The 60948-nt window shown below is 46.2% G+C and overlaps 3 protein-coding genes across 11 annotated transcripts; 2 read left to right on the top strand and 1 right to left on the bottom strand.

The window, feature by feature from the left end:
• The first annotated feature begins 2612 nt into the window (after positions 1-2612).
• Positions 2613-9892, top strand: GRHPR (glyoxylate and hydroxypyruvate reductase). 2 transcript variants are annotated; one of them, XM_080637200.1, is made up of 9 exons: positions 2613-2725; positions 2815-2945; positions 3065-3137; positions 3632-3748; positions 4261-4349; positions 5026-5130; positions 6092-6227; positions 6670-6800; positions 9645-9892. In XM_080637200.1, the coding sequence occupies exons 1-9, from the start codon at positions 2661-2663 to the stop codon at positions 9764-9766; spliced, it is 969 nt and encodes a 322-aa protein (XP_080493326.1). In that variant the 5' UTR covers positions 2613-2660; the 3' UTR covers positions 9767-9892. The 2 variants fall into 2 exon arrangements, with proteins under 2 accessions (XP_080493326.1, XP_080493327.1); XM_080637201.1 differs by lacking the exon at positions 6670-6800 and having other exon boundaries at positions 9645-9878.
• An 8964-nt stretch (positions 9893-18856) lies between these two features.
• On the bottom strand, positions 18857-40051 carry ZBTB5 (zinc finger and BTB domain containing 5). Of its 5 annotated transcripts, none has more exons than XM_080638196.1 (4): positions 36578-36789; positions 28541-28788; positions 27134-27423; positions 18857-22229 (listed from the first exon to the last, which is right to left on the bottom strand). In XM_080638196.1, exon 4 carries the CDS (start codon positions 22223-22225, stop codon positions 20201-20203), a length of 2025 nt encoding a protein of 674 aa, XP_080494322.1. In that variant the 5' UTR covers positions 22226-22229; positions 27134-27423; positions 28541-28788; positions 36578-36789; the 3' UTR covers positions 18857-20200. The 5 variants fall into 5 exon arrangements, with proteins under 5 accessions (XP_080494322.1, XP_080494323.1, XP_080494324.1 ...); XM_080638197.1 differs by lacking the exon at positions 36578-36789 and adding an exon at positions 32906-33107; XM_080638198.1 differs by lacking the exons at positions 28541-28788; positions 36578-36789 and adding an exon at positions 26366-26491 and having other exon boundaries at positions 27188-27240.
• POLR1E (RNA polymerase I subunit E) lies at positions 40048-60367 on the top strand. Of its 4 annotated transcripts, XR_013958806.1 has the most exons (13): positions 40048-40269; positions 40374-40477; positions 43607-43683; positions 46347-46432; positions 47155-47210; positions 47601-47745; positions 49488-49595; positions 50069-50165; positions 50918-51051; positions 52251-52332; positions 53340-53471; positions 56073-56359; positions 60288-60367. XR_013958806.1 is itself a non-coding variant. In XM_080638201.1 (12 exons), exons 1-12 carry the CDS (start codon positions 40209-40211, stop codon positions 56230-56232), a joined length of 1242 nt encoding a protein of 413 aa, XP_080494327.1. In that variant the 5' UTR covers positions 40048-40208; the 3' UTR covers positions 56233-56776. The 4 variants fall into 4 exon arrangements, 3 of the variants coding, with proteins under 3 accessions (XP_080494327.1, XP_080494329.1, XP_080494328.1); XM_080638201.1 differs by lacking the exon at positions 60288-60367 and having other exon boundaries at positions 56073-56776; XM_080638202.1 differs by lacking the exon at positions 60288-60367 and having other exon boundaries at positions 40248-40269; positions 40379-40477; positions 56073-56776.
• Positions 60368-60948: the final 581 nt, after the last annotated feature.

Consider the following 60948-nt stretch of genomic DNA (forward strand, 5'->3'; position numbering starts at 1 on the left):
TTATATCAATAAGATATTCTACACCTCTTGTCCAGGACCAGGTTGAGTGACCACAGCAAAACAGAATCTAGGACCAGAAACACACTCTCCCAGCAAAAGTGGTACCAGCCATCACTGACCCAACTGTAAGGGCACTAGCACCAAAAAAAAAAAAAAAAAAGAAAAATACATTCCATGCCTAAATGCTGATTGATGCAGTTCCTGCCCTGCCTTGCTTACCTAGATTACCAGACCCCTAGCTGATTGGCGATGCTATAATAACAGCATTATATATTATAGCCTTACTTCTGTACAAAGGTATGGAATCATCACTGTGGTGACAGACAGAGGTGAGTGTCATAGTTTGCAATATTTGGTAGTAGCCCCTCTGCCAGTTCTGGAGAAGACACCAGGGCTCATAAATAAAACCTTGATGTTGCAGGGAATTTGAAAAAAGTCAAAAGGAATCCAAATAAATGTATGCAAATATAGACACACATATACATGTATGTGTGTGTATAACTAACTGTATACCTCGTCCACACCAGCTGCCCCCTGGGAGCAAGGGCTGCTTAGCCCTCCATATTGACATGTGTACCTGTATGCGCACACATACATGAAGGACTGACAGAGGGATGCACCCAGTTTGTTCTCTCTGTCCTTCCATTTGCCTGCTGTGCTTTTCTGAGCCACCAGTGCACAGATACCTGTAAGAATACAGAAAGATTTTATTAAAACTTCATCTTAGGTTTAAACAATCTTTTAAAACCCCTGCAGAACTTGTATGAGTTTCAGTCCCCTGCCAGCCCACAGGCAGAAAGCAGGCAGGCAGATCTGCAGCAGGAGTACTCTGAATGCAGACATCTGCAAGCTGTAGCACAGCAGCTAGGCCTTCACTCCATTTCTCAGAATTTGCAGTATCCACACATCCAGTGGAGCTGTCCATCTCCAAAAGGCTTATGTAAGGTCCCATCTCCTGCTTCATGATACAATCCACCCTTCCCTCTACAATCCTTAAAAGTTACCCATCAGTGTCCCAGCCACGCTGCTGGGTGCCCACCACCAGACTAGGCAATCCAGGTATCAACAGACCCTTTCTTCTCCAGAGCACCAATCCAGCAGCTTGAAAGGTAGGAGTCTTTCCCTCCTGCAGCCACTGTTAGGGCTTGGATACATTTGTCCTGTGCAAGGCAGGAATGGGAGGCTGCATGCAGAGTGGCTTCATTGAGGGAGGGCCCCCAGCAGCCCCTGCAGAACTTGGCATGGGGCAGAGATGTTGCTGGCTCCTCCTGGCTCTGGTGTCCTGCCACTCACACAAGCACCAACAGCAGCACAATGGGAGGGTTCCTCTGAAGTAGAGGTGGTGGCTCAGAACAGTGAAGCTCCCACCCAAGCCTCCAGACCAGTGAGTTTGCAGGGCAAAGATAGGCTGCTCTTCCTCATGGGCATGGCAAAGCTCTCTGCAGGGAGCAACTCACACCTGAAACCTCATGGTCATTTACTGGCTGTCCTCATGACAAGCTGCTAGTCTACCAGCAGCATGAATACACACCTCAGTATGGAGGAAGAAAAAGCAACTTTAGTCAGGCAGAGGAGCTGCAGAGAGGCTGTAAGCCCTGCAAGACACCACCAGCAGACCAGCAGCCACCAGCCCACCACTGGCAAGGCACCACCACCAGCCCCAGCATGGTGATTCAACATGACTGCTTGAGGTTTAACAGGCACAGTGCCAGGTCGTGCACTTAGGCCACAACAACCCCATTCAATGCTCCAGGCTTGGGTAAGAGTGGCTGGAAAGCTGTTCGGTGGAAAAGGACCTGAGGGTGCTGATTGACAGAGCTGAACATGAGCCAGCTTGTGCCCAGGCAGCCAAGGCCAACAGCATCATGGCCTGTATCAGCACCCAGTGTGGCCAGCCAGACCAGGGCAGGAGACTGTACTGTGCACTGGTGACGCCGTAGCTCAGATACTGCATTCAATTCTGGGCCCCTCGCTACAAGAAAGACATTGAGGTGCTGGAGTGGGTCCAGAGAAGGGCAACGCAGCTGGTGAAGGGCCTGGGACGCAGGTGTGATGGGGAATGGCTGAGGGACCAAGGGCATCTAGTCTGAAGAAGGCTCAGGGGGGACCTTATTGCTCTCTACAACTGCTGGAGCCAGGAGGTGGTCTCTTCTCCCAAGTAACAAGGGACAGGACAAGAGGAAACAGCATCAATCTACTCCAGAGAAGGCTTAGACTGGAGATTAGGAACAATTTATTCACCAAAAGGGCAGTCAGGCATTGGAACAGGCTGCCCAGGGAAGTGGTGGAATCACCACCCTTGGAAGCATTCAAAGTGTAATTGAGGCCCATAGTGACATGGTTTAGTGGTGGTGCTGGGGAAAAGGTTAGATCTGAAGGTCTAAAAAGGTCTTTTCCAACTTGGTTGATTCCGTGATTCTATGGTGGGTCAGCAGCCAGGCCTCGCGCCTTCTCTTCCTGTGTCCGCCGCACAGTCACCCTGCAGAGACCCCTTCAGCGTGCCCCAAAGGCCCCCGCAGTGGGCAGGCGCTTGCCTAGCCGGGGCGGGGCGGGGCGAGGCGGGGCAGGGTGTCGCTGCCGGGGCGGGGCGGGGCGAAGCGGCCGCACGGGGTCGCTGCGGCGGTAGTGGTGACGGGTCGGGTCGGTTCAGCGTCGCGGCCATGGCGGTGTTCGTGACGCGGCGGATCCCGTCCGAGGGACTGCGCGTACTGTCGCAGGCTGGCGGGTGAGCGCGGGTCTGGATCCAGGTGCGGTTGAGTCGGTTCCGCCCTCGGTCCCGGTCCGGGTGCGTGTTGACGGGCCGCTCTCTCGCAGATGCCGCGTCCAGCAGTGGGACTCGGAGGAGCCGGTGCCGCGGGCCGAGCTGCTGGCGGGAGTGGCGGGGAAGCACGGGCTGCTCTGCCTGCTCTCCGACCGCATCGACCGCGAGGTGCTGGAGGCCGCCGGTGGGTGCGGGCTGCGGGACCGGACTGACCCCCTCCCGTTCCTTTCCCCGTTCCCTTCCCAGCGTTCGCCCGCCCCCCCGGGGCGAAGCTGGGCAGCAGAGTGCTGTGGTGTCTTGTAGGTCCCGGCCTGAAAGTCATCAGCACCATGTCCGTGGGGTTTGACCACCTCGCCCTGGAGGAAATCAAGAAGCGGTAACCTTTGCCTGCGCTGTACCTCACCCTGCCCTGTGAGGCATGGGGTCCAGCCGGGGGAGGCGGTGGGGAAGCAGGGTGAAGCTCAGAGCTCATCCCGCTGTTCATACAGCAGATCACACTGTGGATTGCTTGACACAGGCATGGTGGGTGACTTTGACAGAGCATGGGGCTGGATAGGTGGATAGGGTTTGTGATCTGCACCTCCCTCTTGTTAGGGTATGGCTAGGGTCACCTGCAACCCAGCTGGAGTTGGAGGATCATCTGGATGTCAGGATATGGTTGGGATAACCTCACCCCAACTGCTGTTGAGATGACTCTTTGGAGGACCAGCTGAGAAGCCAAAAGGGATGTCCTCTTGCATGTGATACTGCAGATACATAGAAGAGGGAACTTCCACAACTTACCCAGAACATCAGCGACTTGCCCAGAAATTTTGAGGTAGAACCCCAAGGCTGGCAGCATTGCCCCAGCAACTTTTGCTTACCTTGCAGGGGGATCCGTGTGGGGTATACCCCTGATGTCCTGACCGATGCCACTGCAGAGCTGTCTGTAGCTTTACTTCTGTCTGCATGCCGCCGGCTGCCAGAGGCAGTGGAGCAGGTAAAGAAGTGAGTATCACCATCAGCCAGCTGGTGCAAGGGCTGGCATCAACCACCTTGCAGGCCAAGGTGAGAGTCCCCTGCAGTTTCGTGGCTTTTCGTAGATGCTGCTCAGGGGCTGTAAGAGAGGCAGAACTCCCCTCTGTATGCTAGGTAGAGGACCTGTGGGAAAGGGCACCCAAAGCCACTGCAGACCCCTCTAGGAGGGCACACACGGAAGGTCTATCCAGAGCTCCCTGAATGGCAGTTGCTCCAGGGCTGGGGATAGCAGTGCCTAAATTAAATCAGTCCCAAGGCAGCTGCTTCTGCAGCATACCCAAGGAGACCTGCAGGAGGCTACCAAGGTCCCTTGAAGCAGGAACCTCAGAGAAGCTGGCTGTAAGATCATCTGGCTGTGTCAGAGGGACTGGCCACCCCCAGCATTGTACTCTAGCGTACTTGCCCAAATGCTGGACTGGGCTGTGAGCAGGCTCTCGCCTGCTGCCATCTGACATCTGTTTCTACCTCACTTTCTCTGCTAGTGGTGGCTGGACAACATGGAAGCCCTTGTGGATGTGTGGTTATGGTCTGTCTGATAGTACGGTGGGCATCATAGGTCTGGGGAGAATAGGTAAGTGCAGGTCATGCACAAGATTTGTGTGTCTCCAGTGATGGCAAGGTGGTTCTGGAGGTGTTCAGCCAAGGTGGTGTCCCTGTTGCTCACCTCTTTAAAGTCCATGACAGCAACAAGGAGAGCTGTGTAGAGCTTCTCTGAACAGTGATCTTGACTCATCAGGCCTAAACCTTGAAAGTTTAAAGCATTCAGACGCATCCAGTACATGTAAATGGTAGAGCAAACTGGATGTCGTCCTCTCAATATTCGGGTAAACAAGAGCCCTGACAAAGTCCAAGGTGACATGTTTGTCATCCATTTAGTTGTGGACTTTGTCAGATGGCTATTTCTTTCCTCACTTTCCAGTTTTTGCTCCCTAGGGTGTCTTCAGGTTTAGCATACCATTGCTCCAGTTCCGCAGTTTTGCTATGGGAGTTCCGCCCTGCTCACTTCAAGAGCAGCAGAAAACCTCCACCCCATGCTTGCCATGCTCCAGGCTGGGGAGCAGCCTGGCAGGAGAAATCCCATCACAATGACCCTTTAGCAAGCAGTGTGCTCTCTGCATTAAGTGCAAGCTCGCTGAAGGGTGGATTGGCTGGAGAGTGCTGACAGACCCTCGCAGCCCAGCATGCATCTCTGTGCAGCATGCCTCGTGCAGGCACAGTGGCCAAACAGTCTTATCTTTTCCTTCTAGGACAGGCAGTTGCCCGCCGCCTAAAGCCATTTGGGGTCAGGAAGTTTTTGTACACTGGCAGTGGCCCAAAACCAGAGAGTGGTGCAGAGTTTGAAGCTGAGTTCGGTAAGCAAGGCTCCAGGAGCAGGAGCAGCATCCATTTCATGGCAGCACAGAGAACTATTTGGGCTCACTGGGGAGTTGTTGCTCCTTGGGAGTCATCCAGCGGAGAAGGGAGGTTTCAGGTGGCTTCCTTGGTGTAGCTAGCATGAACTACAGGGGGGGACAGCAAAGGAAGGAATGGGAATCCCAGACACTTCTCATGCAGTGTTAGTGGATGGCAGGAAGAGAGACCTGCCTTCTTTGAGTCAGGTGATTCCAGCCAGTAGGCTGCACATACCTGGGCTCCAACTGACAGCCAACCATTGTTGTGGGCTGTGCTGGTTTCTGCTGCTTTTGCCTTTCAACATTCTCCTGTGTCCATCCATTTATGATTTCCAGTTAGTTTCATTTGTGCAAGGAAGTGGAATGTAACAGGGAACGGAAAGTGGCAGCTGTGCCTTTGAGGAGGGGATGGATCTGTGGCAGGACTTCTCCTGCCCATTGCACTTTCCTTTCACCTCCAGGAGTGAAAGTGACCCTGCCTGTGGCGAGGGGATGGAACTAAATGATATTTTAAGGTCCCTTCTAACCCAAACCATTCTTTTATGATTCTACAATGATTCTATGAAGTCATCTCTAGGTAACACAGAGAGAGATTTAATGCTGGCATAAGCTGGTGCTGCCATATTTTGCTGCCTAAACGTGAAGTATGTACCACGGCCTCCTTTAGGCCAGATGGCTGAAGCATTGCTAGATTCCCCTTTGGCTTGGTTTTAATTCAAAAGTGAAACAAAACATTGCAGTAGTATCTGTAGGGATGTGTATGATTTTTGTTGGGTGTTTGATGGTCCTTGTGTCTCCCCGTTTGTGGAGAAGGGTCTCTCCAGAGCAGTACTCACAGGTGAACTTTTCATATAAAGAAGGTTACTGATGTCTGTTGGTGAGATTCCCCAGGCGAAACTATGACTTGTTTTTCTCCACTCAGTCCCACTCACAAGGCTGGCCGAAGAATCGGACTTCGTTGTGGTGACATGTGCTTTGACTCCGGCCACCCAAGGAATGTGCAACAAGGACTTCTTCAACAGAATGAAGAAGACCTCTGTGTTCATCAACACAAGCAGGTAATCACAACCCAGTCTCCTGCACAGGGCTGGGGGGTGGGGGTTGACTGTCACCCTCTGACAATTACAGCTGCATGGGGGATCTGGTAGGATGAGATGTGCTTTCACTGTATGTCCAGACAGTCTGTACAACCTTCATGACCCAAGGTGTCTTGGGACCAACGCAAAGGCAGGATAAGTTATTCCATCACACAGCTGCCCCAGAGTTGTCCTGTGCTTGGGCACTCAACTCCTCTCCCACTGCTGGGCAGCCTGGACCAGAAGAAATAGCAGCTCATTGTGCTGTGAGGTTCAGGCAGATCCAGAGAGAGTCTGAAATCTTCTCAGGCAGAGGGGATCCAGGTGCCTCTACTCAGGCTGTCCCACATGGGCTGTGTCCTGGCCATGTGCTCCTTGGAGCCCATAGGACCCCTCAGCAGCATGGGGTCTCTGTGTTTGCCAGGGGGTCTGTGGTGAACCAGGAGGATCTGTACAACGCACTGGCCCATGGCCAGATTGCAGCAGCAGGCCTGGACGTCACAACACCGGAGCCACTGCCCACTGATCACCCCCTACTCTCCCTCAGGAACTGTGGTAAGTGAGTGGCTGGGCCCCCGCTCTGATCTGACAGCCTGCGCTTTGGGTGCCTCCTGTGCCCGTGGCTGGGGACCTGCTAGCTGGAGTGACAGGGATTCCCTGCCTCTGTTAGCCTGCCAGTGTGACCAAGCACTGAAACGTGGAAGGACAGGAAGGTCAAGCGTATTTAAGCAAACTGTAAGTAGTCACTGCACAATGCAGAGAGCTGGTAGGGTGGAAGACCTCATCAACATGACGTAAAACAAATGTGGGAGGTATCTTGATTCTCCAGAAAGCAGTTGAGGTCGGCTCATTTTTTAACACCTTCCTGATGGATCTCCATTTGATCATTAAAGGTATGGGGAGAAATTCATGGAAGAGTTTGATATCAGTGGGTGCCTGAATGAGAAACTGAATCCCTGCTCATAACCTGCTAAGCTGTGGTATAGATGTTCTGCTAGAATATAGGTAGATACAGAATATATACTGAATAGATACAGAAGATATATATAATAATTACATATATAAGAATGTATAATATTATATATCATTATATACCTAGAATATATGATGTATATAATATATAGATAATACATATTTGTATTCTAGCATATATTCTGTTAGAAACGTTTCCCATGTGGCTAAAAATCTGGGTGCTGAGTCTGCTTAGAAGAATATTGGCCTTTGGGGTGCTGCAGCCACTGTAGAACTCTCCAGCTAGCCCATCCACTGTGAGCCTGGGCTGCCAGGCACAGGTTCAGCATACATGCTCAAAAGCACAGTTCATTTAAGTGCTGAAGTGCTGGCCTTGTGCTGACATCCACATTCCCCATCAGATGTCAGCAAATTAGACAGCCCCGAGCTGAAGAGGCCAGCAAGTGTTCATGCTATGGGATGAGCAGAGGTTTCTTTGCAGATCTAGCTGTATCCCCTGGACAGACTAGGGCAACTTTGACTGGTCAAGTGGAGCCCAGTTTGCTCAGGCAGCCTGTTTTCTGTATGGTGTCAAGTGTCGGGCCAGTAGGAAAATGTTGATCTCAGGACTAGTGCATGTATTCTCCAGAGGAGATTGGGTGGGATGAAGCGGGCTGGTTAGGAAGGTGCTTGCTCAGCTGCTCTTGTGCTTCAGTATTGTCAGGCTGCTGGACTGGAAGTGAGAGTGCCTGCCATTAGGGGCAGTAGCTGATCACTGTTAGTTTCACTAATGCTTTCCTGAAAGCTTGCTGAGAGCTGCTATGTGGGGCATAATGATGTTTTAGTGCAAGACATTAGCGGCCCTCAGAGTTTACCTGGGATCCTCATTGTAGGAGACTGAAGGGACTGTGCAGGGTGGTGTCTTCCATGGCCTCGCTGCACACCAGTGCAGCTTCATCCTCAGAGGCACCACGGGCTCACAAGCAGCCTGGGATGAGTTAGGGACAGCTCCTGGTGTAGTCACTGCCTCCCCTTACATGGCCTTCAGTGAGTAACTTGGCCCAATCCTTGTAAAATGGGGCGAAGAGCTTTGCTGCTCCGGATAGGGAATGTGTAGGTCAGGCTAGGTACTCAGTGGGACTGACTCGGACACAAGCCAGTAAAGCTCACTTTTATCCCTTGAGGCAAAAAATACATAAACCAGAAATGCAACACTGAGAAGACACAGCTTTCTAGTTAGAAAGTGAATGTATGCAGTTGTTTGCAGCCTCATTGCTGGTGCAATGGCAGGGTGCCTGTTCCTATCTGAATGCTCAGCTTTGCTGGGATGACCGGCCTTCCTGAGAGCTGATGGCACAAGCTGGGCCAGAGTAGCCTTCTCACACGTGGCTGAGTGTTTTGGCTGCTCAAGCTGTACCTGAAGCATGAAGTGTGGTGCATGAGCCTTCATTTGTGTGGGCAAAATACCAGAGTGGCTGTGCAGGCGGCAGCAGTATGTCCTCTCTCCAGGAAGGAGGTTTTTTGATTAGGAAATGTCTGTTTCAAAATGAAACCATAGAGACATCCATAAAAATTTGGAACTGCTAGTGGCTGAGTTTCTGTTTCGGAAGTACAAGATCATAGCTGTGGCATTATCTTTTTTTTTTTTTTAAGACATTTTTTACGTGTTTGCTTTGATTCCAATAGTAGACAGGAAGAAGAGTTGACATTGCTTTCACAGCAAACAAGGAGCCCAGACTGTTCTCAGCTTGGGGAGAAAGGATCTATGTGGCCCCACAGTCCTTGAGAGAGCCTTTTATCCCCAGACAGCAGCATGTCAGGTGTTCAGGTTTCTGCATTGCCTGTAGTTGCTGTCTGTTGTGAAACAAGCAGAGATGCAGAGGTTTTTACCCATACAAGTACTCTTCACTATTGTTATAATAATTTACTACTAAAGCAACTTTGGCTCATTCCTTTGCATTGCATAAGAGGAGACTTTCCACACAGGTGGATGGAAATCCCTGCCCTGACTATGCTACAGCTCTGTTGCAAGGGCCACTTGCCTCCACGTATGCCTTTCCAGTACACTCATGGGTCTGTAAACCAGGATGTTTCCAATAGCCTTCAGGTTCTTTCTGCAATATGTGTTGGTTCATGCCTGTCAGTGAGCTGATCCTCCTAAAGCCACATGGCAACCACACAACAGTGTGTAAATTTCACTGCGTTGTTGTCTGCCACAGGGATAGTAGGAGGACCCCCTCTTGGCTGACTGTCTTTGGCCTGGATGACTTAAAAAAGCCCAGTTAGCCATTTGTTTCTTGTTCCATGTCTGCTGCCAGCTTCTGGTGGAGGAGCAGCTGGTGCCTGGTGGACCCAGGTTGCCCACATCCCAGGAAGACCCCTGGAAGAGGCTGTAAGAGGTCAGCAAAGGTAAGGAACAAGCAAGTAACCTTCTCTGTCCCCCTGCAGTGATTCTGCCGCACATTGGGAGTGCCACATATGCCACAAGGAGCACCATGGCAGTACTGGCAGCCAACAACCTCCTGGCTGGGCTGCGAGGGGAGGCCATGCCCCATGAGCTGCTGCTGTGATGGCCAGAGTCCCCATCCTGGAGGGCAGCAGGACTTGGAGTAACCATCCCCTGGAGAAGTCTTGGAGACCAGTCTTGTGCCTCCTTGCCTCTGCAGCAGTGTGCCAGCAGTGCCTGTGGTGAGGGAACTGCACCATAGCTATTAAAGAGAAGCAATGAGTGTGTCATGCTTATTTTATTTAAGAACAGGGTGCACATGGCATAGCACACAGCGCTGCAGGGGGCTGCAAGTCCCCTGGTCGTGTTGCTGCTGAGCTCAGCAGGCTGTGGATGGTGTTAAGTCCCAGTTCAGAAAACACTTGCAGTGTTGGGATTTGAATGTTAGCCAGCATGTGTGGTATGTAAGACAGCTGCTGCAGTAGCACCTGTCTTTGGAAGCCTGGCTCCTGGGGTCACAGTGAGAGGCCATGCAGTTCCATACTGGAGCTCCGAGCCTCATAGCGAGGGAGGGAAGAGAGGAGGGCCTGGGCCCACCTCTCAATTGCTCAATTGGCCCAGGCCCACTGCTGCCAAGGGAGCTGCTGCCAAGCATGTGTTCGAGGGGCTTGCTGAACCAGTGCTAAGGTGTGATGTTTCCAGTCTTCAGACGTCAAAAGCAGAAAGGCTTGTGTGGCTGCCTTGGCATTTTCAGGTCTGCTTTTGTCTTTGTAACTAATTCTGGGCACAGCTCTGAAGTGAATTGAATTGCAAACTGGAATTCACACTGGGAGGTTCTGCATCCTCCTGTGAGTTCTGGCTTCAACTCACCTTCTCAGTTTGGTTTGTTTTCTTTTCCCCAGATATGCAATGGCACATGTTAGTGCAGGGGAAAGCCTGAGCAGGTGCCAAGCCTCTAGCTGCCAGGAGAGGCCTGGGTGAGCACATTTCAGGGGCCTTAAGGGGTCCATCTCTCCTTTAGTACTGTCCCACTTCTATAAACGGGTTGGAACCCACCTCTCTGTGCCAGTCCTCCACAGCGAGTTTCTGGTCCAGCTGATGACACAATTGGCTCCCAGGTGTGCTTCTTGGATTGCTCTGTGCTGCTTACCTGTTTGAGGCCTGCATGTCCCAGTGACATTGTTTTCTTAAGGAAAAAAGAAAGGTGGCTGCAACGTTGCATTGCAGTAGCAAGAGGACTTTAACATGTGTAAAGCTTGTTAGAAATCCTGCCTTGAATCATAGAATCATAGAATACTTAGGGCTGGAAAGGACCTTGAGATCATCTAGTTACAACCCCCCTGCCATGGGCAGGGACACCTCGCACTAAACCATGTCACCCAAGGCCTCATCCAACCTGGCCTTGAACACCGCCAAGGATGGAGCATTCACAACCTCCCTGGGCAACCCATTCCAGTGCCTCACCACCCTCTCAGTAAAGAACTTCTTCCTTATATCCAATCTAAACTTCCCCTGTGTAAGTTTGAACCCGTTACTCCTTGTCCTGTCACTACAGTCCCAAATGAATAGTCCCTCCCCAGCATGCTTGTAGGCCCCCTTCAGGTACTGGAAGGCTGCTATGAGGTCTCCACGCAGCCTTCTCTTCTCCAGACTGAACAGCCCCAACTTTCTCAGCCTGTCTTCATACGGGAGGTGCTCCAGTCCCCTGATCATCCTCGTGGCCCTCCTCTGGACTTGTTCCAACAGTTCCATGTCCTTTTTATGTTGAGGACACCAGAACTGCACACAATACTCCAAGTGAGGTCTCACGAGAGCACAGTAGGGGGCAGGATCACCTCCTTCGACCTGCTGGTCATGCTCCTTTTGATGCAGCCCAGGATACGGTTGGCTTTCTGGGCTGCGAGCGCACACTGAAGCCGGCTCAGGTTCATTTTCTCATCGACCAACACCCCCAAGTCCTTCTCTGCAGGGCTGCTCTGAATCTCTTCTGTGCCCAACCTGTAGCTGTGCCTGGGATTGCTCTGACCCAGATGTAGGACCTTGCACTTGGCATGGTTAAACTTCATCAGGTTGGCATCAGCCCACCTCACAAGTGTGTCGAGGTCCCTCTGCATGGCATCCCTTCCCTCCAGCGTATCAACCGAACCACACAGCTTGGTGTCATCGGCAAACTTGCTGAGGGCGCCCTCAATCCCACTGTCCATGTCACCGACAAAGATGTTGAACAAGACCATGTAGAGTGTGATCTCCAGGCAATTTCCTGCTGCAAGGGTGGAAAGTGTCAAGAACACTTTCCAGTTTTGTGGGGGCATGCCCGTAAGCCATATGCAGCAGGATATTGCACAGGGAGTGCACAGCCCTGCAGCATCCAGCCATACTCTTGAGGACAAGAGCAACTCATCTCTTACTTTCTTCAGCAGAGGGCTTGGCTGTGTGCTTGCAGTTTTCTTTCCAAGAATAAGAAGTGAGTAAGCCCCTTTCCCAGTGTTACCCTGCAACCTCTGGGAGCTTGCCTGAAGGGACAGCTTTCCTCACAGTCCCCTGCAGCAGTCTTTCCCAGTCTGCTGCAAGCAAGACCAGGTCAGGCATCTCTCCTCAGATGGGATCTGAGCCCTTTGGGGGCCATGGGAAATGTTCTCTCATTAGGAGCCAGGGTCACAGCTTCATGGTATAGACCGGAATTTTCTCATCCTGTACAGCCAGCACTTGGGGAGCAGTTGTTAAAAGATTACTACACAGCAAAGGAAAACACCCAACTGGGATCTTCAGAGTAAAAGGCTAGGATTTGATGTATAGGAATGCTGCATTTTTAATTCAACAGCATTAAACAAGCACGTTGCTGTTACTTCACTGGAGATCTAGCAGAAACTTCTTCTATATCTAGTCTTGCAGCAACAGCACTGCCAGAGCTGGACACATCTGCAAGTTGTGAATTTGTATTCCCCGTTTATGAACAAATATATGATGAGGAAGCCAGTTCAATTTAATTTCTTTTTGTGTTCTACCTCTGCAGGGTTGTGGGGAAAGCCTTGGTGAGAGCAGTGTGCTAGGGCTGGTAGGGGATGAGACTGGGGTCCAGATGGCACATCACTGCCCAGTGGTGGCGAGGCTGCTTGGAGGTGCAGGGTGGTCTTGCCATGATCCCATCCCCTTGTGCCCTCCTGGGACCCACTACAATGAGGCAGATGGGACCACCCTGCCTGCTGCCTGCAGGATCTGTTCACAGACCTGCCAGTCATGGCTGCATGGTGCCACCTGCCCTGGACAGCCACGAGAGGTCCCCGCTGTATGGTGTGGAGATGGCTCTCACCAGTGTTAAACCAGCCTCCTCCCAACCCCGTGTGCTCCCAGCCACTGTGCTGTGGAAAGTGGTGAAAAGCAGGCCTGGACAGTTCCTTGTGAGCTGTGGCTCTCCACTGGCCATCCTTCTCTCCATGCCGTGTCATTCTTCTCTCCAGGTTTCAGCATTCAGAGCAGCATATGGAGCAAAGGACAGCCCCATTTCCAAGGCTGTGGGAGGTGTGGAGCAGAGGAGGAAGCAAGTGAACATGTCAGTTTGCTTGAGCCCAGGGGAGTCTGTCCCACGGACACAGAACACAAAGCATGCCGAGTGCATTCAGCTAGGGCAGGTGCTGAAGCTCCTGAGCAGTTACAGGCTCTGACAGCAAGGGTGCAACTGCACCAGCCACCTGGCCACTACCAGACAACAGCATACTGTGTTTCCAAAGACAAGACTGCAGGAGCTCCACTGGCCTCATAGGCACAGGAGCCCACCATGTGCTCCACAGCACAACACCTAAACACAACTCAGGAGCTTGTGGTTTTGGAGGAGCCATCTTTAGCTGGGATTAAGCACAGTTAAGAGACAGTGTCATGGTTTAACTCCAGTGAAGTATCACACAGGCACTCACTCCCTCACTTGTCCTCCGCCCTGGTGGGATGGGGAGGAGAATCAGAGGAAAGGTAAAACCCATGGGTTAAGATAAGAACAGTTTAATAGTTAAAATAAAATACAATACTACTAATAATAAAAACAGAGATAGCAAAAAGAGAACTCAAAAAAAAAAAAACCAGCCAGCCCACTCCTGGAAGGCAACCAGTGCCCAGTGCAGCTTCGCTTCTCTTCTCCCAGCACATCAGGCACAAGGCAAGCAGTGCACACGAGGCAGCCATGCCACCAGAAGTGCTCAAGCCTGGAGGTAGCAATGCAGCCACATGGACAGAGAACAGCCTCTGGAAGAGAGCCCAAGGCAGTAACCAGCCATAACATGCCTGAACTGCTTAATTCACTGCTTGTTACTGTACAGCACAGGAAAGTTTCTGGCAAGAGTAAAAAGTCTGCATCTCTGAGAGCAGCAGTGCACTGTTGTCTCCAATTCTCATCATATATAAAAACTGAGCAAGGTCCTGCATAATAATCCAGCACATTTCTTAAGAGATGAGAGGGGAAGGCAGTAGCTGGCAGCAGTGTAAGCCTGGTCCAGGGAGGAAGCTGGAACACAGAGAGAAAAGCCTGTGCTTGGGAATTAAAGTTTATCTAGTACACTCTACTTCTCTCTCTATCCCATGGCAAGTGTTCTTCATACTGAATGCTCTACTTGAATTTCTTGTGATGTTAAGTGAACCATACTCTGATAGCAATAATAGCTATTGGAAGATGTTTGTTAATTAGTTATAGATGCTGGCTAGTTAAAGGAAGACCTTTGTTTCATGCCTCAGAGACTATCTGGCGTGTTTATCAATATGTTGTGATTCACAAGCCTTGCTTGAGTACTGCCCATCAGAAGCAGAGTGTTTGGAAAGTTTCTAGTAAGACCTCCGCTGACCAAGGAAAGGTTGGTAGCCATGGTAGATAGGAAGGGAGTGGGCTCCTGAGCATCTCAACTGGCTGGAAATTTCCAAGTGACAATAGCAGAAGGACTTACTTTGATGTGAAAACTCTGGCTGTATTACATGGATGTAAGTCCATCAGGTTAGTTTGCTGGTCTGTATGATTTTTTGAGGTTTGACCCTAAAGATCCTGGTATTGGTAAAGTTACTGTAATGCTGAAGGATGTTGACTAAATATTTGAGAGGTTATTGTGACCCCCTAATAATGTGAGAAATAGTTAAGTGTAAATGAACTGGTACCTGAGCACTTGTATTAGATTCCTGCGCACATTAAGAAATAGACACAAGCTTGTAAATAACACTGCTGTAGTGACTGAAGCCCATTTCAGGAGTCACATCTTGGAATTTCTTCGAGAAGAGAAACTTCTGCAGCTATCATTTTGCTCTGCCACACAGAGAAATCATCAGTATGCCCTTAGTGAAAAGATTTTGCTTTCTAAAGATACTTAAAAAACTGTAAATGATAAAATGATAACCTTATCTCTCTGCTCCAGCTTCAATGAACCTGTAGTTTTTTTGGCAAGTCTTGAGTGTGGCTGGTCAGAGCTGAGCCTAATGACAGCAAAGCACAGGTAAGCTTTGCTGCATCTCTGTCCAAAGGCAAACACCTCTTAACAGGATTTCTTGCTCAGCAAGTTATGGACATAACCCGTAACAGTAATCCCTACTCAAAACTTTATGCCACCACCAACTAAATCGCTAGCCAGCGTGGTGAGCAAGCAGCAGCATCTCAGTAGGTGCACTGGGGTTCCAGACCAGTGTCAACATGTTCCCATGGGAATTTAGAGAGCAGCAATCACAATGGATTATGGATTTTACAGATGTCATGTAGATATTAACATTATTTCAGAAACAACCATAATAATAAGCTCTTAAGGTATATTCTACCAGGAACAAAATTGTTAATAAGTACAGGCTTTTATGAATACTTTTTGCTAAGAAAAAGTATTTCTTTACAGCCTTGCATAAAGTGCAATAATCACTTTGCAGGTGCCTTTTGCATGTCCTGTTTTGGTGATTATTTGGCTGATGCAAACAAGGAGACATGCACTTACCCTGCTTTGAGGGAAACATCTCACACCAGCAGAGTGATTTCTTCATTCAGAGCAAGCTCATGGCAGGAGGATGAGCCCAGAGCACAGCAAGGAAGAGGCATGGGAACAGAGACCCTCTAGACAGGCAGCCAGTGTCTGTGGAGCTGAGTACCTTGCTTGCTTTTTTCAGCTGCTTACAAGGGTCAGGCCACACTGCGTTAACACATACGCAGTGAAGGTGGTGAAAGTGCCACAGAAGTGGCACTTGAAGAACCTACTGCTGTTTAAACAATCACTGGCAGGGAGAGATCCGTCCCTTGGACTTTCTGAATTCTTGTTGTGGTTTGGTAGTGTTTTACATGGTTGAATTAGGAGTCAGAGATGCTTGTGGACTGACCTAGTGAGGCTGCAGTACCCTGCTGAAGTCACCAATATGTAACAGACATCTGCAGATGCAACTAGCAGAGGACAAAACATGAAGCCTCGCCTCATGCAAGTTTTCCAACAGGAAACTGCCACAGTCCTTCCAAGAGTACATTCTCTGGCAAGAACAGCAAGTTCGACAGCATAAGTGAACACTGCTCTTCAGCTAAGCATGCACTCCTACAAATGCAGGGTTACACAGATGTAGTACTGATTTATGATTTCTACCAACTGACACATTAATTCAGTCATTCCTTTTTACAGGGAGCTCCAGACTGAACTTATTTTCACCTATTATTAAGAAAAATTAAGAGTGGAATACAGCTTCTAAACTACAGACTGTTGGGTTTATGCCTTTTCAAAATCTATTCAATGACCTTGATGTCTATTCAACACATCATGTCATGAAATTTAGTCTTGTCAGCACGAATACATTTTATTACGCAAGTCACCAAGCCAGTCTTTGTTAGTTGCCATGTGCTGCAGACACAGGAGATCACTGATGGGCATTCAGATGTTATAATCAAAATTAATTGCACCATTACCAGCCACTTACCCTGCCAGCACAAGCACATGTGTGGGTGAGACAGCTGAAAAAAAGGTCAATAATTTCCATGCACAGCTAGGGATGCTCCCAGAATCCCAAGGCTTTACAGCCTTTGTCTGATGAGGGATATGCAGGCAATGCGCCCCTTCCCATCCAGGTTGTGGCAGGAATCCCTGTAAGTAGGTCAGCCAGCTGCAGGGCATCTCAAATGATCTGTAGGAAACATCTTTAGTATCACCTCCAGAGCAGACAGCTAGCCAGAAGACAGCCCACCGCACTGAGGCAGTGGGTCCATGAGACATCACCACTCTGAGCCTGATCAAAACCACTACAGTCAAGTACAGCCACACTCTGGCTATAAGCTAAAAGTGTTGATGGGACAACACTGTCCTTCGAGACTTTATACTGGCTCAAATACGAAACCACTTCTAGTTGATCAGATACTACACATCCTCTCAAAATTGGCAAAGCCTCAGCATGAAGCAGGATGCCGGCCATGGGCAGCAGTACATGCTTGATCTCATTTCACAAAAAATGCCTATGTGTGTGCCTGCATTTCAATACGATTATTTTGCACTGTCAAGTGATCTAGTAACACAAAGAGTCAGCTAACACACAAGCATTACTTGTTTAGTCAACACATTATATGCTTTTGGCAAAGACCTCAGGATAACATAACAAATCAAGTCAGACACAGCAGCACAAAAATGCAGGGTTTATTTTCAGATGTTTCATAATACTAACATACGGACATCTTCACATGAGATGTCACTGTAGCATTTGCAAAGTTTAATTTTGAACAAAAGTCAGGGTGATAAATTCTGACAAAGTTACTAGGCTTTGAGATGAGAGACTCTCATTTTACCGTAGAGGATAGTTAAGTGGAGATAACCATTCTGAGGTATTGCTTCACACTGGAAGTCTAAGAAAGCAATAAGCCAGCTACAGGCTCCCGGGTTTGCAGTGTGCTCCTCCAGATGCGCTAGATCTCAATGAACAATGAAATTTAAAATTACTACTTCCAAAAAATGCTCTAAGTTGAATCTTTTCTTAAAGAAGACAGAAGTCCTCCTGCACAAGTTCTGATACTTTGAAATATCATTAATTTTTTTATAAAAACAGATCAAAAGTATATTTATCTGCTCATATTAGTTCTTAATTACTCTACTCTCCTTACTCAGATAGATGCTTTATTGTGATGTGTAAGAATTCAAGGAATTCAGATGTGCTATAGGACCAGATAGAAAACATAAAAAACCCTTATTTTTTAAACCAAACAGTAGAAATGCAAGGGAGTTGGAACAATGTCAGGACATTACTAATAAGGCTACACAAGAAAATACTGAAGTACAAAATACTGCAGTTTATTAATGTTTCGGTGAGATTGCTTAGTATAGCTCAATGCTGTTAGTCCCCTGATATCAAAATTATTATTAATTAAAATACGGTGTATCCTAATGCTTTAAAAAAATGCAGCACATTTCCTTAATGCTGATAAAATCAAGAGCCAGAAATATGACCATTAAATAAATCCTATGACAAAATACTAATATTTTAAACGAATTAATCCAATCATTCACTGTGTTTCCATGTTCCTGTTTACTTTGGATGCTCAAGGTACAAATGACACTTTGACAGACATCTGGCAATTTTTTTCAACATGAAGCAGTGTAATTAGAGATGAAGACACATTTCCTTACTAGCGGACTACTGTTTCACATAAAGCCAGGTACAGAAAGATTTCCATATTTCCTTTGGTTTGTGACAGTTTAGTGACTGTTTGGTTTCTGTGCTTCAACAGTTTTGATATCATCCTGCTAAATGACCTACAGAACTGTGGATTAGGACTTTATTTTCAGTTTATCTAAATATAAATCCGAGATGTTTAAGAAAGCTAACTAGTAGGTAGCACAAATTCCATAAAACTGCTGAATATCACCACACAGGATACATTTGCTACACAGAATAAAAAAATAGGGGAAGGTTTGCCATTCTTTTTTTAATATTAATGGAAAGCTGTTGCTCTGTGACTTAGATACTAGGAAATGTAAATCCTGTCTCTCCTGAGCAGAAAGGACATGTTGTAGCTCTGACCCAGCTCCTATACAGCAGGGCAGTATTCATCAGCAGAAGTGCCCCAAAATTTTATTTAGAAACCTAATATGCTGAATGCCAGTAGTTAGTTCAGGTGTATCTTTAACAAAAACAAACAAATAAAAAACCACATTGCAGACAGTGTGAAAGAAAACAAACAAATAAAAAACCACATTGCAGATAGTGTGAAAGAAAAGGAAATTAAAGCAAGATTTACACAACTCACTTGAAGAATAATGATCACTGAATTTCTGCTATACAAAGTGTACAGTGCTATTTTTTAAAATTAAATTTACATTAGTTTTTTTTTTATAAATGTATGTGGGAAAGTACATTTTTAACACTGCTTTAACAGGAAGGACTAGATTTGACAACTACATTTTATAAAGACATAAATAAATATGGCAGATGAGGATTATCCCTGACTGGTCTGACCTGAGGAACAATCCACAATTGTGAAGGAAAGTAAGTAAGTGTACAGAGGAGGAAATTAAAGCCTAAAGATATGAGTGTCAGAAAAAAACAGTACGTTTCTGCACTAACAGGGATCAGATTGACTATCAGCATCTGGAAACAGCAAGAGACTATCTTACACAGTAAAAAAGCCATCACAAATTCTCTCTCTCCTTCAAAATAACAAAGCAGACAAAGACAAGCTCTTTTCAGACTTCTGTGTATATAGAATTTTAACATAGGAGATACAAATTGGTTAAAATACTGCTAAGAATAGCACAAACAAGAAACAGTACTTCACTTATCACTTACTACAAGTTTCTACAGAAAAAATCAAACATCCAAATCTTGCTGTATTCAAATCATATACACATCTGGCAGTCCAAAAGTTACTTGTCTTGGATTTAATTTAAGCACCTTTGTTACACAGTGCCCTTTATTACAAAACAGCCAAACATACATTCATGACCCTAAAACTATTCTTATAATTAGCATATTTTAAAGCATTATGTCAGACAGGTGCATCCAAAGTTTTCTCTTTTCAAGATATGTGGTCTGCATTAGTTACAGTAAACAGTGCTTGCATTACTGTCCACACATAATGCAACAACTTGGTTTACAGGTCATTTATTTAAATGCTTGAAGTTCTACAAAATACTTTAGGGGGGGAAAAATTTAAAAAAAGAAAAGAAAAAAAGAGGAAATTTGCACTTCAGTTTCTCATTCTTGAAACATGCTACTTCTTGAGATAACTATGCTCTCCCTCCTCTGCCCTGCAAAGGAACTGCTGAGCTTTATTGATTTTATCCCCATCAGCCCAAGGCCTGAATGTACATCACTGTAATCACACATGTACAGTGTGACTTCTGATGATCCTCAAGTTCTCCGCTTCCAGCTGTTTAAGCCTCACAACACCCCTGTGAGGTAGGTACAGTAATATCCCCAATTTATAGAACCAAGACTTTTGTGTGTGTGGCACAATCATATGTTGTGTTCACTGACTGACCAGAGCAGCTTCTAAGCCTGCAGCCTTCAACAAAACAGTGTTCATGTTCAGGTACTTCAGGGAGCTAGATGTCTGCACTGGCATGCTCCTTCAGGCCTGGAGTGGATAAGGTTAAAGCAAAGTGCTAGGCAGATTGCTGCTCTGCCACCTCAGGCAGGTTGTCTTGGAGTGTTTGTACAGGTGACTGGACTGGCTGAACCGCTTGCCACACTTGAGGCAGGCATAAGGCTTTTCTCCCGTGTGCACACGGATGTGTTTCTTGCAGTCTGTCAATGTCAAAAACGTCTTGCAGCAGATCTTGCATGCATACTTGCGTGCACCTTCTACAACCAAGACGTTGTGCTCCGATAAGGCCTTCTTGCATTTTGAAAGGACATCTGCAGATGCTCGTGTCAGCTGTGGTGGACCAGGTTGCGATGGATGCCCATTTTCAAAAGAAGTGGTCCCATTCATGATCAGCTGGGAACTGGATGAGTTATCTTGCATCTGGGAGCTCCTGACAGAGGTCACCACAGGCATTTTGGGGGCTATGCGTCGGTAGCCAGGAAAGCTGCTAGCTCCACCTCTTACTGAGCCCATCATTGCCCTTGACAGGGAGTGCAAGCCTAAGCCCGACCGCGGAAAATCCATGCCAAACTGCTCTGCTGCACGGTACCCAGAAGTCTGTACACAGGGGAGACCCATCACATCCTGCATTGGTCTAACAAAATGAGAATCTGCAGGCTCACTAAATGGATTCTCAACATGAGAGACAGTGGCAGATGAATGGCCAACAGCAGGCCCTGACTCTGGACTCATTAGGTAAGAGGCATCACTGTCCATTCTGCAGTCACTGGTGGTATTTGGAATATTGTCATCGCTGTTTTGATTGGCACTGAAACCACCACTTCTACTTTTATTTAGAAAACTTGAGATACTGAAGGTAGACTTGTGTTCCAGGTTATTTGATACCTCCATGATATGGATGTCTCCCACCCTATCAGTAGTGGATTGTGGGTCAGAAAAGCTACGATCACTGCTCTCAGGACTCAGTTCTATCTTCTCTGCACTCACTACACCTCCTTCCACTTCAACAGACTCACTCCCCTCCGCTTGTGAAGTGACATCACTCACCTCATCTTGAGGCTCCGGGGAACTCAAGGGCTCAGACTTCACCACCACCCTCATGTGCTCTTTTTCATTCAGGCTGACCTCTGGATTCTCACATGGGAAGTTGTTCTTCTCAGAAGCAGCCTCCTGGTCAAAGTTGGTTTCCACTTGTGTTGCCTGGGATGCCATAGACATCTGTGAAATGTTTCCTCCGCTGTTGTCAGACTGGCTGGGCACCTGAGCATCTTCCTGAGTACTGAAAGACTGATCAAACAAAATAGTATTATCCTCCTGGTTATCAGCCACAGCATCAGGCTTAGAGTTGTCCACAATCTTCAGTGAATCCGGTGAGAAGAAATCTTCCCGTGAATGAACTACTGACTGCCCGCTCTCTGTAGTCACATCAGAAACAGACTCATCCATGGTAGGCCTAATGCGCTGCCTGGCCCGATCTTCAGAAGACTGTTTACGTTTGTGGAGACGACGGATAGGGAAAGTAGTGCGCTGTTCAATGTTACTTCTCATAGAGGAGCCCATAGTATTTGGTTGTTCCTCTGTGCTCTGAGTAGAATTTAAGGCAGAGCTGACAATGCTCAGTCCAAGCTGCTGCAGCATGAAAGACCTCTGCATGCGTGCATTTTGCTCTTGAACTCTATCACTTGGTGGAGACATTGGCAGTGTCCTGGTAGTTAGGTAGTGCTTGCATGCTTTAACAACAGAATTCAAATGTAAGTGAGAAGCAGCCAGCAAGACATCCATAACATTGCTCTCCCCAAGCATTAGTGTGGAAGTATACATCATGTCTATCAGAGCAGCAAAAGCTTCTGCTGTCACCACTTCGCTGTCCAGCTGAATCATATTCATAGTCTGATCTCCTTCTGCTACAGTAAACAGAGCTCGGAAATGTGTGCTACATGCTGCCAAAACAGAGCGATGGGCTTTGAAATGCCTGTTTCCCACCACAATGACACAGTCACAAAGCTGGCCATGAAGCCTCTGGTAGTTGAGCTGCTGAAAGATTTGCTCAAAATGTCCTGGAAAATCCATGATCCTGTAAAACAGAACAGAAGAAACTATAATATTAAAAATGGTTGAAGTCCTATTCAGACCACAGCCAAACTGGGCTTAACAATGCAAGATGGCAGCTGAAACACAGATGAACAATAACTAATCTTAATTTACCACTGCCACATTGGTACTGCATCAAAGTTGGCAATCTTGCAGGGGCAGACTAGGAATAAGGATATACAGGTTCTGCCACGGAGCTGACCTAGAGTAACAGCCGCCTCAGCATCATACATGTCATGGGCAGCTCTGCTGCAAACTGCGTAACACAGGTCATTTCACCTCCCTTAGCTCCTGTCCAAACTAAAACGCACTCTTCAGTAAAACATTTAATCCTGGTTCTTAAAAAAATCTGTGAATAATCTACTGCAGCCTTGGATAACGTCCTGCTGAGAAGTCTGAACTTTAATTCTCATCTCATTTAATCCAGCTTCACCTTCTGCAAATGACTGTGCAGAACTGACATTCAGGTATCTGCTTTCAACATAGAAACACAGAAAAAAAGAGTTCACGGAAACGAAGGGAGACACTTCTGCATCAGGACAAGTGGTCAGCTCTTATCTCAAGCTGCCATCTTTAGCTATCAGAAGTGCAATACGGTTCTGTTATTTAGTATAGTTTATCAGCTGGAATGCACTGAAAGTCCTCTGTTTTTCCTACAAAACAAATGAAATGGCAGTAGGATAGAAGATTCTGACAACATTAACAGCCATCACCATGCTTGCTATTCCTTGCAAACCTTCTTGGTCCATAAGGAAGTTATACAAAGCTTTTGACAAAATGATGGACTAATCAACATGGACTAAACAACTAGACAAACTCAGGGGTGTTTTCTTCTTAAATTTCCATTAACAGAACATAAGTCAAATCTTAGTAGACTCACATTAAGACTAAATAAGTGACTTCTAGTGATATTTTTTCTCATGACGAGTCAACAAAATGTAAGATTTAGGAAACAGAAAGGTTGCACGTATAGGGCATACACACACACATTTTTGTGTTCATATTTATTTTTCAATAGCAATACCACAGTATCATGTGACACAAGATGACTGTAAATTAGCTAAATAAAAGGTCAGGCAGAAAGAATTACGCTTTTGAAATGGGATCAAATATGAGTGTACCTTTTTAGCAATTCTGTCCTCAAATGTACACGTTGTGAACAAAACATATTTGCATTTGCATATATGCACAGTCATAAGCTATGTGAGTAAACTGCATACAAAGCTTCCCATAGTCACATTTGACTCAAACTCTTTGCAGGTGTTTCACTTTACATATCGACTTTGCTCAGAAGGTCGCTAGGCCAGGGGCAGTGGCTGCTAGTACACATATTCATTCAGAGGAAAATGGGTACAGCAGTTATTGTTGATTGTTAATTACTATGCAATTTTGTTCACCTGGATGGACACAGATTAACTATTTACTTAGAAGGATCAGCAGAAAAAGCAAAATCTCAGAGCAACTCCTGAGATCACAGGCATGGAGCAACAGCAGCACATGGCCACAAAGGTTCCCTCAGCCTGCAGAAGCCCACAAACACCAGCAGCTCAAAGCTCTGTGCTCTCCTTTACTGAAGGCAAAAGGCAGTAAGGAAGGGAGGACAGATCAGGGACTACCAACTTCGAGACACATACTGCTGTAAGACTGTGCTGGTTAAGGGTCAGAAAGACAAACAATGCACTGAAGACTACTGATGGATTTACACACTTATGTATATGTAAGCAGGCAACTGTGGAATTAGAAGGATCTGTGGGTTTCCAGCAGCAACTTGGCTCCTACAAGGAAAGTACCTCTGCAATGCTCTCCAGCCTTGGATTATCACTAATCATCATTATCATTATCATAATTATCACTGTCAGGGGAAAGTTGAAAGGTTCTTGATCCTCTTTTATTAAGAACATACTTCTTTTGAACTCATTTGGAAGTTATTCTGCCAGCAGCATGAGATTAGGTTTCTCAGTCACACCATCCACTGGCAGAATTGAACAAGCACAAGCTGAATACGTGCTGGTCCCATCCAGCAAAGGGACAAAGCTAGCCCCTCCCCCCTTTTCTATTAGTCCCACAGCTATAAACCATGTTGGACTTAAATACTAGTATCCTCAGTCAAAACTTGCCAGCATCTCCAATAGCTGCAGAAGAAGTGGGCAGAGAACCATGCTAAATAACAAAGTTTTGTGTTGCCAGGAGAGGTGGCTACAGACAGCTGTCCTGCAGGAAAGACTTACAGATACTCTCCAGTTTTAAGCCTGTCTGGAGGCTACTATGGACACTAGTGTGTGGTGAACAGCTGCCATTTTCTGATTCCCAGGCTTACGAAACGCCTTAGGGCAACCTGGACAAACAAAGGGACTTGCTCAAGTTTGCGGCTTTTGCGGTACTTGACTAACATCAGGCTATATAAAATTAATGGAACTGGTAGTATAGTAGGTGAAGAGATCTGAATTCGTGCCAGAAGAGATGGCAAACTAACATAAAACACAAAGACTAAAACCATTAGGTCACAAAAGATGTCACAGAATGGCCCCAGACTGCCTCAACTGTCAGGCTGGAGCTACCGCAAAAGTAGCTACTGTTCCCCAGCTGAGAGGCAGCTGGCATTCACCTACCTCCTCCATCTGTAATGGGACACAACATATATTTCGCAGGTCTTTGCTGGAAAAGGGATTTCATGACACAGTCCACTGGACAAAGAACCTTTGCCCTCTCCAACGGATACAGATTCACAAAGAACTTCAGTTTTACCTAAACACTGAAAAGCTGGAATTTCTGCTGGCAAGTTATCTGCTGCCTTCAACTGTCATTGTTTCCTGAATATTTTAGAAAGAAGAAATAAATAAATGACACTTTATGTCTTCCAGCAATGGACAGGGTCCAGGCTTACTAGTGGCATCAAAAATCCACCAACTTGGCAGCACTAAGACTATGATGCCTGAAATAACACCATAATGAGATTTAATTAAGTACTGTGGCACAGTACTCCCTTATCACTATGAAGCTGTGTAATAAACCAGAAGAATTTGGGTTTGACACTTTATTTTTTAAATAATAGGAATGCAGATAATACCTGAGTTTATCTCTTTTTAACTACCAATGCATATTTGACAGTAAAAATAAGATAACATTTTCAAACTAAAAAACATTAAACAAGACAAACTTTGTAATTGTACAGGTTTTATTTCGACACATTTCCTCTGGGAGAAGCGTTAAGACAAGGGAAAGGGAGGAAATACTTGCTGGTGCCCTCCTGGAGGAAGGAGGAACCAAAGAGCAGACCCTGAAACTCACTGATCTCCAGCAGCCAGCCAAAAGGAAGACTGGGGAGCCTGTTGTGACAAGAAACACAAGTCCTGGCAAGAAGTGTCTGGAATGTGGCAGAGGCCAGGACGGCTTCCCGAGTACTGCTGCTAACACTGGTGTCTGCCTCTGCTGCCCAGCACACCTGGTTAAACTTATGCCTTCCTTTGTTCCAGCAAGCACCATGCACAGACAATCGTCTCTGTCAGGAAAGGTCCCCTCCAGTCAGCCATCTCTGCAAAGTTGAGAGGGGACTGCCAAATAATTGTTTATTTATCTTCTTTTGCTCACCTCCAAGATGGGCCAGGTGTTATACCAGAGATAACAGTCTGTTCTTGATTTCATGGGACTAAAAGATCTAGGGGGAATTTTGAGAGGAGATTGGTGAGGCTGGTGGGTGCAACAGTTGCCAGAGTAACAAAGAAACTCTTGCTCCTTTTAGACTACCATCACTAAGCATCAGTGTGCTCTTGGGGGGCTAGATGCTGGCTGACCTTTTTTTCCACCTTGCTTCCCAGTCAAGACTGACAGCTCCAAGGAACAGTTGTGTAGCTATACGCAGGGCTCATCTACACAGCGTACAATGCTACAGCCCGCTTGGCAGACGCCCTGGAAAACACCAGACACCCACCACACCAGGAGAGGCAAGGGATCTCCTTTCCTTCGGGGCTAGAACTGGAGGGCACTGTAGTTTTAACTATAGTGACTTTCCAAAATGCAGCAGTGCTGAACCATTAGCACCACCACCTACAAGGGCCAGTAAGATAGGAGCACTTTGCTGTGCCCCATCTGCATCTGAGAATGAAATCATTCCACTTGTACCTTCACTGCAGAAAGCACAGGCCCAGTAGAGGCTGCTCCAGCTTCAAAGGTCATTAGAAGCAAGCTGTTCATAAGCACTCAAGCAGTTCCCAGTCTGTGTACTGCTTTATGCCATTTTAGGAAACACTGTAGAAGACAAAATACTTGAGAGCTCATGCATTGCCCTTATCAAGCCAATCCCAGGGGGTGGCATTCCTCAGAAGGCTGTATAATAATGCATTCCAACCAATGCACAGAGAAGGCTGGAGGTGTGAAACACCAAGCAACGTGAGGACAGGATTTCACATCAGTAAAAACACAGAGGGACTCCAGAAAGGAAGACAGGCTACAGGGATGGTCCAAGGTATTTCTGCCCAGGCAGGAATATATATCTGAACCAGAGACAACAGTCAGAACTTGTGTGACCAGTAATTTGGGATTTCAGAGTTCACAAGAGAGTCCTTCCCTAGAGTCACCAAAACTGACTGCATCCTTCATGCATTTGAAATAATACAAACCCCAGTTTTGCTTCAATTAACATTAATTTGGCTTGGTATTCAACTTCTACTACCCCATAAAGGCTGAAGTCCTTGAATCAGAATCAACAAACAGACCCCACAAATGAAGTTGAGATCTTGTACAAGATCAACTGAAAATTATAAACCAGATTTGATTTGTATATATCATATACTATCCAGATACCACATTTGGTGAGATATCAGCTACTCCAGCTTACTAAATACATGCAAGGCATTTATGTCATTATCAAAATATGTATGAGTGGCATACTTCAGGATACACCCATTCTGTCTGCCTTCTGCTCCTGTTCCACTGATACCTCACCCTTCAGCAACAGTTGGCTGTAAAAACACCGCTGAAACAGTGATAGGCTGCACATCTCATCATTCTCCTGTCAAGCGACCCAACATCTCCAGCACACGATGGGTGGTATCCCATGACATGGTGTGCAAATGCCTACTCAGATGAAGTACAGAGATGTTCCCAACTGAGTAGCGAGTGGTTTCATCAGTCAGTCTTTGCAGCCTTCAGAAGGCTCACAGCCAGCTCCAGTTCATATCCTGGGGACACAGGGAAAGTCAGATGAAACATTCTGATGAATCAGACCCAGTCTGTCAGACTCAGGGGAAGCATCAGTGGTGCAAACAGCACACACTGAGTCCAGCGGCCTTTTGAAGAGCATCAGGAAAGGGAACAGCTTAGTTTCATAACTGAACAAATGACCACAATTGAAAAGAAGCTATACCAAATTGTTTGGTATAATATTGTTCTAGTAAAACTATAATTTGTTTAGTAAAACTATACAAATATACTATACTTCTTTAGCAAATACTGTAATTGTTCAGTAAAACTATACAAATAGTTTTACCAATAAGTAAAAATAGTCAGAGCCATAAAAATTTTAAGAGCAAGCCATGAAAAAACATCTAGCAAAATAGTTTAGTGGAAGGCATCCTGGTCTGCAGCAGGTGAGATTGGAACTACATGGTCTTTAAGGTCTCTTCTAACCCAAACCATTCTATGATTCTGTGAAATCCTGACCGCAATACAAACCTTCTGCCTGTCCCTCAACTAAGGTCTATGAGATGAAACCAGCAGGGTAAGAACCAAAGAAATACTCCTTTACATAATGCAGTTAAGCTACAGAACTCCTTGCCATGGGCAAGTACATGTGAATTCAATAGCAATTATGTAGATGCATTGAAGAATAACCAACTGAGAGCTATTAAATATTCAGATGCCACCTCTACCTAAGGAAGTCACTAAACCACAAGTCACTGGAGGCACAGGTTTATATACACTTACCTTTCTGGCTTTATATTTTACAGCTTGCTTTGTTATTTCTAAAGAGTTTTAGGAGAGAACTAAGGGGGGTTTTTAAATGTAAGAATAATTTGGTAAAAATTAATAAGGAAACATTTTCTACCTAGCATTTTGATTATGCACTTAAAAAGGTACTTAGCCCTTGAATAAAAAAAATATGCTCAGGATATATTTAAATACTTAACTTGCCTCTTCACTGCTAGAGGAAAATATACCAACAGTCCACGAGAGGTGAGGCTGCTGCTGTTGCTAAATGTCCACAGATTGCAGCAGAAAAGTTGGAGAAGATGTATTCCCAGCAGGCACAAATGCATGGAGCATATGTATACACTACGAGAGACACTCAGCACTCACACACAGGTAGCACCAAAGGCCTCATCCTGCTCTCCTCTCTGGCTGGAGGACACATGCAGGCAAGACTCCTCCAGCAGGTGGCCCTCCCAGTAGCTGTCCTGTGGGTCCCAGTCTCCCCATTCCTAGTCTGCATGCATACAAGTCCCTAGGCCACAGCCTGTCTCCAGTTGCCGGTAGACTGTCACAGGTACACAGAAACAATCTTGTAGATACAGGTGTCGTCACACCCAGAGCTGCCCTTACAGACCCTGTAACGGATGGGAACATAACTGAGAGTTGATTCCCTCTCATGATCATGAGAAGCATTAACGAAGCAGGTTTTTACAAAGTGTATTTGAGAAAGTATATATATTTTTATCCATTATGACTATTTGTTGGAAAGAGGCAGGAAAACATGCATGCAGCTGTTCTATGACCATCACATTTGGCCATGCCAGAGGGCCTGGCCAATGCTTTTGGTGTGGCCAACAGTGAGAAGGTGAGAAACTACACAGCCTCACGAGTAAAAAATTATAGATCTAGCATAAAGCCAGCTGTGTTTCTGAGAAAAAAAGCAGGTTTCTGAAGCCTCACCTATAGATGGACGCACTGTGTGGGAGTTTTCCCAGTTACCTGAGACTCCCAGCACCACCTGCAATGGGGCTTCCCAGCTTGAAGTGTGAGCACAGATGATGATTTGGTGGTAACTGGCAATGTATTTCTTCTTAATCTCTCTTCTCTCTATGCAGTAATGATTTGATGCATTGCTAATTTTCCTCCGTGCTATACATACATACGGATATCTCTGATTCACAGAATCACAGAGTATCAGGAATTGGAAAGGACCTCAAAAGATCATCTAGTCCAATCCCCCTGCCAGAGCAGGAACACCTAGATGAGGTTACACAGGAATGTGTCCCCAGGCGGGTTTTGAATGTCTCCAGAGAAGGAGACTCCACAACCTCCCTGGGCAGCCTGTTCCAGTGTTCTGTTACCCTCACTGAGAAGAAGTTCCTTCTCAAATTTAAGTGGAACCTTTTGTGTTCCAGTTTGAGCCCACTACCCCTTGTCTTACCATTGGTTGTCACCGAGAAGAGCCTGGCTCCATCCTCGTGACACCCACCCTGTATATATTTATAAACGTTAATGAGGTCACCCCTCAGTCTCCTCTTTTCCAAACTAAAGAGACCCAGCTCCCTCAGCCTTTCCTCATAAGGGAGATGCTCCACTCCCTTAATCATCTTTGTTGCCCTGCGTTGGACTCTCTCCAGCAGGTCCCTGTCCTTCTTGAACTGAGGGGCCCAGAACTGGGCACAATATTCCAGATGTGGTCTCACCAGGGCAGAGTAGAGGGGAAGGAGAACCTCTCTTGACCTACTGACCACCCCCTTCTAATACACCCCAGGATGCCATTGGCCTTCCTGGCCACAAGGGCACAGTGCTGGCTCATGGCCATCCTCCTATCCACCAGGACCCCCAGGTCCCTTTCCCCTCCACTGCTCTCTAATAGGTTATTCCCCAACCTGTACTGGAACCTGGGGTTGTTCCTACCCAGATGTAACACTCTACACTTCCCCTTGTTATATTTCATTACATTTTTCACAGCCCAACTCTCCAGCCTGTCCAGGTCTCGCTGGATGGCAGCACAGCCTTCTGGCGTGTCAACCACTCCTCCCAGCTTAGTGTCATCAGCAAACTTGCTGATAGTACACTCAATTCCCTCATCCGGGTCATTGATCAAGATATTGAATAATACTGGCCCCAGCACTCACCCTTGAGGCACTCCACTAGATACCGGCCTCCAACTAGACTCCGCCCCATTGACCACAACTCTCTGGCTTCTCTCCTTCAGCCAGTTCACAGTCCACCTCACTACCTGATCATCCAGTCCACACTTCCTCAGTTTAGCTGTGAGGATGCTGTGGGAGACTGTGTCAAACGCTTTACTGAAGTCAAGGTAGACCGCATCCACTGCTCTCCCATAAGCCAACCACCTTGTTATGTCTTCATAAAAGGCTATGAGGTTGGTCAAGCACGACTTCCCCTTGGTGAAGCCATGTTGACTGCCCCTAATGACCCTCTTATCATTGATATGCCTTGAGATGGCACCAAGGATAAGGTGTTCCATCACTTTCCCAGGGATGGAGGTGAGGCTGTCCGGTCTATAGTTACCTGGGTCCTCCTTCTTGCCCTTTTTGAAGACTGGAGTGACATTTGCTTTCCTCCAGTCCTCAGGCACCTCTCCCGTTTCCCAAGACTTGGTAAAGATGATGGAGAGTGGTCTAGCAATGACTTCAGCCAGCTCCCTCAGTACCCAGGGGTGCATCCCATCTGGACCCATGGATTTATGGATGTCCAGATTGCTTAATTGCTCCCTAACCCAGTCCTCATCAACTAAGGCAAACTCCTCCAATTTCCTGACTTCCTCTGGGTCCTCAGGGGTACAGGGCTCCTCAGGACAGCCTCCAACAGAGTAGACAGAGACAAAGAAGGCATTCAGCAACTCTGCCTTCTCTGTATCTTCTGTCACCAGGGCACCCACCCCATTCATCAGTGGGCCTACATTGCCTCTGGTGTTGGTTTTATCTGCCATGTATTTGAAAAAGCTCTTTCTGTTGTCCTTGACCCCTCTTGCCAGGTTTAATTCTAAGGAGGCCTTAGCTTTCCTAGTTGCCTCCCTACATCCTCTGACAACAGCCTTATATTCTTCCCAAGTGGCCAGCCCCTCCTTCCATGACCTGTAAACTCTCCTCTTCCATTTGAGCTTACCCAGCAGTTCCTTGTCTAACCACGCAGGTATCCTGGCTCCCTTCCTTCACTTCCTACATGTCGGGATGCTCCGATCTTGAGCTTGGTAGAAGCAGTCCTTGAATGCTAGCCAACTATCTTGGGCCCCTTTACCTTCGAGCAGCCTTGCCCATGGGATTTCCCCCAGCAATTGTTTGAAAAGACCAAAGTTTGCCCTCCTGAAGTCCAGGGTTGCAATTCTCCTTGCTGTTCTGTTCATGCTGCACGAGATCTCAAACTCCACCATTTCATGGTCGCTACAACTGAGGCAGCCCTCAACCTTTACTGCTTCAACTAGACCCTCCTTGTTAGTCAGGATGAGATCCAGCAGTGCTCCTCTCCTAGTCAGTTCCTCCACCATTTGCATCAGAAAGTTATCGTCAATGCACTGGAGGAACCTCCTGGACTGTGGATGGCAGGCTGAGTATTCTTTCCAGCAAACATCAGGGAAGTTAAAATCCCCCACGATGACCATGGCCTGTGACTGTGAGGCCGCTCTCAGCTGCCTGTAGAAGGCCTCATCAACTTCCTCACCCTGATCTGGTGGCCTGTAACAGACACCCACAACAGTATCGCCCCTGCCAGCCTGCCCCTTAATTCTCACCCACAGACTCTCAACCTGCTCCTCATCTGTGCCAGGACAGTACTCAGTACATTGTAGTCGCTCTCTCACGTAAAGAGCAACTCCGCCACCTCGCCTGGCTGGCCTGTCTTTCGTGAAAAGGACATAGCCATCTATGAGCACGTTCCAGTCATGTGAGCTGTCCCACCATGTCTCTGTAACTGCCACCAGATCATAATCTACTGACCGAACACAGGTTTCTAACTCCTTCTGCTTATTTCCCATGCTGCGCACATTGGTGTACAGGCATTTCAGGGCATGAGCTGAGCTCACCGATTTCACCCTACAGGGATGGGAGGCCTCCCGGTCTTCATCAGTTCTAGAGTGCTGCCCCACTGGTGCCAGCCCAGCTACAACCCCATCCCCCTTCAAATCTAGTTTAAAGCCCTCCAAACTAGCCCTGCCAATTCCTGTCCCAGCATCCTTCTACCCCTGCGAGATAAACTTTTCCCACATATCACTGTCTGGACTGGTGTCTTATAAAACCAGCCATTATCAAAGAATCCAAAACCCTGCCTGCAGCACCAATCTTGAAGCCAATAATTTATGGACTGAATTTTTCTAATTGATCCCACGTCATCATCTGAAAATGGAAGGAGTGCAGAGAAAATCACTTGAGCCCCTGAATCTTTCACCATCCGTCCCAAGGCCTTGAAATCTTTCTTCATTCCCCTCAGACTACAGGATGCAGCTTCCTCCCCACCTGTCTGGAAGATCAGCAGTGGGTAGTAGTCTGTTGGGTGCACCAGGTTGGGCAGTGCCCTGGTGATATCCCTGACTCAGGCTCCAGGTAGACTACAAACTTCCCTATGATGAGGGTCAGCTCTGCATATTGGGCCCTCTGTCCCTCTCAGAAGGGAATCACCTACTACAATTACCCTTCTTTCTTTCTTATCAGAGGCAGTCTTAAGGTGTGGAGGCAGCTCCCTCTTCCTATGTGACCTTGTAGGCAGGCTTTGTACCACATCCTCACCTACCTTTTCTTCAAGATCCAGGGCCTCAAACCTATTACGGAGGAGCACCTGGAGAAGCAAAGCAGATAGGGAAGGGAGTTGCCTGTGACGCCGAACTGGAACTTTCTTCCAACCCTCGTCATCTCTTTGGTCCCCTACCTGTGCCCGACAGCGACAGGGCAGGGGCTGTCTCAGGTCTTCCATCACTTTTTGGGTGGTATCCCCCTTTGGCCTTTCTGAGTGGCACATCAGGGAGCTGCTCCACCAGTCAATCTCCTTTTCACATTCCCTGATAGACCTCAGTGTCTCAACCTCCTCCTTAAGTTTCACCACCATGCTGAGCAGATCTTGTACCTGCTCACACCTCACACAGGTGGAATGCCTGCCTCCCTCCCCCAGCTGCAGCAGGCTCTGACACTCCCTGCAGCCGGAGACCTGAACAGAGACTGAACAGAGATTTGCTTTATTGTGCTTGTTTACTGTATACATAGATATATACCTGATTCATATTAGTGTGCTTATTTGCTTTCATGTGCTTGTTTTATAAACTGTGCATGTTATATGGCTACCATGTGATTGTTTTGAGTACCCTGCTTGTTTGTAAAACAGACCCACAAACCCCCTTGCTCCCAGGCCACTTCAACCGCTCATCCAGTTTGATCTCTGCTGGCTATTAGACACTTGCATACCTACACTGGCTTCAGTTAATGCCCCACGGACACAGGGACCCTCTGCCCTGTAGCTGCATTCATAGTAACCACAGACCCCTCACACAGGAGAGACGGGAAGGAACTCAGTGAGGAGCAGGACAGATGGCACTGATCACATGCAGGACATGGGCAGGCAAGCTTACTGAGCAGTCAACTACCTACACATGATTAGCTCTTTTCATCCCCTCTGTATTTCCTTACTTGCTCCTCCTCAAGTCTCCTAAACTACTCCTTTGCCCCACTTTCGGTTTCTCATGTAAACATCCCATAGTAAGTCCCGTGGGACTTTTGGTTTTCCCTGCAGCCCCTGTATCTCTGCAGTGGGCAGCAACCCCTTTAGTATGATTGGACACTGGGCAGATGCTCTGCTGGACTTCCCTAGCAGGGGCCTGGATAGGGTGCTACTTTCTTGGGGTTCTTGACTTAAGTTCCCACTGTGCCCCTATGCTCCTCTCGGCCTGCAGAGATGGGCTTGTGACAGGCTAGCTCCAGGGATGGCTTTGGGAGCAGCTCTACAGGGTAGTGTTTAGGCTCCCCCTCCTGCTATTGCCTTTCCAAGCTCCCTTAGGGCTGTGCAGAGGAGCTTTGATTATGTTACTGAACATTCATGGTGTCACACAGTATAATATTTCTCATATATGTGGTAAATGTGGATGAATATATAGCCTAAATTTCTTAAACTAAGCTTTCCATATTAAGAAAGCATCAGGACTAAAAATACCTAATTGGGAAGATGACATGCAGGTGTTCTGAAATTCTAGGAAAAAATACCTACAGTTTACAGTTACACAGCCTGTTTATTCATTTCTCATTAGCTATTAACCTCAGAGTCTGTCAACTCCAACCAAATTTAACAAAGATGAGATTAGATACTGAATTCCCACATTTTCTGTTGGTGCCTGGTTACAGAAGCAGCCAGATTTATAAGGACGACTTTTCATATTCTCTTAAACACCACAAAACACCCAAACCCAGCCAGCTGACCAGTTTGAACATACAGCTACCAATAAAGCAGTCATGCAGCCATCTGCCCAGCCAGGAAACATAAGGGACAGCTGGTAACACAACCACGTAGCAGGACAAGGGACACTAGATCTTTCCATAGGAAATCAGATTTTATTAGCACATATTTCTACTTCTTCTAACGGTAATAATTTCTTCATATGGTTTCTTTCTATTTTTCGTATGATTAGCATTGAGAATACTTTGTAGTCTTACAGCCCTTTTTTCCAGCAAATCCTTCTGCTCTAATACTTAAGCTGCAGCAAGCTGGGAGAAGGCAAGTATTTAAGTACACCTGAACTGAAACTGCTGCAGAATCCAAACCTTTTCTTTCCCTTCTTAAAAACAAAAGAAAAAGAAAAAAAAAAAAAAAGAAAAAAAAAAAGAAAAAAGAAAAAAAAACCACAAAAAAAAAAAAAAAAAAAAACCACACAAAAAAAAAAAAACACAAAAAAACCCACCAACCACCAAGGTTAACTCCTTATAAAATAGTGTGAAAAATAGCAACTCCAAATAATGATCTAGTTACAATTTTATTACTATGTCCAATACTGCAGGACACAGTTTAGATTACACTGTAATCCTGAGTCACTGTTAAGAAGCCAAATACACGCAGTCAAACATACAAAAAAATTAAATGCAACCTCAAGTTTCCCCTAAGGAAGCTTTTAAAAGTTTGCAAAGTGATTGATTTTGTGTTACTAAACCAACAAAAGCTGCCTCGACTATATGATTCATTAGAACAGTATCAGAAGAAATCTCACATACAAATACACTAATGAAAACTTCAGACTAGGTACTTCGTTTTTCTTTATCGGGTAAGTGAAGGACAATTAATTACTTGCATCTCAAACCTCATTCCCAACAATCTGTATTTAAACACAGTCAGTATTCTAGGTACCAAGCTTACAGGAATTCCTGGCATATAGCCAAAACTTGACAGCATGCCAACGTAAGTGCTTTCCCCTTAGCCTAAATGACATTTTACAAAACATTACAATGCACTTGTACTGTGCTTAAGCAATATGCTTAAAAAAATACCCCTCATATAAAGCTCCCCTGAAGCCTGAACTACACATATAAATCTAGATAGGAGTCAGTGATACATGTGTTATTTTAGAAAATGCTTTCTACTATCAGTTAGGTTTCTAACTACCAGCTGGGTTTTTAACAAGTCAGCAGGACAGTGGGAGCACAGAGGCAAAAAGAATTGGAAGTCTTCACTTTGACATCTTCTGCAACTTTTGTCACTTCGAAACATGGATGGTATGCATTTTGTGCTCTGAGAGAGTTTTCAATCTGAACATATGGTGAAATTTTAGTTAACAGTTGTTAAAATGGTTTCTGTGTCTGTGCCATATAACTACAGCAGACTCCAGTGTTACATCACTTTTGTGTATGTAACAATACAGTGAGTGCCAAACATGAAAGGCATTTTGTGTGTCTGACAAGCACCTGCAACTACTGACTTTCATGACTGACAGTTGAGCTTACAGCATCCCATTTGAGGTGCCTCCTTAGCCAAGTTTTATATATAGTTCTACTCACACAGTTTATGTCCCTATTTATTGTCAAGGAGGATGAGTTACAACTTGTCTAAGAATCAGAAAGGATAAACTGCACTGCAAAAGCTGCTGCTGGTTACACCAGCCCTCCAGAGAAGAGATTAAAGTATGGTTTAGTATTTTCTCATCATCTGAAAGGTACTGCAGATAGATAGTCTATCCCATGGCAACGTCAAGTCATTAACAAACAGTAACAGCACAGCTTGCCAGGAGCAAAAAGCAACAAAAAGCTTCCTAAAAATGGCTAAATTTTTCCTAGACACTGAAGAGACACTACCTGTGACACAGCCATCTTTCTGTTTTCTGACATTTCTACTCACTTCCTCCCAACCCTCTAATGCACCTCTTGGTCTCCAGATTCTGCAGTGTAGCTGACTGTTCAGAGGAAGACACACAGGAGAAGGACACGGGACACTTACACATTTTGATGCACCATCTCAGCTTGTCACCTGGGGGGTTGTTTTCTTGTTGTAATTTCACTATTTAACACACCTACATTGCTGTGTATTCTTAACTCACAGAACACTGTCCCCTTGTAATTTTTGGCGAACTCCTTCACTGGTTGAGCTTCAAGGTCAGTACCATAGCTTTCATAGGCATCAGTCTCTCTCAAGAGTTCACATATGCTTTTCTGGTCAGCTTACAAAGGCACAGTGTTTCCTAGGTATCAACAAGAAACAGATGATGATAATGGATTCTATTCTTGATCTTGGGAAGCTAAAAACCCTGTATTTAGATATAAGAAAATGGTTGCTCCCCAGAGCACAAAAAGTTTTATAGGCACTGCACAAAGAAACACCTGAAGGCAGGTGTTTGGGCACTACCAATATTTGACTTATTTAGAAAGGGAAAAGCAGAGAATGCTGCTACACAGAACTGGCAGTAAAGCCATTTAAGGGCATGGGAAGATAAGCTGCCACCAACAAGGGCTGATTTGAACTCAGTTACATTATCAGTTCAAAAAACCTCTCGAGATTCATGGTACCATGGCAGTCTCTGTCACTGCCATGGTTCTCTCACAATGTCCAGTGCTGCAAAGCAACCTTAGTTGCCAGCTTCTCCTGCCTACCATCACCCTAGTTTATTAACCAAACAAGAAACATCATGCAGAAGCAAAGGTCTTCAGGCACAGATCCCACAGGCAGCTCAGCACCAGTATGATGTCTTCTTGCTTAATATGGCAATAATTTCTAAATCTAGCTCTTCAACTTCACTGTTTACCAGAGACTCAAGAATTTTAAACAACCCTGCTCAACAGCTTTCCTTGCTGATTCCTTTGCCTAAGCTTTTAACGCCAGTGAAACTAAGAGTTAACTGCATACACGTGTACTTTTGCCGGAAAATGGTTTAGATTGAAGTTAAGAAATATTAGTCTGCCACCACCACAATGGATTCATTAGTATTATACATCTTTAGCCAATCAAATAACTATACCCACATAATGAGTTCAACAGATGACTGCTGTATTTCAAATGAGAACTGTTGAGTTGTCTGCTCCTGATCTTCCCAAACTCATTTCCAAAATTCATCTTCTAACATTGTCATTTTACCCTCATGGATGCACTGCACAGTTCTATTTTGCCATTGTGAGGGGTTTATAAGACCCCCACCCAGCTGTTCTCTGACTCCCCCTCCTCAGCAGGATGCAGGAGAAAGATGAAAAGCCTTGGGGGTTGAGATAAGGACAGGGAGATCGTTCACCAATTACCACCTGAAACACTCAACTTGGGGAAGATTAATTTAATTTATTGCCCATAAATAAGAGTAGGATAGAAAGAAAGAAAACCAAAACCACATTCCCCCCACCCTTCTTCCCAGGCTCAACTTCACTCCCAATTCTTCTACCTCTTCCCCTCAAGCAGCATAGGGGAAAACACAGTGGGGATGGTGGTGAGTTCACAATGCTTCAGCTCTGCTGCTCCTTCCTCCTCACACTCTTTCACTGCTCCAGCGTGGGTCTCCAACAAGGTGCAGGCGTTCAGGAGCATACAGCTCCAGTGCAGGTCCTCCATGGTCCACAGGTCCTGCCAGCAAACCTGCTTCAGCATGAGCTTCTGTCTCCACGGGGCCACAGGTCCAGTTAGGAGCCTGCTCCAGAGCAAGCTCTCCATAGGCTGCAGCTTCCCTCAAGGCACTCCACCTACTCCACTGTGGACGTTGAGGATCTTCAGGTGGACAATATCCCTAACCATGGTCTTCACCACCAGCTGCAGGGAATCTCTGCTCTGGCACCTGGAGCACCTCCTTCCCCCCCCCGCCCCCGTCTTCACTGACCGTGGTGGCTGCAGGGCTGTTTTTCTCACTCCTCTCTCACAGCTGCTGTTGTCCAGTGTTTTCTAGCCTTTCTTAAATAAGTTATTTGGCCAGCAGCAGGTCCATCTTGGAGCTGGCTGAACAGGCTTTGTCCTGTATGGAGTAGCTTCTGGTGTCTTCTCACAGAATAAAGTTCTGCAGCCTCTCAGCTACTAAAACCTTGCTACAAACCCCACCAGAGGCATGTACTAATGAAGAATTTGAAAGAACACATTGTCCTAATCATGATTTGAAAGTCACAATACAGGGTTACAACTTACAGGGTCTGAATGCATTATGCCGAATTAACTAAATTCCTTCTTAATAATTTTTGAAAGGTGCAGGAAGCAGCTTTTGTTGGTCCAGAGATGGTAACTTCCTTCTCTGTTCTGGCACAGGACTACCTTTTCTTTATAACATAGGGGTTTACAGCAGAACCTAACATAGTTACCAGCTTGAACACTGCAGTGTTTGCCTTTGTTAGCACAACCATGAGGAAAACTGGCATCTACAGGTGTAAGTGCCAGAGATAACATATTCCAGAGAAGCAACTGGTGTGCACACAGTAGTATACATAACACCTCTCCACTAGTAGGCTGTCCTCCACAAGACAGGATATGGTTCAATTATCAAACATCACTGCAGACATCACACAAACATCACTGTAAACTCAGCAAAAAAGGCTCCCCAGAAATTCCTTCTCAAACACAGCATCTCAGCTTAGCATAACCGCTGTGTATTGTCGTGAGAAGGTCGAAGCCAAACGCATTTCAAAAAGCCCCGAGGCAGAGGCCAAGCACCAACTCTATTCCACCGGACCCTGGCTGAAGGAGCGCCCGACCACTGCAGGCGCTCTGCATTCCTCGGTGTGACCTTGCAGACACCAGCCCGTGACTGAACTGGCCCACGGACCTGAACAGCACATGGAAATCCCGTGAAGGGGACTGCGGCGCCGGGAGAAGCGATGCCAGCACCAGCCCGCGGCGCCCGCCCGCTGACCTGCGGGGTCCTCTCAACAACAACAGGACCGCGTTCCCTGCCACCAGCTGAGCATCTACTGCTACTGCCACCCGCAGCTGCTCATTCCTCAGCACGGGCGGCGTTCTGACCTCTTGCGCTCTTCCCCGGGGTGGCTCCGGCGGCTGCTCTGTTCCGCCAGCAGCGCATCACCCTCCCAGCCACCTCGGTCCACCGAGTGCTCCCAGCTGGCCTAGGAGTGCTACCCGGGGCGGGAACATGAGATGGGGAAAGGGCGGCCGCCTGTAGCAGGAGCGCTCTCCGGCCGGCCGGCCGCATCATCCGCCCTTCCTCCGCCGCCTGGCGCCGGCACCACTTGCCGGGCCCGCCACCACCCCCGCTCACCTGCGGTCCCCGCCCCTCCGCTGCCTCTGCTCTCCGGTCGGGAAGGGCCGCGGCGGGGAGCCCTGGCAGGAAGGAAGGACAGGGCAAGACTGCTGCTGCTGTCGCCGTCCTCGTCCCTGCGGCCTTGTGCCCCTCTCTCGCGGCTCCGCCCTCACGGGTCCTCCGCTGCAGCGGCGGCGCCGTCGGACGGAAGTGACGCCATCGTGCAGCAACCCGCTCGGTGGGCGTGGGCGGGCCGGCCTGCCAGGCCATCAACCAATCAGCGCCCTCATTACTGATAGGCAACGGCACCGCCATCTTCCTCCCTACTTCCCTCCGGACACCACAATAAGTACAACCGTGATTGGGCGAGTCCGCTTCCCCGAGAGGCAGCTCCAGCCCCCGGCTTTTGCCATCATGGCCACCGCCACTTGGCGCTATCGCGGGGACCGCTGCTCGGAACAGCCGGCGGTGCTAGGTGAGGCGGGAGCCGGGATGGGGCGGGCAGGAGCGGGATCGGGGTTGCTGGGCAGGGCAGGGCCAAGCCACCCTGGCTTACGGCCTCTCTTCGCCGCCTTGCAGTGCAGTTCTCCAACGGCAGGCTGCAGCGGACCGGCTCCATGCGGTTCACCGTCTACCGAAACAGGGACAGGGCACATCCCCGGAAGAAGCGCCGGAGGATTTTGGTAAGGGCTCTCCTGAAGAGCACGCTCCCGCGGCCGCGGGTAGTCGGGCCTCATGTGGGCAGCGGCTCCTGTGAGGGCGGCCGCGGAAGCCTGGAGCTGCGCCCGCTCCGAAATGGTGCCGTCCGTGGTACGTACCATGAAGCTGATACCGTCTGCCTGCCCTTGTCTCGCCGAGTAACGAGGGCTGCACTGCTGCAGCCTAGGCGTGGAGTGTTGTGCCGAGAGGCGGCAGTGCCTGTTGGAGATACAGAAGCATAGACTCGTAGAATAGTTTGGGTTGGAAGGGACCTTCCTGGAGGCTTCTCCTGGCTGAACAACCCCAGCCCTCTCAGTTTTTCATAGCAGAGGTGCTCTATCTCCCTGATCCTTTTTGTGTCCCTTCTCTGGACCCTCTCCCAAGAGGTCCATATCTTTCCTGTACTGAGGACTCCAGAACTGGACACAGTACTCCAGGTGGGGTCTGAGCAAAACAGAGGGGCAGAATCACCTCCCTTGACCTGCTGGCCACTCTCCTCTGGATGCAGCCCAAGATACGATTGGCCTGGGCTGCCGTCACACGTTGCCTGCTCATGTCCGATCTTTCATCCAGCAGTACCCCCAAGTCGTTGGGGTTGCTCAATCCCTTCGTCCCCCAGCCTTTATTGATATCAGTGTTTTCCCTAACCCATGTGCAGGAGTCTGCACTTGGCCCTGTTATGAGGTTCGCATGGGCCCAACTCTCAAGCTTGTCCAAGTCCCTCCGGATGGCATCCTGTCCCTTGGGCTGTCCCGCTCAGCTTCATGTCATCTGCAAATGTGCTGAGGGTACGCTCAATCCCACTATGTCACTGATGAAGACATTAAATAGTTCTGGTCCCAGTACAGACTGGTAAGGAACACCACTTGTCACTGATGTGGACCCAGACATTGAGCCATTGACCAGTGCCCTTTGGATCCAGGAGGAAGCTGCACCCACTCCCATGCCAAGGATGCACCAGGGATCCCTACCTTGGCAGGCAGCAAAGGGTTTTCACCCCTTTTTTTTTTTTTTTTTTTTTTTTTTTTTGTTTCTCTTTTGGCTGTAGTCATGGCAGCTCCTGCAAATAGGAGCTAGAAACCTCAGTCAGACACTTGGGCCTATTTGCAGGAAACTGCTATTCCTCTCCAGACACCTGCCTGCTGCTCTGCTCCAGCTGTTCTTACTGTATAGCGTGCAAGGCTCAGAAAATCTGTGTTGAGCTTTGCTTTGTTGCAAATTTAGGGAAAAAAAAAAAAAATATATTCACAGCGTAGCCCCAGGCTTTGTGGCAGAGAGGACTGTTTTCCAAATTTCAAAGAATCTCTGGAATTTCAGAGGAAATTAAGGCATCAACAGCATCTTGGCCTGTATGAGAAATAGTGTGGCCAGCAGCACCAGGGTAGTGATTGTTCTTGCACTGATGAGTCCGCATCTTGAATCCTGTATTCAGTTCTGGTTCCCTCACTAGAAGAGAGACACTGAGGTGCTGGAGCAGGTCCAGAGAAGGACAGTGAAGTTGGTGAAGGCCTGGAGCACAAGTCTGATGAGGAATGGCTGAGGGACCTGTGGGGCTTTAGTCTGGAGAAGAGAAGGCTCAGGGGGACCTTATCATTGTCTACCACTACCTGAAAGGAGGATGGAGCCAGGAGGTGGCTAGTCTCTTCTCCCAAAGAACAAGGGATAGGGCAACAGGGAGCAGCATCAAGCTGCACCGTGAGAGGTTTAGACTGGAGATTAGAAACAATTCCTTCTCCAAAGGGTGGTGAGGCATTGGAACAGGCTGCCCAGGGCAGTCGAATCACCATCCCTGGAAGTGTTCACAAACCACATAGACAAGGCCCTTAGTGACATGGTTTAGTGGTGGCATTCAGTGTTGAGGACAATTTGACTTGATCATCTTAAAGTTTTTTTCCAACTTGTTTGATTTTGTCATTCTGTGAAGTTCTGGTTCTTATGTGGGCTGCTGCCATAATGGAGGTGGGCGTGATGGGGTGTGGCAGAACAGGGAAGCCCTTGGCGGGGGCGGGGAGAACCCTTCCCTTACCCTGCAGAGTGCTCTGTGCTGGTGAGCCATGCTCCCTGCACTTCTGCAGAGACCCACAAGGTGTCCTTGGACCCCGGAGAAGTGAGTGCAGGTTCTGCAGGGCCGCTATGGTTTCTGTGAAGCATGTCATGATCACCCTCTTGGCATTGTGAGTTAACTCTTGGAACAGAAAGGAATCTGAAAAATTGCAGTATGGGATGTTTGTGATTAAAGATATCGAGACGGATGTGTGAGTAAATTTCCATCAGAGCCGAGTATATGCTTATTTGACAAAAATTTGATATATACATGGTATTCTTAGGCAAAGGTTGAGGCACTGAAGTTGCATGTGTTCATGATTTATCTTAATAACCTAGAGGGAAAAAATGTTTGAAAATGGAAAGCTGTTACTTAACAACTAGTCATGTCCATTTGGTCACAAAATCTGCTGTGTTATGTTTATGTAGTGAACACAGTGGATTCTTTATCAAATTTTTTTGTTGTTCTTGTTAAGTTACATTATAAAGAAATTTATATCTTTTCACTGAAGGGAGAGCCAAGATTAAAGTCACAACTTCCTTTGTTCTGCTGTTGTTAGGTTTTACAGCTGCCTACATGCATGATTCAACGAATAAATGGCTTTTCAGCCATTTATTTTTCAGCCAATTACGAGCCGGGGAAACACACTGTAGTATAGTAGAAACACAAATATTTTGAAATACGTTTAGGTGGCTGAGGTGTTTGTGGTAGTGCTGGCTCTTTTTTATAGTCAGTGAATTGCAGTCACTTGGCAGTACTAGACCTTTAGGTAGATCATTGAAAATTATATTACACACATAGACTCTATGTTTAAATTACTATTCACATGATTTCTTTGCAGCGGTTCCTCATCTTCTGGCTGAGGTGAAAGCTGAGGTAGAATTATGTATCATTGATGGTCTCAACTTCAAGAAATGTTGTCTGTTAAAGATTTTTTCCTGGTGTAGAGTGTACCCAGGGTGGTCTAGTGTCTGATGCCTGGGAATGTAGAGCTTTGTGGCACCAGGGAAAGTGAAATGCAGAGGTTATTCACAGTCCTGTACTCAAGTAATTTTTCTTTGTTTTTCAGGTCTCAGAAACTGAAAGGCTTTCATATGTGGGGAATAACTTTGGCAGCGGAGCTATGAAATGTAGTTCCCTATGCAGGTATGGATTGCTAGCAAAATGGAGGCACGAACTTGGAGGCAGAAGCAGAGGTGTTGCTCATACACAAACTTTCTGGTAGCCTTTCTTAAATGTGGCTCAGAAGTTCCCATGGAGGCTATGACTTGATTTGTTGGGAGACTCCAGCATCTGGCAGCTGCATAGTTTGTGCACTTTACATCCCTTTGGAAGTTGTGATGTTTCATACAGTGTGTGTTTGAAAAGGTCTTCAGAAGGAACATGTGAGGAGATTTGATGTAGCTGAGATGTAGGAATAATAGCTTTGTTATTCAGAAGCTATAAAAATAATGTTAAGAAATTGCCAAGATCATCTGCTGCTGCCCAGGAACCTTCTGGGTCATTAATCACCATTTAACTTCAGAGCCACAGCATGGTGTTGCTATGTGAAATAACAAGCTGCCACACACTGTAAAAAGAACATTGGTGAAATTACCAAATGTGACCTTTGGGGCAGATCCCACTGGTCTCCTCTAAGTATCCTGTATGTGAAATCTTTCTCAGTCTCTTAACAGAACCACCACCAAAAGGGTAGAGAGCCAGTGTGAAATAACCTTGCCTTGTTATACCTGCAGGTGTTTATTTTCTCCTTTGATGCATATTATTGCTCCTACTAGCCTACACAAGACTGAAATGCATTTAATGTGCATATCAGGATCTTGGTACCAAGTGCTTTGCTCTGTAGATCCACTCCACTTGACCCACGTGGTTTGCTTGCATAGGTCATCTCTTCTCTAGTTGGACTGTACTGATCTGATTTGTATCTGACTAGTTAAAGTGCAGGTGAGGGAGTAAAAAGCAGAGCTGTGTACAACTTTTAGGGAGAGGAAGTGTTTTCAGATGTTGGTGCTCTGGTGGTCCAGTGTTGTGAATAAGACCAGACATTAGGAAGCATTTCTTTACAGAGGTGGTGTTCAGACTCTGGGACAGGCTTACTAGGGGGCTGGTTGATGCCCCAAGCCTGTCAGTGTTTGAGGGGTATTTGGGCAATGCCCTTAATAACATACTTTAACTTTTGGTCAGCCCTGAGTTGATCAGGCAGTTGCACTAGATGATCTCTGTAGGCTCCTTCCAGCTGTAATACTCTATTCTGTAAAAGGAACAGGTTTCACCTCTGCAAATAGTCTGTCAGAATAATACTAATACTACTCTTCGTTCTTTTCTCTGGGAAGTGGAACAAGGAGAACTGGACCTTCAGATATAATAGTCTTCAGTTTAAGATACTATAGCTGAAAAAAGGTATCTAAGGAGCTTTTTCTTCTTGAGTTTGAAAGATAAATTTCGTTTTCTGAGTATGTATAATACAGATACCAATGCAGTATTATTTCTAGGCAGATTTAGCGCTCTTATCTCTGGGCACTGATTAAGAGATGGTTTTAACGGCTTAAATTGTTCTTACCTGCACCTCTGAAGATCCTGAGCTATGGACACTAACAAGGCAAGCTAACTGCTGATAATATGTTCAGCTTTAAGTATTAGTTTTGTATTAGGTGTGCACATGCCTCAGGATCCACAGAGATGCAGGCAAGAATCAAATAATTTCTTGCTTTTCTTTCAAGTTTTCCCATGCCATCCTTCTGTCCCTTTTCTCCCACATCTGCTTCAGCTGCATGTATGAGAATTTCCTCCAGTGAATCCATGACTATAGCTCTTAGCAGCTGTTAGCCTAAGAATGTGCATTCACAACTGCTCAAGTAAGTGTAACAGGGAGCAGAAACTAGCTCTGATCAAACCATCCTCTTTATTCTGAGTGGAAAGTCTTTATTCTAAGTTGAGTCCACCCAACCTTTTGACTTCCTGGGGCAGCAGGAACTGCCCAGAAATCCTTTCTGGCCAGGAGGTGCCGAGGTTCCCACTGTATGTGGGCAGCTCCTCTGAGAGCATAGAGTGTTGCTGTCACTGCAGCAGGCAGCCTGTTGTGCAAGTGGGTTTTGGCTTCAGGAAGTATGTTTTGACTTCTAGGAGAATATGTTATGGACTGGAAGAAGTTCGGGTGCCAGTCAGAAGGGGTCCTATGGAATGAACTTTTCTGGCTGGATAAGAAACTGGTGCAGGTGATAACTGTTAGCCAAGGGTAACATACAGCTTGTTCTTCTTTGTGGGTCATGAGACATAGTGAGGAGCTGCATAAACCATTTGGACTTGCCCCTCTGAGATGTGGGATGAAAAGGAAGTTACCTGAGAGAAATTATCATATTTCAGAAATGGCAAAGTCACTTTTCCAAGGATTTCTGAGGACTTAAAAGTGATGTGTACTAAGCAGAGAACTGGCCACAGGGAACCAAAGCTTTAAAAACACAGGCCACTGCATAGAAGCACTATATGTAGCATATATATAACATAGAAGAGAAACCAAAGGTTCTGGCACATCAAAAAAGGCAAAAAACAATTTAGCATTCTGGAGCTAATTTAGTTGTCATAAAACTTCTACATTTACTTAGGGCAACAAGTCTTTATGTTTTTATATATGTGCATGCGTGCGGTAACTTGTTTTACTGTGACATTCTAAATGTGCTTGGAAAACTTGCATTTGCAAAGCAGAATAATTGGCAGAGGGTGCAGAATACACATGGCTTTGCACTATATATTTTAAAACATCAGTTCCACTGGACTGTCTTTCACTAATGATTTGCGCCTCTTCTTCCCAGGTATTTTATTGGTGTGTTGGACAAGGACTCTGGGCAAATGGAAGTGTATAATGCTGAAATATTCAACATGCAGCCCTTGCTGTCAGGTAAGAAGATATTGTGTTTAACCCCAGCACCAGAGTCACAGCATGCTAGACCTATGTATGCATTCAGCTACTGACTGCTTGATTGCTGACAGCAAAACTCTGTTTTCTCCCTGGCTGCTCTTTCTTCCTCATTTCTGTCTTACTCCCTTAGCATGAAAGAAGGAGGATACATTACACTCTCCTTCTGAAGCACTGAATAATGTGAAAACAGGGGGAATAAATTAAGGTGAAATTTAGGGTGGATGTTAGCCAGAGAGCGTTATGGGTGGGAGGGTGGGTGTTGGTAGCAAAGTTGTCACTGTTCAGAATAGTGTAGCCTTGTCTAGGTGTGCTCTGCTGAGGAAAGCCTAGAAATTGTCAGCTCAAGGGACTGGATCACTGAAAAAACAAAATAGCTTTTCTTCAGCAGAACTGCTTTTTGTTATTGAACTCAGGAGGATAACCCAAAGAATTTGGTCTTTTGAGAGCTTATTTTTCCCCTGTGCTGCAGTCCATGTGTTATGCTCACAGACTTTATAGCCATAATTCGCCTGTCATTCCTTTTGTGTTCTAGGTGCATACTCTCTTATTCGATGTGTTCTGTAATTGACAAAGTCCTGTGGAGGAGATCTTGAAGTGATGTGCTAAGTGTTTTAGTAATGGATTAGAGCTAAAGGGATACCAAATAACTGTGCTGTCCTTGCTCCTGCAATCCAAGCATACTAACGTTTGTTCTTTCATAGATAACTTAGTACCTGATGACACAAAGGATTATCGGAATAAATCCTACAGGGAGAAGGTAAAGTTAAATCCTGTATCATATTCTGCTGTGATCTCACTAACAGTGGCAGACGATACTTACCTGAGTCTGTGATGTTTGGTTTACTGCTGGGTAAACCTATGTGGTTTCAGCACTCTCTCTGTGCCTTACAGGTCTATGAGGTAGTGCATTATTAGTGCCTACCTTGCAGAATTTTCATAATTATTTTAGGTTTGATTGCAATCCCAGTTACTTCCTGACCCTTGTGGGTTAGGGCTTGTTGCATGTTTGGGTTGAGCCAGTGAAATGTTTGAAGTTTTCTTAAGAGAGTATGAATGCGGAAGAAGTGGTGGTTAGCTGAGTTTTCTTCTTGTGTGCGAAGTGTCTTCAGTTCAGCAGTGTGTTTCAGTTTGCATCTTTCTTGCCTAGATGGATTTGTGCATTGAGGCCTTTGGTACGAGCAAGCAGAAGCGAGCTCTGAACTCTCGGCGAATGAATGCAGTGGGCAGTGATACTTTGAACACAGCTGTGACAAAAGCAGCAGCAAACATTATAGATGCAAAGGGAGTAACAGGTAATATTATTGTCTCAGGGGTTTAATGAAGGCAATCATAAGTCCCTTTTTCTGTCTATTCCTTGCCAAGTATGGTGAGAAGAAGAAAGAGGTTGTCTTTGAGTGACCAAGGTGGCAGCTGGAGAAAGGCACATGTGGAAGAACTCACAGGTCTTCCTAGTGGAAAAGGAACTGCTTCCTTCTGATTCTGCTAGTCTTGCTGTGGGAGTTGCCTGAAGGAGGAAAGATTACTGTGACATCAATGTCCCTGGCCATTATTGAGAGCTGTTCTGGGATTTCCTGAGATTCAGTGTTCTGGGATAAAGGCAGTGCATTCACCTGGTCTGAACTGAGACACTGAACATTCATTAAGGTGAACTATACCACTGGCTTCACAGTGGCATGTCTATATAAAATGGTCCATGTCCTAAATTAGGTCATAGCCCCATCAAGTGCAATCCCATGTGCTGTTGTGAGATAGGTTGATGGACTTAGGCTTCTGCTATGGAGGAGCCTGCAGCAAATAGGCACTCTGCCATGCGCTTGTTATTGTCACTATTGCAGGGAACATTCACTCTCCAAAGCATCATATTGAGCTGAAGCTTCAAGGAGAGTTGATAACCCCACTACTGAGTGCTGGTGAAGCTGCATCTGTACCATGTTGTCCAGCCTATGCTACGTTGTCCTGATCAAGAGGGAGGTGAAGAAATGACGGAGGAGAGGCCATGCAACTTGCAGGCAGGGGCCACACAACTGACAAGGAGAGGTAGAAGGAGCTGAGTTAGGTTAGTCTGGTAAAGAGGAGGCCAAGGAGGATCTAACAGCAGCCCACAGCTACCTGAAGGGCAGTCAGAGCCAAACCCTTTTCAGCAGTACCAGGCAGTACAAGAATCAATAGTACAAGTTGCAGTGATACCTGAACCTTGGGAGGACAGATAGGAGAGTGGGAGAACTGTCTTGCCTTGGAGGGTTGTGGAGCCCTAGAACCATCCCAGAGAGGTGTAGACTCATCATGCTTGGGACTTCCAAGCTTTGGGAGGACAAATCTAGGGTTGCACTTACACTGTGCTGTAGACAGCGCTACTTTGAGGAGGAGGTTTGACAGGAGACCTCCAGAGCTCCTTTCCACTAGTGCTTCTGGGATTGTGAGTTTCATTGGCTATGAATGGGAGAGATGTCTGTTGACTATAGAACCCATCAGCTGTCATCCCTTCTGTTCCAGCTGGATAATGTCTGTGCTCTTGAAGCTGCTTTGTGCCAAATGGCTCTCCAGCGGAACCCATAGTGCAAAAACCATATACTGTCCACCTTCCAGGCAAGCGATGGATGCAGCAGCAGCAGCAACCAGTTTGTCTTGGTGCACTTCTTTCCCAGATTTTTATCTAGTCTGGAGAGGCTTTTCTAAATTTTAAGGAGCAGGAAGTTCTTGGTGGAAATGATGACACTATGCTAAACCCAGGATGCTGAGTACATAGCAGGCATGTCAGAAGCTGTCAGCCTTTCTGTGCCTATGGGAATGCTTTCTGTACAGTCACCACCTACATGTGTCAGGAACAAAACAAAATGGGGAAGAGCTGTAGGCTTTCTTTACTACTGTCCCAAGTGCAATAACTGAACTGGTATTTTAAACTAGTGACTAAACTGGTGTTGATGCAAGAACCATCATTGAGTAGACTTGTATTTAAAGAAAGGATTTGGATTGTGGTCATATTCTTGGTGTTTTTGTTTGTATGGTGCAAGTACTTTCCTGCTTCCCTCCAAAGCTCTGATCCAGGATGTGGCCCAAGATGATGTACAGAACATCTCTACCTTCCTCCCACCATGTAATGAAGATGCTGACAAACCAGAAAATGTTTACAAGTTTGAGGACAGTATCTTTTTCTGTTGCACAGTGGTTTCTTATACAACTGTAAGCCTTGATGTCAGTGATCTGACATATGGGAGTGAGTGTTGCAAAGTGTGTGAATGAGCCAAGCCTTCTTCACTCTCAAGCCAAAAGCTGAGAGCAGGGACACAATGCATTGAGATTTATCCCATATCCTGCCTCTTTGCTACAAGAGAGCAGGATGCTGTGCCTTGCTGTTGACAGTAGTTCGACTGAGATTAGGAATGAGGTTGGCTATGCAGACATGACTTGGGGTACAGTTACAGTCCTTTAGAGACCTTTGTTACTGGCCAGCTTCCAAGTGTTGTAGTTACATCCTGCCTATTTATAATTTCATTTCATCCTTCCCTGCCCCGTATCTCCTAAAATTAGAATGGATGTAGCTTATCTCATTGTGCGCTGTTCAGACCAGAAAGGAGAGCAAAGGCATTTTTGTTCTTTTCTTTAAAATTCCTCCAGTTCTGTCCCCCGCAGAGTATGAAGCATTGCGGATTCCAGCAGCAGCTTTTGTTAACATCACTCCAGAAGAAATCACCAAGAAAACACAAGAGAGAAGGTAATACTGCTGCAAACAGCCTCGTAATAGTCTAGATGTGCCCTGTGAAGCTGTAGTTCATCTGTGGGTCAGGATGGCTACTGCTGCCAGCTTCAATGTACCCAGGCTGACCTTTTCAGTGCAGAGGGAGGACATTTGATCCAACCACAGCTGAGCAACACTTACCCTGGGGAATATGTGGTATAATTTTATACATGTGAGGAAACTCTGTGCACAGCAGCATCTTTGCTCTTTGAGGAACTGATTGCAGAGGAAGAGAGTGGAGAAATCCTAAGTGGGGTCTGAAGGCAGGTGCCTAGAAGATGAATCACAGAACTGCACTGAACATGAAACTCCCATGGCTGGACACTGTGACAGCCAAATAGCGATTTGCTGTTGAGGTTGCTGTGGCTTGGCATGGACATACATTTAGAGCTATTAGGCCGTTGTGCTAAGGGTCTGAAGTGAGCAGGAAGAGCACAAACCGCACCTGTGCTTCCTGCCTGTGCTGAAGTAGAGGTTTGTGTGCCACATGAAGAGCCTCCAGTTTCTGCAGTGCAGGGACCTTCTTAGTAGCTGCACGCTAAAAGGGGCTGGCTGAACATGGTGGGCATTGACAGGAAAGACAAAGCAGTCTCCTGGGCTATCCTTAGAGGTGTCCAGGGAGCAATTCTCAAACAGCTGAGCATTGAAGTTACAGGTGTGTCTTGTCCTTATGATGATGTAAATTGATTCCTGGTTCTTTGAGCCTCAACCTCTCCTTTCTTCTTCAGCCATTGCTGCTTTGTTTTACAAGAGCTGAAGTTCCTGCCTGCTAATGAGAAGAGCAGAGATCACAAAGCCCGATGCCTCTGGTTCCTGGACACCCTTATTAAGTTCAGCTACCAGAAAGTGATCAAAACAAAGTGTAAGAGTTTTCAGCTCCTCTACTTTTAAGCTGTGACTTTTTAATGCTGAGACTTGTTTTGTAGTTACTGCAGTAGAAAATTATGAAGCTGCTCAGAATGAGTTGAGTGATCAAGCAGCTAGCTAGTGGTTGAACAGCCGCAGCTAGCTGCAGCAGTTGCTTTCAGCCTATTTCGTGCTGAGGTCGATGATCTCCACGTTGTTGAGGGTTGCTAGATCTGCATCTGCTGGGAGATGGATGTCTAATCTTTCTTAGTTCCTTTGTAACTGATGTGCATCAGGAGGGCACCATGAGATTCTCTTTGCAGGAGACAGGGTAGCTTAGATTGGAAATTTTGAGATTCTCCCTAGTTTATCGATAGTGCTGCACTTATAAACAAGTTTTATGTTTTCACACTTTAGTCCTAAGCCAAGCAGCTGGGAAGTGTTACCCAGCCTCCATATTCCAGTTGCAAAAGGCATTCAGTACACAGTGCATCCTTTATCTTTCTTTTTGTGCTTTTGTCTTCATCATCCTTTGCTTCTTAGTTCAGTCTGTGGGTCACAGTGATCATACCTCTGTTATATTCAGGGTTCTGCTTTTAAAATGTCAGGAACTGCTGTTTTCAAAATGACTACACAAAATATTTTGGTTGAAATCTTTAAGACTTACCGTCTTCCATAGAACTTGTGTATCTCCTTGTCAGTGGTGAAAATGTCATTGTTGGTATTTTCAATGGCAGGGGGTGATGGAGGAGGACATGGCAAGCCTGGTTGTAAATATCCTCCTGCATTGCTGGAAACAGAGAAGTCACCCTGTAGAACTTAGTCAAGGATGACATGGAAATGACGGGTCTTGGGTGCTAGTAGGAATTCATTAGTGTGGTTTCAGTTTTAATATTTTCTGACAGGACCATCTATTGAAAGGTAGAAATCTATTAAAAGAAATACATGCGTAGATGCATGTGCACACATTCTAGATTGTGTAGTGTTGATGTAGGAGATCCCATTTATAAAGAAAATAAAAGCTGTTAGGAGCCTCTTTCAGTCCTGAAAAATGATGAGACCTAGAAATCAAGTGCTGAGGTTTCTTTTGGGTTTTCTGTGTTCCTGGGAAGAGTGATGAATGTCATAGTGATAGGTGTGCTATTATGGTGGCTGGAGATAGATAGTACAAGAAAGAGTATGTTCATTCTGCTGTAAAATCCTTTTCTGCCCTAGATCCAATGGGTCCTGAATGCCCACAGATTATTAGCAGGAAACTCATGAAGAATTTCACTTCACTGACCTACAACAATAGCAGGTAAGGAATTATGTTTGCTTTGATGTTCTTGAGCCAGACATTAAAGGTCTATGAACGCATTATCAGGAAACCTACCAAAATGTAAGTAGCAGTAGATTTTCTTGTGTCATGTCTCCAGCCCTGCAGAACACTGGGTTGTGGCTGGTGGTAGTCACTTTCAGACAATGCTGGTCTATCATGTAAAAGCTGGGGAGATTTTCTCAACCTCTAGTGTTCAACTCGTTTGTCAGTGCCCTAAGAAAGCCGAGACCCTGTGCCCAGCCAATCTGTTTATAGAGACCATTCACTAACCAGTCCTGCTGGATCAGAGAGTGATTCAACTGACTTGCTCAGGGAAGTGCTCTTGTTATAACAGAGCCTGGCAATCCTGTTGAATGGAAGTACCAAAATAAAGAGAAGAGTGAAGAGTGTCCTCACTCTTGCCAGTGTCTTCTCCATGCTCAGGGAGCTGACAGCCTCTCTGCGTAGAAGGGGCATAATGGTGATGCTTTGCTATTGCATAGCTGTACTACCACTGTTGATCTGTCAGAAGCAGAGAGTTTGAGTCCAAATGGGCCAGCTTTTGTCTGAAGGCTCTGACCAGTGACAAGCAGTCAAATGCTCCCAGAGGATCACCAGACAGGGATCTGATTTGTGTGGATTATGTATTTGAGGTGCCATTAGTACTTCCATTGAATACCCTCAGAACAGCTTTCCTTTGCCTTCCTCTTGCAAGGGACCAGTGCCAAAGAGACTGAAGTGTCGTTAGCTGGTGGATTTGTCAAGTCTACATAATGAGAACCTCAGGGGCCCCCACTTCTGAACAGAAGCGGGCACCTGAGGGGGGGACAGAGAAGTCTGTTAGGCCCCTGTGATCAGAGGTCTGTGCTGCTTTGAGCTCTTCTTTGGTGTCTAGGAAAAGTCCACCGTGTCTAACTGGGGCTCCAGTTCTGTCTGCACCTAGTAGGGCTTGTGTTTTGGGTTCACTGACACTTCACATCTCATGTGTTCTTCCTCTTGCCATGCAGTGTCCAGAATTTAATCTCTGCATCAATGAAGGCTAAAATCACAGCATACGTCATTGCATTGGCTCTGCACATTAACAACTTCCAAATCGACCTCACGGTCCTGCAGAATGACTTGAAGCTCCAAGAAAGTAGGTGAGTTGTCATGTTTATTCACACCTGCTGAGATATGCTGTGATCCTCCTACAAAGAGCTCTGAGGAGAGATCTTGCTCTGCAGCCCCTCTGGTACCTGGGTAGTACAGTAATACCTGCTAGCAAGTCCCTTTTGTTATAATTGGACTCTATCTTTTATGAGTTTGTTGAAGATTTATTTTGAAGCCCTGTTGTTCGTAAAGGGGTGTGGTTACACATCTGAAACTTAGAAAGGGCACTTGCCACAGAGGTCCTCAACTGCATCAAGAGGCTCTTCAGCTGTTCTGCAGGGAAGAAAATAGAGGCAGGCAGTATAGAAGTAGCCAGGTGGGGCAGATTCTAGAACAGGACCTATTCACTGCCACTCAGCTCTGTTTCTTCCATGATAAATCACATCATTCTTGACCTTCTTGCCCTCTGTGTCCCTTGTCCTGCAGAGCTCCAGTCCCTGTTAGGTACCAATTTGGGTGTCAGTAGTACTTCAAGGCACCTGTAAGGTTTGCAGCTGCCTGCAACAGCAAAACTAGAAACGGGTTTTCTCCCACAGTCGCACTCTGAGCGTGTAGTTGTATTTACATGGAGGAATCCCAGGCCCCTGAAATCTATCCATTCTGGTACTGGCTCCAAGAAGATTGTTTTTGAAATACTGATAAACTTGAGCACTCTGCGACAAACATCATGGGGAGAAGTTGTAGGAAGAAATGCTGGCCATATGACATATGCTGGCAGTATTTGAAATGTTTGCCAAATCACGTGTCTTGAAAGTGAACGGGTAGACAACAGCTTGGAGAATAAGCTTCAGGGCAGAGAACCCTTCCTGTGTTAGCTCTTCGAGGCAGTTGCTCCATAGACTTCAGTTTTCTGAGAAGGAACACGTGTCATGCACCTGCCATTAGCTGCAAGACCTGCTTTTCCCAGCAGGCGTCAGTCGGAGCCTGTTGCCAGCTCATCCGGCTCTGGAAGTTCTATTCCAGTTTGTGCTGCGCTGTACTGTATCTCAGGCCCTTGCTGAATTAATCACGCATCGATGAGAACTGCTCAAGAAGAGCACTGTGCTTGATGTGAAGCCTCCCAGCAAGCAGACATCAGCTCAGCAGGCACTTTATTAGTTGTGTCTGGAAAGGGTTCCGGTGGCTCTGTTAGTGACTGCTCAGCCGTGCTCATTAGTATCTGTCTCCCACCCTGCCCCATTTTGTGGACCAAGGACATGTGCTTCCTAACTCAGTCATTGAGACTAGGGTCTTTCTTATCAGGATTGCTTAGTGACACTGCAGGTGGGTAGGAACTGTGGAGGGACACAGACCCTTCACTGCAACTCAGAAAAACACTGTGGCATATCCTGGGGTTTCTGGCTGAGGGGTGTAATGTTAAGGTCTCTTAATATCTGGAGGTAATCTGAGCCCTTAGTTGCCTCCTGGTTTTGCAAGCTCCTTAGTCAGCCATGATGCAGTTACTTCTGATTTTGTTCCAAGTTACGCTCTTTGTTCTTTGATGTGTAGTAGCAGGTTTAACAGCAGTGTTTGCTGTTAGTTTCCACCTTCTGTTTCTTGTTTTCTTTTTCTCTCTTGGTTTCTCCACTTTTCCCTTTCCTCTTTTCTTTTCCGTTTTTCTCTTCATTCTTTTAATTCTTCTCATTATTTTTTCCTTTCTTCATTTTCCTTTTTTTTTTCTTCTTCTTTTTCTTTTCCTTGTTGCAATTAAGATTTTTAAGGAATCTGTGTTGGTTTTTGCAATTGATACCCAGATTTTGTTCTTAACTACTGTACTGAAGCTGGGAACACAGGCCATAGGATGCTGTTGAGAAAAAGGTGGAGGAGGCTGGGACCTGTTGGAAAAACTGTGGAGAGACACATACCCCCAGGTCCCCTGATGGGATGATCTGTGCTTCAAGTGAAAGATTTGACTGAAGAACCCTTCCCAACTCAACCTGTATGTCTTTCAAAGATAACAAAGTCAGCTGGGAGGATTCTGGGACTTGGGTGTTCTCAAGACCCTAGATGAAGCTAGGACATCTATTTCCCTGCTAGCTTCCCTTCAGTTGCACTTTGTTCTCTCTGTTGGACAAGCTTGCAGATGTGTTGTGGTTGTGCCTTCTTGCCCAAACTCTTCACGTTACACATCTCAGCCAAGCCTCTCTTCTTACACTAAGAATACTCAATTTTAGTCACTAAGAGACGTTCTTGCTGTACCAAGTTTCATTTATCATATAACACACAAGAGATGAGTGCACTGGGAAGCAGCCATGGGCTGCCAGAAGCAACATCTGAACGCAAACAGTGCCTGTTTTCTTCATAGGGAAGCATTATTTTTCTCTCAAGTAAGCTTGAGTAAAGCAGTGTGGGTTTAGAATGCTATCCAAGGTGCTGGTGCTGAGCTCAGTAAGCTTCTAGTCTCCCCAGGAAGGCTTTACCTCATAGTCTTCGAATACTTTCAGCATCTGTCTCCATGGTATCCTTGACATGCAGAGAACGCATCCTGCTTGCTGGTGCCTTTTGGCTTCTGCCGTGTGGCAAAAACCTGTTAGTTGATTTTTTTTGTGCAGTATCGTGAGACAGAGGACTTGTGCACCCCACTCACACAGTGTTTCTCTGGTGTTTTCCAGGATGATGGACATCGCGAAGGCCATGCGGTTGAAGGTCTCCAAGGCAAAGGGACTGCCAGAACTTGAAAATAATCAGAACCACAAGCTAGGCACTCTCTCTCTCCCCTTGCCCATGCAGAAGGCATCAGGGAACCAAAAGAAGCGCAAGAAAATGAACTAAAATGTCTGGGAGGGGCGAAACAGTTGTCTCTTCAACTGCTGTTCTGCATCATAGTCTGTTGGATTTGGCTGTCCAGCATCAGTGCGTAACCCTGCTGAAATCCTCTCTCAACGCTGGGTTGCAACAGGTGTTCACCTCATTAAACTGCTTGGTTTTTTCATTTATGTAAAAAAAGCTGTAGTAAAACCTTTTTTCCTGTCTGTATGAGGGGAGAAAGATGTAGGTTGTGCTGGAGCAACAAAACATGGTTTGAAACTGCAGGTCCTCCACTGACTACTGAGGATTCCCATTACCTGGGAGATAGACTGCTAGGTTAATTTCTCTGTGTATTCAGTCTAGTCCTGGGCTGCAAGGCTTATTCCAAGTGTATACAAAGCAAGGCTGTAGGAATATGGGGCTTGTGAAAAGCTGAGGATTACCTCCAAGAGAAAAAGCTTACGTGAAACAGGAACCTGGGCTGTCAAGAGCAGTCTTCTCTTTGAGGTGCCTTTGCTCCAGATTGTAATTTGAGTTTAATACATAATTCTGGGATTTAAGAGTAACTCATTGCACACCTTTATGACTCACTACTCACAGCTCTGTCACTCACAGAAGTGACAGAAACATCCAGTTTTCTGAGTAAAGGAGAATTAATCCCATGAGAATTGTAGGCTGCAGATAGGAATGTTTCTATCACAGAATTGCTGATATTGGAAGGGAACTCTGATGGTCACTTTGTCCAGTCCCCCTGTTCAACCAGGGCCAACCACAGCTAGGTGCTTCTGCGAAATGAGTAGCTTAACGTTAAAGAACGTTCTTCAAAGGTTTTAGCAAGAGCAATTTTAATGTGATCTATAAAGGCACATCTTAACAGAATTCAATGGCAAGGTTCACTCTATTACATATTACATGGATGACCCATACAAAGGAATATCAAAATTGAGCTAGGGATGATTGATACAGGGACCAAAGTCACAAAGGGTAAGGGAAACTCTCCTGTTGAATTACGAGATTCAGAGTAGACCACCTTCCTTTCTAAACTCCTGATGGAACCTAGGTTCAGCAGGATCTAGTCTTGGTCTTGGATGTGGTCAATGGTATTCATCTAACAAGTCACAAATGTCATTTAGCAGCAGTTTGTGGTTTTAAGGTGCATCTTACAAAGTGAGTCAGTGGAATTTACTGTAATTGCTGTAACAATCTACACCTGCCTACAGATACATAAAGACATATAAATGTATACCTGTTAAAAATTTCCCTTGAATCAGTGAAATATTCACCTCTAATGATTTGGCATTTCTCAACAGATGAGGGTTAAATCTTGAGGAGTGGGGGACTTAAGCCTAGGCTCCATCTTTTGGTGATGATCCTGACAGTCCTCAGATTACTGCTTACTCCCAGAGATGAATGCTGGTCACTGCCTGCTGCAGTCCAGGAGAGCTCAAAAGGCCTCAATTTAAACCACTGTTTATAGGGTTGCAAGAAAATCGTCTTTAGTCATTAATAAATCTCCATCCTGGCTGCAGCCAAAGTTGGTAATTGATAGAAATTTTTCAGAACTCCAGTAACAGTGGTACTGTTCCACTTGGGCTGCAGTCAGGGAAGGAATGTTCTCAGGCTGTCAGGGGATGACTGATTATTCCTGCTCTTGCTTTCCACCATAGCCAGGGTCCCTGATGTGATCAGTGCATCCCTCCCTAGCTATGTATTAATTCCTGGTATGGTCAAGGGATGCTTCACCATTCAACTCATCACAGAAAGGCCAAGAACTGATGGGAATTCCTGGATTGTGGAGCAGCCCAGAGGGTGGGGGGTTGGAGGAAGGGGGATGCACCACCACAGGTGCCCAGAACCATATCCATATGACTTGTGAGTATGTCCAGTGATGAAAAATCCACAATCTCCCTGAGCAACCTGTGGCAGTGCTCAGTCACTCTTACAGTAAAGTAGTGCTTGCTGATGCTCAGAGGGAGCCTTCTTTGTTTCAGGTGTGCCCGTGGCCTCTGATCCTGTCACTGGGCATCACTGGAAAGCCTGGTTTTTCTTCTTGGCACCTTCTGTTCAGTTATTTATAGATATGGGTGAGATCCCCTTGAACCTTCTTTCCAGGCTGAGCAGTCCTAGCTCTCTCAGTCTTTCCTCATAGGAGTGATGCTTCAGGCCCTTCAGCATCTTAGTTGCCCTTCATTGGACTCTCTCCAGTATGTTCCTGTCTCTCTTGTACTGGGAAGCCCAGCAGGACACAGCACTCCAGGTATGAGGGCTGAGGAGAGGGAAAGTGTCACCTCCCTTGACCTGCTGGAGATGGTCCTCCAAATGCCACCCAGTATACCATTAGCCTGTCTGCAAGGACCTGTTTCTGGCTCATGTTCAACTTGGTGTCTGTCTCAACCTGATCGGAAGACATAATGTGACTCAGACCTGGTCAGAGTTGATATATTTGTCACCTGTTTGAAATTAAGGCACAAACAAGGCCAAATGCTAAAACTGTCTAACAAACTAAAGTGTTTATTTCTGGAGAGATTAAAGCAGAGTGAGAAGAGAGGAAGAGAGAGATCAGAAAAGTTGCAAGCAGATAGTCACCACCTGTGGATTCAGCAACGTCTCACTGGTCCTCTTCACCCATGGTGTTGCTGGTGGTGGTGTTAGCGTCAGGACAAACACATAACCATCGGAATGGTTATATGAGGCGCTTTATTAAGGCGCCGAGAACCAGGGGTACGTACCCAAATCTGGTTCTAACCCCGTCACATCGCATTCGCAATTTATACGTTAGAAGTTTCGCAATAGGTATCAGGGATTGCTTCATCAGTCCTTTACGACATCAGCCTCTTCAGCGCTTGCGCAGCCCCCTCTGGTGGTCGTCGGGTGGTCGTCCTGATGAAGTAAGGAGTCTTCCTCACTCTGTCCTTTTCACCTTTCTGTTCTTTGGACAAATCCCAACCATTATGTGGACACAGCATTCTCTTATCTTCACTTAGTTGCCCCTGGTATGTAGTTCTGCTAAGTTGGAGTTTCACAGTACATTCTTTTCTACACTTTTCACTATACAAGGTTATATTTATTTCTATTCCTAAAGTCACCATTGTAGTGTTTAGTTATAAAGTAGCTAAGATACAAATCAACACAATTGCAGCATTCAGTGTATGAAGCTTCTCTATTGATTTATGATTTCTAAACACAATCACCTACTGGAACAGTATCTAAAATACAGAACAGCAAAGTTACAAAATTTTAACATATGTACAAAGGCTTTCTATTGATTTACAAACTTTTCAATTATAATCACTGTTAGAATGGTTACAGAAAATTTCACCCTCCTCTAACAGTGGGAGCTCCCCTTCTGACCTCAGCCCTGCCTTTGCTGTTCATATTCTTTGGGGTGTTAATCCATAACGTCCATGCGGAGTGTAGAGATCATGACGGATGTGTTTTAGTGAACACATGCATAATTCCAAAGCTGGGTTTCCACGAGGGTCCTCTGGGTGGTCATCCCTCATATTGTGGTGCCCCATCCTTTGAGTCAGCATTTTTCACAGACCTGTGAACAGGGGGTCAGAACAATCTGCCTATGCAGTATTGAAAGCAACATCCTTATTGTTTGCTTCATATGCGATAATTCTTGCAAAACTTCCCATGATCGAATGCAAATAGGATCTGAGACAAGCTCAGTTAAAGTGGTGTTGGAGAAGTGGTGTTTGAGACAAGCTCCGTTTCCACTGTCCATGAGGACCCTGAGGTGCCTTCATGCCAAGCTGTCTTCCAGCTGGGCAGCCCCCAGCATGTTCTCGTGCATGGGGTTGCTCCTCCCCAGATAGAGGACTCTGCACTTTCCCCATGCACTTCCCCATGCTGAACTTTGGAAGCCCCTGACTTATACAGACCTTGTTCCCAAGTCTTCAGTAAAGTGGATTTGCTCAGGGAGCTGGTCTGGCTGAAAGCACCTTTCATGATGGTCTTTTAATTTTCATTAAGATCTGGTTTTCTGCATGTCAGAGCCAGCAGCTCTGACTTAGATTGGTATGAAGCACTATTCTGAGATACATAATTAGTTTATTCTCTTTATTTAATTGTAGTTCATTGCAGCTGTGTTTAAGGTGGCTGGTATGGGGCATGAGGAGGGAAGCAGATGTGAATCACCCTAACAGTACCATGGGTTTTTGGATGAAGAATTAACTGCTGCTGCAAAGCTGCTACTGCATGCCAAGGTGAGTGGAGAAGTAGAAAGCATAGGTGGTTGCCTAACCAACTGAGCAAAAAGTAATGCTCTTTGATTTGGAACACCTTACATCAGAGAATGTTAATTGTCTCTCTTGATATCACTGCTGTGTGCAGCAGAGCCTGTTCTGACTGTGTCTGAAAGCATCACCCCTGATTCAGGTGCTAACTTAGCCCAAATGGGAGAACTGCTCATCTGCAATGTATCTCATTATTAGCTGATGCACTTTGGAAAGCATCTGTTTGCCTTCCCAACAACACAGCAGAGTTCTGTATGTGGAAAGAAGTGGTAACGCAGGGATGTGGCAGTGGGATGTGAAAGGGGACCAGATATCCCATCTTAGTGCCAGAGAGATACCCTGCAGCATTGGGCAGCTCCCACTGAAGCAGGCAGGACAGGGCTGCAGGCAGGTCCCATGGAGGAGACACTTGCCAAGGTGTGAACCACAGCAGGGTGTAGGTAGGCTAGAGGGACTCAGAGGCCCCAGTAAAGTACACTCATCCCTGTCCACATCATGG

This window comes from Psittacula echo, assembly GCF_963264785.1.
Source record: "Psittacula echo genome assembly, chromosome: Z".
Classification (NCBI taxonomy): domain Eukaryota; kingdom Metazoa; phylum Chordata; class Aves; order Psittaciformes; family Psittacidae; genus Psittacula; species Psittacula echo.

Coding starts and splice junctions, on each gene's coding strand:
- GRHPR (XM_080637200.1), top strand. CDS start 2,661: ATGGCGGTGTTCGTGACGCGGCGGATCCCGTCCGAGGGACTGCGCGTA. Junction 4,350..5,025: donor CATAGGTCTGGGGAGAATAG/GTAAGTGCAGGT, acceptor TTTTCCTTCTAG/GACAGGCAGTTGCCCGCCGC. Junction 5,131..6,091: donor AGAGTTTGAAGCTGAGTTCG/GTAAGCAAGGCT, acceptor TTCTCCACTCAG/TCCCACTCACAAGGCTGGCC.
- ZBTB5 (XM_080638200.1), bottom strand. CDS start 22,225: ATGGATTTTCCAGGACATTTTGAGCAAATCTTTCAGCAGCTCAACTAC.
- POLR1E (XM_080638201.1), top strand. CDS start 40,209: ATGGCCACCGCCACTTGGCGCTATCGCGGGGACCGCTGCTCGGAACAG. Junction 43,684..46,346: donor AAATGTAGTTCCCTATGCAG/GTATGGATTGCT, acceptor TCTTCTTCCCAG/GTATTTTATTGGTGTGTTGG. Junction 53,472..56,072: donor TTGAAGCTCCAAGAAAGTAG/GTGAGTTGTCAT, acceptor GGTGTTTTCCAG/GATGATGGACATCGCGAAGG.